Genomic DNA, 72,089 nt, shown 5'->3' on the forward strand with positions numbered 1-72,089 from the left:
TCTCTCTAGCGTTATCTCTCCTTCTTGGTCATCTCTTCGACATCATGTTGTTCAACTGGATGATGAATTATTCGTTTAGATGACAAATGATTTGTCCTCTGTAGACCATGATTCGTGGATGAAGAGAGGTTGCCAATCTGGAGGACGATTGCTCTGGACGAATCATCATCGTTATCTGTAGAAGATAAAGGAAATTGACACCAAATCAGGAGTGAGAGAAAGCGACGAAATTGTGGGGGAAGAACTGGGGAGAAAATTGTTGATTTTTAGGGTTCAAAGAAAAAATAATGATATGTCATCATATAATTGAACAATTGAAAATTATAAATAAAATAATATCCAATAATATAGTGTATCAATTAGTTCCTAGATGGAGATAAAAAGAAAGGGAGCAAACTGAAGAAGGTGAAGGATGCTTCCCTGGATGATACTAATCGCAAAGTGAGGAGGAAGGGAAAGCCAAAGAAGCAGAGAAGATTTCAGTTTCTGAGATGGAATCATTCATATTTATGCTCTTCGTCTGACTTTAGTTCTTTTAGTGATGATAGGCATATTAAAAGAAAGAGATCCTCTAAGTGGGACAAAAAACAGACGTGGAAAACAATTGAGATAGACGTTGTGACAAGAAGCAAAAAAGGTCAAGAAGGCTGTATGCACAATATCTTTAAATCCAATGTAATTATCTGTTTGTTAATCTAAATTTAAGTTTATATAATTGATTTAATAATGCAGAATTAATATGAGCAGTTTCTGGTTAAAAACTCACCTGTCCATCTATTAGATTATTGCTAAAATTTTCTTCCATTTCTATGATATTTCACTAAATTTCTATTTATTATTTATAATATCTTTGGTCTAATAATTCGATCTATTATCAAAATATTATATTCATTTTGAACACAGAATTCATTATGGTTTTGTTTATAGGCTCTACAAGTCAAAAAGCGTCTTCCACTTTGAACCCAGACCATCATGCTTTGCAACCCCGAATACAATAGTCCAACCTCCATCATGCTTTGCAACCCAAATATAATAGTTTGACTTACTGTTAAGATATTGTTCACTTTGAACACAGAGTCTATTATGACTTTACAAGCTAAAACGCGTCTTTCACACTAAACACACTGTTCATCATGTTTTGCAATTCAAAACACGTCTTGACAGAGACTATTTAGCCAATCAAATTTTTTCATTTCTAACCAATATGAGATATACAGACATAACATCCCTCTTGTATTTTGCCGACATGGAATTTGCCTAAAAGTATCATAGGTTCTTTGTCATTTTTTAACAGGAAATATATAGTCTTTCGGAAAAAAATTGAAATTGCTGGAAGCCAATTGTGACAGTGAAGATAATTAATTGTAGTGAATTTGGTGATGGCAAGAAATTAATCCAGCTCTTTGTTGGATGGTCATATTTGCTGCCTGTAACACTATGTATCAATTTGATTGAGCTAAATACAGATAAAAAGAAAGGAAATGAAGATGGTGAAGGACAATCATAATGAAGCAAGGCAGGGAAAACAGAAAAAATCTTCTACGGACAAGAGGAAGAGATAAGATACTACTTATTTGATTCAGAGAGTTCCTCATATTCCAATATTTGTATGCATACTAACAGTTACATTTAAAATTCCAAGATGTTATAGCGCCCACTGTGGCCTGGATGTGCCATGCTAATTTTGACTGTATATGCAGCAACAAATTGCTAATGCATCTTTGTAAATATCATTAAATTTGTTTGAAGTAACAGCCAATATTAATAAAATATCAGTAGTGGTGAGGATTAGCAGCATTCAATCCAAACAATGTCAGAGAAAAGATATATAATGACAAAAGAGATACCATCAATGAGCCAGCTTATCGTCAGAATCAAAGCAACAGAGTCCTAGTTATAAGTACTCATCAATGTAGAATTTCAATCAACTTTGAAGAATTATTCTTAAGTTGTTTGACATAGAATCAGGAGACTTAAACATGGCTGATGCACCCTTTCCTTACCCTATAAATTTAAAGCCAGATGAGGCAAGCCCATATTGGATGAACAAAGGTGACAATGCATGGCAACTCACAGCTGCTACACTGGTTGGTATGCAAAGTGTGCCAGGGCTTATCCTCCTTTACGGAGGAGGGGTGAAGAAAAAATGGGCCGTCAATTCTGCATTCATGGCACTTTATGCTTTTGCTTGTGTTCTTTTTTGTTGGGTGTGTTGGGGCTATAGGATGTCTTTTGGGACAAGGTATGTTCCATTTTGGGGGGTTCCAAATGTTTCATTAGAGGAACATTTTCTCCTTAAACAGACGTTTTCTGGGAAGTTGCCCAATGCTACTATGGTGTACTTCCAATTTGTGTTCGCAGCAATCACTTTGGTTTTGATTGCTGGAGCTGTGCTTGGACGCATGAACATCTATGCATGGATGATGTTTGTGCCACTGTGGCTAACCTTTTCCTACACAATTGGTGCATCCAGCATTTGGAGTCCTAATGGTTTCCTCTTCAAGAAAGGCCTAATAGATTACTCTGGTGGGTATGTGATTCATCTGTCTGCAGGAGTTGCTGGTTACACAGCTGCATTTTGGGTAAGAAATATTTTCATAAAATTCATTTTACTTGGATGAATACTAGAAGACTAGAACTACTAAACCCTTTTGCCTGGTAGAAGTGTTTAAGACGAAAAAAAAATGTGACTTACTCACCACGGATTTATAAATTTTGTATCTGTATTAGTTTATTGGAAGAATTACTGCCTAGTATGCCTACAAAATCCACTTGATCATATTGCACACTAATTTTCATCGTAGGTTGGTCCTCGTCTAGCCAAGGACAGGGAAAGATTTCCTCCAAATAATATCCTTCTCATGTTAATGGGAGCAGGGCTTCTCTGGATGGGTTGGACAGGGTTTAATGGAGGAGACCCCTATGTCGTAAACGTTGATGCTTCTTTGGCTGTTTTAAACACACATATATGTACTGCAACCAGCTTGGTTGTTTGGGTCATGCTAGATCTTGTATTTTTCGGCAAATCTTCTGTCATTGGTGCAGTTCAAGGCATGATCACTGGTTTAGTTTGCATCACCCCAGCAGCTGGTAAGTCAACAATACTAACGATTCCAGAGGCCATGCTGCCATGCACAACAAAATGCATCTAATTTCTGTGTGTTGTTATATGGAAAGAAATTTTATAATAAGGTTTTGCTCATGTTTTGATATAGGCGTTGTCCAAGGATGGGCAGCAATTATAATGGGGATGTGCTCAGGCTCAATTCCATGGTTCACCATGATGGTTGTGCATAAGAGATCCGAGCTTCTCCAAAAAGTTGATGACACAATGGCAGTTCTACACACTCATGCCATTGCTGGTGCCCTTGGGGGAATCCTTTCTGGTCTCTTTGCAGAACCAAGACTCAACAATTTGTTCTATGCTTCATACGGTGAATATGTTGGCCTGTTCTATGGCTTTGATATGGGAAAAACCAGTACTGGATTCCGGCAAATAGGAATTCAACTTCTTGGGGTTGTCTTTATCGTCATTCTCAACATAATTACTACAAGCTTAATATGTATTTTAATTAAATTATTTGTACCTCTGAGAATGTCTGAAGAAGATATGGAAATTGGTGATGAAGCTGTTCACGGGGAGGAAGCTTATGCTATTTGGGGCGAAGGTGATAAACTTTGAGGGGAAGGTAGCTTACGGTATGATTATGAACAAGAATAAAGCTGTTTTTTAAACTTGAGAAGACTAAAAACAACTGCGTAGACAAAATATGTTCATTTTTCAGAACATAATTGATAATTCCTCCTCAGATAATAAAATCATCCAATATCATAATCTTGTATGGAAATCTTTTTTTTTAATTAAAAAAAATATATATATGAATTTAGTCCACATATTTTTCTTTCCATGTGCATTCAAATCACATATATTGATCAGCAAAGTTTAACCTTGATTTTATTGAAAAAAATTAGGAGTAGACAGATGAATAATTTCACTTGCCAGGAGAAGTAACTAGACTAATTGTGATTGCACACAATAATAATAAGGGAAAAGAATGAATGAAGATGCAATTATTGAGCTTTTGTGAAGAATCAGAAGTTGTTCGATTGTGTAATATATTTTTATTAACAAATGGAAACAACTGGGTATCATATGGCACATCAGCAAAGAACTAAGAACCATAGCATTATAATAAAGAAAATATATCTAAGACATGTAATCTTGAGTATCTTGGTTGTCACCTCGCTGGGATGCTCCTTGCTCATTTCCGATTGTTCTTCTGCTCATGTTAGCTCGTTGAACTAATCGAACCAATGCTTGTACCACTTCAGACATTGGGGGCCTAAATTCTGGCTCCGGCTGTTGCATATTAGTGTATCAAAGGATTAGAGCCTTGTTTGTATTAGTATCTGATACATGAATTAACTCAAATACTTATTCATTACCTGGACACAAAGAGCAATGACATCTGCAAACCGGGAGAGAGATTTGACTGGATAGAGCCCGTTGAGAGCTGGATCGACCATTTTAGCCAGTGCATCAATGTCATGCAGTTGAGGTGTTGCCCATCGAACCAAAGATTGCTCAGACCTTGGCCTTGAACTGCCAAATTTAATACACATGATACCTATTAGCTAAAAAGATGGAAAAATTGCACAAAACAATGAGACTGCCAGATATTTTGCTTGTAATTACTTTACCTGTCAAATGGTTTACGTCCAGTAAGAAGCTCCAACATTACAACCCCAAAACTATAGACATCACTGTTTATGGTAAATTGACCAGACAATGCAACCTCAGGCGCACTGTATCCAGCACCTGCATTGTTGTTCAACAACTGCACACAAATAAACGAACCAAAAATTTAGGATCAGTAGAGTCAACTCAATTAGTTCAAATTAAAGTAGCAATACAAAAGGATTACTCCCACTGCCTGACCAAGGTCATGGGAAACTTTTCCATAGCTGGAAATAACCTGTTCCCTTCTTGCCATTGTGCGACTCTTGCAGGCACACATTAGCATCATTTGAACCCTATTTTGAAGAGACTTAAAATAAACAACTGTTTAGACATTGCTCTTCATTAGATTCTATAATGGACCATCTTATAATATGCTATTGCCAGTGGGTTGGCATTTATGCTACATGCTAGACTTCTACTATGTTGGTATACAGTACTAGGAACACCAAGGACAAACCATACAAATTATATAGCCTGTGAGATTGCCATTTTTTATCAAGTAGTGAAAAAATAGCATAATCCAATATATCAACTAGCATACAAGCACATATGAAATCAAATTCAAAATTCACCTGATCTGCATTTGGCATATAGCTTCCCATGCCAGAGTCTGAAAGGTGTGGATTGAGCTCGGTGTCCAGTAATATATTAGCTGACTTAATATTTTTGTGGACAATTGATGGGGAGCAAACTTCATGCAAGTACCTGAAAAATCCCTTTATGAGTTCAAGGTGGTTCAATCACAAATAGCAGAGACAAAAACAATATTTGTGAATATCTGATTTATCTGGAGGATGCATTATCAATCTAAATCCCATAGGGCAATTTCTAACTTTCCGCAACTAATTCTAGTAAAAGATATAGAAAATACTTTGGAAGCTGTAAATATAACAGTTTCTTGCAATATACTGATCTACCATCAGCAGTTATCAGGTCTACAAGGAACTAATCGATAAAACATTTACCAAGGAAATCATTAGAATAGAAGGACTAAATTGGAATCCTATGGTCAGAGAAGAAGAAATAGTTAATAACTCTATTCCCTTTCAACTTTTATTTCAAAAGGAAAAACAATTATTTTATATCAACTTACTCCAATGCACGTGCAGTCCCAAGAGCAATCTTAATACGAGTGTTCCATATCAGAGGTTTGCTGTCTTCATCTGATAGATGCAGGAAGTCATGCAGGGACCCATTTTTATGGAACTCATAGATTAGCAGGTGCTGTCCATACTCTGAACAGTAACCCACCAGCTCCACTACATTTGGATGATGCAACTCAGAGATGTTTGAGACTATCTCTGGAAAATCTTCGGACATTTCACTGGGAAGAGCAGATGAATCTATTTTCTTTACAGCAAGAACCTAATCATTATTAAAGGGATGTAACAAATTACAACGTTTTCAATACACTTCAACCATTAAATGAGACCAGACAAATAAAGGTAGAAGGTCAACATTTTATGGCAAAACATTCAGCAAAGAAGTTAGAATTTCATCTTCAGAATGAAATGGGCTGACATGGGAAACTGATAAAATTGCCTCACCAAACTGATAAGTAAGAAAAGTATACCTTCCCGTTATCAAATTGTGCTCGATAAACACGTCCAAAAGTACCCTCACCAAGAAGGTTTTCAACATTGAAGCTTCCAGTGGCCATCTGCAAGTCAGCTATAGAATATGCTGTCACATTTTTGGGAGTCGTAATAGCTTTCTTGACAACAATAGGCTTCTTTGAAAAATCATTATCATCAAATGATTTATGACGATCAATTGGAGGGGGTCGTAGATTTATTGAAGCAGAAGTCTCAAAACTTTTTGTGCTGATGGCAGAGGAAGTTTGCATAGACTTCATTTCTGCATTACAATGGAACCAAAAAAAAAACACATAAGAAGCCAAACAGGGACCTGGTGGCAAAAAATTTAGCTACAATAGACAAGAACATGGCAAGATCAAAGAACAAAATATACATATGATAGCCTAAATATTAAGATAGACTAAATATGAATGCAATAGAATGTTCACTGATATAATTTATAAATGTCCCTAAAGTATTTTATTTCTAATTATACTAAAAAATAAAGATCCAATATGACACTCTCCTTTGCAATACAAGAGAAGAAAAAAGAAGAAAAAAATTATATTTCCTGAAATATAAACATCTCAGATCTCCCAAAACTGTGGATAACTTGGATTTAAAGACATCAACAAACAAGCATTGAATCATGAAGCCAAGAATCAGTAATTGATAGAATGCGTCTGCATTGGCCGTTCAATGCTTCAGATGGATAAATTGACCTCCGGGGAAAATGTAACATTGCCATTCTCATATGTTTTGTTAAGGTAATTCAATGACCAACTTCCTTGCTAATTTAGGGATATCATATAATTCCTCTAATGGTGAGAAGCCCCTCTAATGAGTATTGAAAGAGTGCTTCTACAAAACTCTGGGGAGTTCAACATTTTCAATCCCATTAACGATTTAATGGTGCCAACTTTAGAAGTTTAAATATTCTGTGGTGACTGTCTATCACTCTCTTTGCATTCCTTCTTTGTTATCATTAAAATATAACCCTTAAAGTTTGCCCAAAAAATAAATAATTTAAAGTTAACTTATCAAATGGAAGAAAACAATTCATGAGGAGAAGCTTGACTCAAGGTAGGATGTAAATCTTTCAAAAATAAAGCAAAATGTAATGCAAGAGGATGTGAATAACATATGTTTACCTTGCACTTCATTAGATGCAAGGGGAGCAAAGGGCTGATTATCAAGCTTTTCCATATCCAAAGATGACTTTCTGGATCTTCGCTTTACCAAAAAGAATGCTATTATTGCCCCAACAACAATTATGGAGATCACTATTCCTGCTATGCCACCGCCCCCTATCCCTGATTTGCTGCTATCACCACTATTTGATGGGCTGTTATCACCACTGTTTTTGTGTTTTGGGCTACTTTTGCTGGCTGGAGGTGTACCTGGTGGAGGTGGAGGGGCCGGTCCAGAGTTAAATGAGTTACCATCCTTGCTGTCAAGAAGATGAGTTGAATGTAAGTAACTTCAATCTTAAAGGACAAACAATAATCATAACAAATGATAATGCTGCCAAATGCTTACTTCAAATTAATGTTCTTCAACTGTTCAGGAATCCAGCCTGTGAAATGGTTATTTGCAATGTTCCTGAGAAACACACATAATTCAATTGGTCATATTTCAGGACCACTGGAGGAAAGGGTAAATATAATTTTTCAGGTATTCATCGGTATACTGGATACCCACAGATTATCAAGGGGTAGATTGGCAAGAACATCAATAGGACCAGTAAACTGATTGTTCTGCAAATACCTACACAAGTACAAATAAGATAAATTAGGAGAAATCAAAACTATAAATATGCATTCACAACAGAAAAGATGACATCTTCTTCACTTACAGTGAACTCAGACTTGAAAGGGAACTAAAACTCTCAGGCAGGTTACCTGTCAGAGAATTGGAAGAGAGATCCCTGAAGAATATTAGAAAAAATATGGTTACATGGTCATTCAGCAAACAAATTTGAATTATTTCAAACAATTCATTGTTCAGATAACTGTGAAGGTAGCTAGAACTTAAAAAGGAAAAATAGATTTCAGGTCTGCTGCAAGTACTTATTTTTACTGGAATATGGTAAAGCAGGACAGATACCCCAAATGTATAGTTATAGTTTTTGAAAGAAACAAAGCCAAGAAAAAAAATCTCACAATGTAGAAAGTGAAGAAAGTTGACCAAATATGTCATTTAGTTGACCCTGGAGCTTATTGTGAGCTAGATTTCTGCAACCCAAAAGTTCAAAGATTAATGAATAAATAAACTGAAGCAAAAGATATTATGCTTTACCGTGTAAGTTGTGGCAAAACAATTATATTAATTATAAAAAATTGCAAAGCCACTCACATGTACTCAAGGGAGGTCATTTGGGAAATGTAGTAAGGAAGACTTCCAGTAAAATTATTCTTTTCAAGATTTCTGCATACGAAAGAACATCTAACGTAAATAATAAAAAATAAACAAAAATAAAAGAAATCAGAAACATGACCATAAAAAAGGGAAGAACAAATGCATATAAGAAACATACAATCGCGTCAAGTTTGGGGGTAGATTATACGGAATGCTATCTCCAAGATTATTATTGCTCACATCTCTGTAGTATATCATCACAACAAAACATCAGTAAGCATTATATTTATATCTATATGTAAGAATAAATACAGACAACTAAAACATTGAGTTCTAGGTCCCTATGGAAATTCACCATGCATGTTGACCAAGAAAAAGGCGAGACTAGAAGAACATTAATCTTACAGGTTGGTTAATGATGTCAAACTTGAGAGCTGCCAACCCAATTGTCCAGTAAGTTGAAGACCTGATATTTTGCTGAAAAAAGAACAACAGAATATATACCCAAATTCAGCACAGATAATGACATCTGAAATTCACAAACATGAACAAATAAAAGGGGAAGAAAATCACATTTCTGTGACTCGCTGGCTTGAGCAAGTAACTCCTTTCCAAGACTGCCCACATGGATCATCGCCAGTCCACTGGTTTAGCTGACTAGGTGAATTTAAAGTACTGTACATGGTCTTTAAAGCAGAAGCTGTATTCCAAATATTAAATAAATAGGATAAATATGCCGCTAACCATTGGACACACGTTAAATTAAATTAATAGCTTCTAGTACAATAGCTTTCTTGGGCTAAAAGAGGTCAAAGTATAAAATTAAAGTTGCTCTGCTAAGGATAATATTCTATCGTGACAAAGACTTAGTTTAACAACTGGAAGAAAAAATTTGAAGCAAACTATTTATCGTCATCAAATTGAAAATTTTAGAGTTTTCTATATACTTTCTTCTTTCACATGGGTTACTGTACTGCCTTCTTCTTTACTGTGTAAAACTTCTATATGCGGCAAGTCCATAATGGAGGTCCCTATTTCCAGAAATCCAAAATCTCTCCCCTTATCCTTGTTTCTTCTAGAGTAGAACAATCATCATGTAATACAAATGTAGGAGATATAGCTTCATAGATCAAAGGAATTTCTTTTGTACATCAACAAGGTTGGTAATTCCTAATAAACTCTTTGAAGCAGAAGCCCTGCAGTCCTTTATCTTATGATTTGGGTTGTGGCTATAGGTTCAATCTCTCTAAAACGTTCACAACATGCTTTCAAACCAAAATCCCCTAGGTGTCATATTCCATATTCAGCATCATTACTCAGAAAACCTTTGCAAATTCAATAAGCATTCAGAAGAGAAAGAATGGGACTCACGCCTTCCCTATCTTACAGATAACCAAACAAGGAGGCATTTTTCTTTGGAAAGATAAGACATGGAAAGCAACTCCAACACAGGTATTTCCTTCCTAGAATTAATGTTCCACCTCATTCGCTCCTTGCAGTATTAAGTAAAATATAAGAGATTGGCCTCCTTAACACTTACCGATTATCCTCGGATATCTTCAATGAAACCCCCATAATAACCATTCTTACTCTCTCAAACACCCATCTCCCACAATAAAGAGAAGAAAAGCTTAAATTTCTAACCCTTTAACAAACTAGCACAGTGTTTTACGTGATTCAAAAACCAGATGTAGGAAGGTAATTAACCGGAAAATGAACAGTGCCAGAACCCGAAACTTACAGCAGAATGTACAATACAAATGAAATGATGGGATTGGCTTCCTTAGATCAGAACTTGCATCTAACAAAAGAGTTCGCTTTCCTAAAATTGTAAGTTTCTAAAGCAGATTGAACAAAACAAATAATATAAAAAATAAAAATCGAAGTGTAGAAATGCATAAAAAATGTATGCATGACTATAAACCGTAAACCAGGCCATTCCAACCCACCAAAAAGGAGAAAAATATATTTTAATCAGTAGCAGGTAAAAAGCTTCAAAGAAATGCAGATTTGTTACAAATCTAGAGAAAAACAAAGGCAGGAAAGCGGAAAAGAAAAACTAACCATCACTGGGATCTGTAGCAGCATTGATGCAAGGGGGTTTCCATTCTAAAATGCACAGAATCAACCATACAAACACCGACGCTCTTCTCCATTTCTCCACCATTGTGAAGGGGCTTTGAATGAAAATAGAGAGTCCACCAAGCAGCTTTTTCGTCGGTAAAATGTTGATATATAGCGAAATCCTACCAAGTGAAAGCTGGCAGGCACAACTTGCCGAAAGAATTCAAAGCCACAGAATGCTTACGCTGTTATTTATATTTGATCAGATAAGGAAAATCCCATCTTGGTAGGTGTGTCTACGGTAAAAAGAAAAAAAAAAACAACACTTTTTCGTTACTTACAAAAGGTGTATATAAACAGTATTAGTAGTTTTCAGCAACATTACACGTATCTGGTAATTGAATATGGTAGACAGTGGTTAAGAGGAGAGTAGCTTTCATGATTCGATGATGATGTGACATTAACATTCAATCATAGCATTCATTACTTTGAATTTGTACCAGTCGGTCAGCAGTCACCGGAGGATTCACCGGAATTGGGCTTCCATATATGTAGATTTTTACTTTTTCATCTAGTGTTTGGACAGTTAGATGATTGCCGGGTGCATTTGTCATACTTCCATGTCAGAAAACTTAACAGTATCTATCTTTACCTCATGATTTGGTTCGGTATATTACAGAGGTTAAGGTGGGGTTTAAGGGGCATAGATTATAATACGAGGAAAGGAATGGTAATCCGGTGCCTATCCCATTAATTCCTTATGATAAGATTGAGTGTTTAAATTTTAAATAAAACCATTTTGGTATAAGTTTAAACACATACTTATAATTATCAAAATCTTATAATATATAATATATATATTTATAATATAATATAATATAAATTAAAAATAATATATTTTATAAGATATATTAAATTAATATGATATAATAGATATATTATATAATATGATATAATATATATTCTATGATATGATATATATTTTCGATACAAATTAATATATTTTTTAAAAAGATAATGATATAATAAGAGTGTATATGAAAAATTTTAAAATTTTAAAGATATTTATGATATTTTTAAAATTAATGACATGTCAATTAAAATTTTTTATTATTTTATTTTTTAAAATTGATGACAAACGTGTATACACGTATATGTATCATTATATGATTGACTGATTTTAAATTAATGATAAAATAACACTCAATTATACAATAACACACATTTGTGTACCCATTACTCTTATTTTTTAAAAGTTGTATTATTATATATGATATAGAAAATTAAGTTTTTGATACACGATATGATACATAATTTGACTATTACGGACACAATTAAAATACTTTTGATACGTGAATGTGTGAGAACTACTTTGAAATGTGTTTCAAATTATTTGAAAACACTAAGGAGTTGTATAGTTATTGATAATAAAAAATTATTCTACAACTTTATCTTTTATTACTAATATTACTATATTTAATTTATAAGTAATAAAATATTTTAAAAATATTTTATTATTAATAGTGATATGATATATAATATAAAAAATAATCATATTACTATATTAATCTTAGATGTTAAAAAATTACCAAAGTATTATTGATTTTGTTATAAATCTATTTTTATCTATTAATTTTTGAAGAAAAAAACACTCTTATTTTTAATTAATATAATAAGTAATAGAAAAAATATTTTATAATAATTAAAACAAAAACATATATATAATAATATTTTAATATTTTTTATCATATTTAATCAAATATAATAATAAAATATATCTGTTTTTATCTAATATAATTATAATATATTTTTTAATAACCTTTTAAATAATCTAATTTTTAATATTTTTTATTTTTTAATAAATGATTAATCAAATCACACGCAATGTAAAGTAACCAAAGAATGGTGAAAAGCTTCGGGTATGTGTTTGAGAGAAAATGGAAAAAATAAACTTTTTGAGAAAAAAGATTTCTTATGCATGTAAAAGTGGAGAAGCCACCTCATTTTTAAAGTAAATTTGGCTAAACTCAATTTAGTCCGTTACTTGTCATTACTGTCACGCAAGTTATCCTTTATTAATTTTCTCATGATTTGGTCCATTATTATATTGAACTTGACATGACAGTCACCCCAATACTTCTCTACCAATATATTAAACTATTGAAATAGTATTCTTGAACCTATTAAACTAGAGTCTCAACTAATTAGGGTATTGACATATATACAAATGAGATCTCACCTTCTATTCTAATCAAATATCATAGCTTGTAAATCAAAGGTACTTCATTCATTCAAGATTAAGATATGTATGTCAAAGTAGCTAAAGTGTGAAGTTTATATTTCCATTTCGATAGTTACATAAAAACAAAAATTTTATGTGTGGCTCAACTCAATACATCTTTTATGCATAAGTGTCTATACCATAATATTCTTATTGTAGTGATTTAAGACTTATCACTTCATAGAGGTGGACAACGCAACAACCTTATTGAAAATATAGTGTCTAACCCTTGTTTAACTATTGTGAACATAATTTCAAGTTATTATAAAATCTCATATTTCCCATATACAAATACTTTATATAGACACTAGAATTGGATTCGAATTGAGTTGAGTTTAAACTCAACTCAATTTACAGTAATTAAGTTTGAGCTCAAGCTCGTCAAACTCACTGCAACTAAGCTCTAGCTTGGCTCATTTTGAGTTTAAGTTTTAACTAACTCGTTATTAAAACGATATTATTTTAATATATATTGATAAAACAATATCGTTTTATATAAAAAATTTTAGTATACAAGTTTGACGAGTAGCTTGAGCTCGAGCTAGAGCTCGAAGTTGTAGGGTCAAACTCATTTGGAGATTACTCATTTTGGGTTCGTTTAAACTGAAATCAAGCTCAAACTCGAATAAACTCGATTTGAATTTAGTCGTAATAGATACGGATAATATCTATTCATAGTAGTTCCAAAACCTTAATTATTGACATTAACAGATGTGAATACATATAGTGAAGGAGATTATTTCGTAAATTAAAAAAATTATTTATAGAAGAACAATTTAAATTACTTCAAAAAAATTACTATACTGTTAGGGCATAACCCTATAACAAGTTTCCCCTCCCTTCTCTCATTGCAAGAATTTTTTAGTATAAACAAAATTTATACAAACATTTAAGAAAATATTGTAAGGCCTCAAGTCGGATATTCTTGGGATATTCTTTTTTAATTGTCTTTCAAAATTTTGAATGATATTGGATTAGTCTTTTTTTTTTTTTTTTTTTTTGAGTTAGTTTTTGGGTGGGAAATATGGTTTTACATTCAAGATGGGAAAAAAGAAGTTCGAATGAAAGCTTGGTGGGAAATGGAAATCACTATTTAGTGTCAAAAAATTAAATTAAGACAAAGCAAAGCACCATCCATTTACAAAATAAAGCAGGTCAAATCACCTCTCATAGACCATCATCAATGGGGAAACAAGTGGCGGACGGCAATTAATCATGATGGTCAATCACTCACCATCACTTGTTGCCTTTATTCTTATTTTACTTCAGATTTGATTGAAGAGTGGTTTTGGTGTAAGATTTTTTTTTCATTTTCTGGGTAGGCGATAGACTTATTTCAACCATAACAATAAAATTATTATTTAATAAAAATATTTTAAAAATTAAATATTTATTATATATATTTTTTAAATTTTAAAAATTTTATTTTAATTAAAATTTAAAAAATGATAATTTCTCTTAGGGGACGTTTGGTTTGGATAATGTTTGATTACTAAAATAAAAATATTACCTTGAAGATAGATTACTTAGAAGATTACTGGGTATGAATGATTACTATGTTTGATAAAATTTGATAGGTATAAATAATTATTGTATTTGGTTAAAGGTAATAAAATATTACTAGTAAATTATTTTACTTAAATGCCCTTGAATATAATTATTTTTAAATATTTTTATATTATTTGTCATATTAATTAAAAATAAATTTATTTTTATCTCAAAAGATTAATAAATAATAATTTTTCTATAATAAACTCAAGATTACCCCAGTAATTTTTAAATACCTAATGTGAAGGTGGTAATCAGATTACCACTTATATTACCTGTCACGTCAGCATTGGTAATAGAAGATTACTGTAATATTTTATTACTGACAAACCAAACAAGGGAATAAAAGATAGATTACCAAGGTAATCTTAAAATCCTTTAACCAAACGCACCTTTAGAATTTTTTCAGTTACCATTGCTAACTACTAAAGACATCAATGATTACATTTTCGCTCTCTCTCTCTTGGGCTTTTCTCTCCATCCTCATCAATCTTTGGTCATCACCAACCTTCTTCTTTCTAGCCATCGTTAAGAGGAAGACGACGAATCATATGTGTCTTCCCTCGCTAATGTCACACAACATTCTCCTTTGTCATCGTTTGCTTGCTCTAGTTGATCTTGATGAAGAAGATGATAGAACCGAAAGAGTGGCACTTGACGAAACCAAGAGAGGGGAAAAAAAAGTTGTGTTGACGTTGGAAGGAAACAAACTTCATTGAAGATTGATGTCAAATTGATGACGGTTTAGTCTCTAGTAAAGAGGCAATCAGAGATGAAGAAGTACGAATGTGGGGAAAGGTGTAGTAGCCTTAGAGAAGATTTCAAAAGTTGGGGGTGGCAATAGAAGCAAGAAAAATATAGGAGGGGGTAAAAAATTTGCCAAAGTCTAAAAGAAAATGGAGGAAAATGCAGTTTTGTAAACTTAGAGGGAAATATGATTAATTTTTAATTTTTAAAAATATTTATATTAAATGATGATTTTATTCTAACAATAGTCTTAAAAATTAAAAGATTAATAGATGTTTAGATTTTTTTAAGTTAACAAATGTAAACTAGGAAAAAGGGTATTCATGGGTGGGAATAAGTCCTTAGTCTTTTTTTTAATTAGTTTGTTGATGAAGAGTCAATAGTTGAGTTTATATTGATAGTCTAAAACCATGAGGATGAGATGAAATGTTTTTATCAATTGACTATTTAAAGGAGAAATTGGCGGAGGATGTGGCCAGGTAGGGCTTGTGTCGGCTGTCGGTGGATCTTTGACTATCTCTCCCTCAATTTCTCTTCCATTATTAAAACACTTGTCTCATGTCCCATTTGTCACAAACTAAATCATACAACATTTGATTATTAAGTTAAATAGGCTTTAGCTGTAGTACGTGATGATTGAAACATAAAGCCGCGTATTGTATTTGCTCAGTCAATACTCTAAATAAACCACCTAATTACATGCCTTCCACTCTCACCCACCCAGCTTAATTTCTACGTCCTACATACATACATACATACGTATATTAACTGATGATGATGATGATTGATCCTTGATGCATGCATGTGTATGTGGCAAGTCACTGCATTAATATGTATTTATCTCTTTCCTTATCAATACCCCACAACTTGAGTAGCCACAGACTTAGCTTCTGGGCAACGTGGGAGAAGGCGGCCATGGGACAGAATGAACAAGCAGATACGCACTCGAGACTTGAGAGGGAAGAAGGTCCCAATTCCCGATAAATTCTCAGCTTTGCTTCCCTCGGACTTGTTTATTTCTACCAGCCACCCTGCTCACCAATAATGAATCACCACATACATATCTTCTCCATTTCCAAAACGCGTGTCCACGCATTTCCCTTTTCCATTCAATTTTAGATATGATTCCTTTAACATTTAATGAAATTTTAATTTATTGTTAAATATTTTTATCCCAGTAGTTTATTGGGTGTTCACAACTAGACATGGTAGAGGGTGATGCCGGCTTGAGCCCCTCGTTTTCAGCCCACCCAAGGGAGCATGATCTGCTATTGTAGGCTGTTTGGGCTATACCGCGGGCCTAAACTTTGGACTTGTGGATTGACCTAATATTATACGGGTCTCTTCAAAAATTTAAAAAAAAAAATTGCTTTTAAAAATGTCATAATATTCTTATTTATTTATAAAAAGTTTTTCTTACAGTATTTATATTGTATATATTTTTACTCAATTGAATATATAAAAGTGAAATCGTTTTAATTGTTTGAACATATTTTTTTCGTTTAGAACATATTAATTTTTTTTATTACCAAAGTGTTCTAAAAGAAAAAAATAATTAACAAAATTGTAAAAACAAAATGGAAACTAAATTGTTATTTATGAAACAAATGGTGTAGTAGTAGATAAAGTAAATATTCCAGAAGTGACATTGTTTGACGAACATGCATGCAAGTTTCTTGATTCTTCTTGTTGGTGAAGTGTATGAGTAACAAATATTCTGACCAAAATGTCAGATAAGTTAAGAAGATTCACCTAGAAAAAAAGTCCTAACATGAAAGAGTTTTTTTTACTTAGAATACAACAATAAGTAACAAAAAAAATGATTAAATACAAAATATGATTTGAAAGATCGACCTATCATTTAAGATCACTGGTTGAATTAATTTAAAAATAAATATAAATGAGTAAAATTTAATAATTAAGTTTTTTTTTTAAAAATAATTTATGAATAAAAAATCGGCCCATTAAGGGCCCAACATGGCACGACCCCCTAAAGAGAGGGTTGTGCCAAGGGCCTTGGTATGTCACATTGACTTGCAAAACCTATTACTATATGGGTTTAAGCTCGAGTATGGTCGACAGGAACGGTGGAGCCACATTGAAATCAACTTGGCATGACCCATTGCCACCTCTATGCACAACCATATCAATTTTTTCTTTTTCAAATTTCCTTGTTTTATATATACTACAAAAATTGATACAATGTCATAATTTTTTAAATAATACATATGTCATTTGCTACATATAAGAAACACATTTATTTGTATATATATTTTCATTGCTAAACAACCATATAAACATATGTTCAGTGCTATAAAACCAACACTTTCATATGTGCATTGTTAGAATATGCCCTAAAAACTAATCACTTTATTGGTTTTAAGGGTTGTATATCTTGCATATACATTATTAATAAAAAAAGAGTTCTGTCATACTTCACATGTTTTCTGTGTCACTTTTATATCTATGTTGTAGTTGTATATTACATCTATATTAGCTATATGCATATGACATGTGAAAGGTCCCGATGAATTTTTAAAAACGTCATCAAATCGTTCACTGCATAGACAATCTGTTTGGGCAATAGTATTGCATAATGGGTGTGTGCTATATCACCATAGTATATCAGTGGATGATATTAGACATGGTGGATATACACATGGGTAAACAATAGAATCGTTTGATGGTTAGAAAACTGATTAAAAGTTATTATATTATATTGTTTATCAAACGTAACCATTGAACGATGATCACATGGGAATTAATATGTAGTCAATGATACATCGTAAATCATACTAGTATATAGATCCTTTGACTTGAGATATCACAATTGTGTTTCATTCTGAAACGTATAGTTCATATGGTGTATACCATGAGACTAATCATATCTCGCTCAGAAGCCGCTTTGATCATATGTTGCTTGAGCGATAGCACAAGTGATGATCATACAGAGATTCGTTAGCTCGATTGTTCTCGAGTTTCCATATGAATATCGAGAAACATAAAAATCTAAGACACTAGCGAGTATAGATAAAAGTCTATATGAAAAGAGTTTCGATGTGACACATTCTGAGGTATGACTTGATATTCGAAAAGATTAAATTTTAAATTTTGACATTCCATGAATCCAAGTTTAATCGGGATGTAATGATAGAGAGATTGAATTACATGGTAAGTGTGAGTAAGAAAAGTTTAGTTGACATTATGTGAAACTTGTACTTCATTGTGATATAGGGGTCATGAAACATTGCTAGATGACACCACATGATCAGTGGGAGCTTCATTTTGTAGCAGAAAATGAAGTATATTGGTTAATGACAGTTTTGAGTTATACAGTGATATAATGAAACGTATCGTTCGATATAGGGCCTACGACTATGTCACTATGAACCTTGAAGGTCACACCCATATATCAAGGAAGAAAATGGTGTTATGAAGTTGAAAATATTTATCTATGGTTGGCTAACACTTTTCGAGGATAAAAATTGTGCTTTTCGAATAAGATTAGAAAAAGGGGTAAAATTGTCATTTTACACCTTTTAAATTGTTTAGAAAGTTAGAATGAATAATTTTGGGCACAAATTATTCAACATGTGTCAAATTCAAATTTCTCTTAATTATCAACCAATAAGAATTAAACACATGCTTTAACTTGATAAATATCAAGTTTTAATGTAATAAATATGAGAGAAAAAAAAGAAAAATATAGATTTTCTCTTCTTTTTCTTCTTCTTTTGCCGGAAAAAACTTCTCTTTTTCTTCCATTTTTCTTCCTTAAAGGGTGCAAGTCAAGAGATCACTTATTTTAGTGATTCAAGCTTCCAAACTTCAATCAAATTATAAGGTACAAGGTAGTTTACATGTTTTTATGTTTTATTTATTGAAACAACATGCAAATTTTATATTACCATTGTTACATATGATGTGAACATAAATTAAAAATTTTAATTTTCTTACCAAAATCCTACATGCATACCCAAAAAGTTAAAAAACTTTCCCATATATTCAATCTAAAATACTTGAATAACTTATATATTTCCAAAAAGAGTGTATTCTTAGCTAGACAATAAGAAGCTCATATATTTATCACTAGACAACCAAAAAGTGCACATATAAGTGTCAATTCTGAAAAGTTAGAAATTCAAGTTTTATAAATACCCCAGTTAGATGAAGAGTGATGAGGTTAAGATGAAAAGATACCCATCTCTTTCAATAACATCTAAATAATTTAAACTTAGATGAACAATTGATTATATTGTTAGATCTTTATATTCTTTTAAATATACCTTTATATCATATGGTCTCATAATGAGATTATTTAACCAACAAAGAAGTTGAGTAAAAACATAACTTACATATAACACTCTAACTTCATCATTAACCTACCCATTCTCAAGTTTGCCCAATTTACTTAGCTTCATTAAAAATAAACAATTAAATATATTAGAAACTAAAATATTAAATGAGAAACCATAATTGTAAAAATTATAAATAAATTTTTCTTTTGATGTTAAATAAATTTCTTAGATCTATCACGATGGTTACATTTTAGCTTTTTGTAATTATTAGAATACATTTGTGGTTGTTCTTAACACCATAACATTGAAAGTATATTACAATATATAACAAAGGAAAAATAGCGACAAAAGAAGAAATGTTTTCATACCTTTAACTTTTCACAAGCAAAAAAAAAAAAAAAATCATAAATACATATCAAATCTTCTTGATCTTTAAGTGATAGATGACAAATTTTTCACGCATTCAAATCATGTAAGCACAACATGAATTTGAAATTTCAGATATAAAATCCTACTGCCCTTGGATCAAGGGCATTGTTATACATGTAATTTGGGTGTTAGGAAGCTTACATCTATGTTTGGAGGCTCATTTATTTTGAATCTATCCTGAATAGTTTTTCACTTCTTTCATTAGATTAATGAGGTCATACTCATCAACATAGATGTTGTATGACATTAGAGAGTCTTATAGGTGTTATCTTGTGTATAAAGACTGAACATGAATGGAATTTGAAAGACAATAATTTCCTTCCTTATACGAAATTCGGTTATATCAAAAGAGTGGCTAGGGTTTTTGAAAAGTCTAAATTTATATCATAGCTCTAGAAGGTGTTGAGGAGAAAACAAGCAAGCTATCAAGACCAAAACAAAACTTTCCCCCTCTTCATTGAATTATATGACAACAAACACTAAACCAAAATATGTTTTTTTTTTTTTTTTACAACAAACAATCAAAAATAATTATAATATACATAAACACTATAATTTAACACGAAAATTTATTCAATGTGAACAGCAAAATCATGGGGCATCACCCAAACCAATCCACTATATCTACAACAATACTACACATTTTTTTTTTTTTTAGTTTACAAATAGGTACACAATCCTCCAAAAATAATAAAAACACAATAATAACACAACTGCAAAAAGTAGAGAATCTCACACTAAAACTCATAAGACTATATATCAAGTTATAGACATCAAATATACATCACCATCGTTCACAATCTAGAATAATATGTGCTTAAAATTATATCAAAGTTTGAGAACAATTCAACAGTATAAGATCGAGAAAATAACATTTTTCTAAGAACGAAAAAATATTATTTTTCTAAGAATTGTTTAAACAGGAATGCAATGCACAATCAATTATGTTCCGACAAAGATAACATATTACTTGACAAAAGAAACACAATCTTTACCGTTCATAATGAAGAACTAGAAGTCCAAATTTTAGGGTGATCCAATTGTGAAATTAAAAATTTTCATAAATCTTCTACAAACGTGCATTGAAAACTTTTAATAGCTCTTTTACCTTGATTCTTACTTTTTTTTTGGCATTTTGACTTCTGTATTTTCTTTTTTTTCACTTTCTTTTTGCCTTAACTCATGAAATTGTGGGTTTAACTTCACACAAGATAAATTTAAGTTTCTCGATATAAGAAAGGGCCCCAAAGCCCAACGATTCTCCCATTCTTAATTATGTGGAGGAAAACGTCAATTCGGTGATCACACAACAAGTCTTAAACTTTTCTCTTGGTAATGACTTCATCAACATGTTATAACCATTATCATCAATAAAAATCTTCTCAAGTTCAATCAATTTGTCATTAAGGACACTATGTATCTAATGATATCTCACATCAATGTCTTTTGATTTGCGTAAAAATTTGAATTCTTACCAAGATGAATAACACTTTGGCTACACATATCTCTTGTGTGGAGCCAAGCTCCTACAAGAATCATCGCATCTATAACATCACTTTACATGCTTCATTTATAGTAATGAACTCTAACTCGATAGTAGATATTGCAACATATTTATATAATTTCAACTGTCAAGATACTGCTTTGCCTATAAAATTAATCAAATAACTAGAAGTTGATTTCTTGGAATCAATATCCTCTACCATACCTAAATTTGTATACCTAACCAAAATAGGCTTCTCACTCCCAAAGTAAAGCTTCAAATCGGAAGTGTCTCAGAGATATCTCATGAACCATTTTATCACATTTCAATGTTCTTTACTACGATTAGAAGAAAAATTAACTAACTATATCCAATGACATGAGCTATATCTAGACGTGCATAGACCATTGCATACATCAAAGTACCAACTATTGAAGTATAAGGAACTTTATGCATATATTCTTTTTTTTCTTTGTGGAAGGACTTTGATTAGTACTTAACTTAAAATGAGTAGCATAAATAATGTTACAAGTTTCAACTTGTCCATGTTGAATCTCTGAAGTAGTTTCTCAACGTACTTCTTCTGTGATAACCATAACTTCTAGCTATTCCTATGACAAATGATTTGCATGCCAAGAATTTGCTTTGACAACCCAAAGTCCTTCATAGAAAAACACTTACTCAATTCACAATTCAACTTGTCAATATGAAAAACAATATATCTAACAATTAACATGTCATCAACATATAGTAGCAATATGATGAAATCATCATCATAAAACTTCTACACAAAGACATAATGATCACAAGTAGTCTTCATAGAAGCTTTACTCCTCTATAAAAGACTTGAACTTTTTGTACCATTTTCTTGATGCGTGTTTCAAGCTATAGTGACTCTTTTTTAACTTGTAGACATAGTTCATTCCTGGCATATGAAAACCTTTTAGTTGTGTGTAAATTAAGAAGGTGTGTTGTCTCTCAAATTGTAACTTTGTTTCACTTTATTTTTGTTAATCTAACTTTTGTGCGCAAATTCCTATTTCACTTGGAAGATAAGTACCAATGTACCATTGTTAGATCTTGTTGCCTATTAGTTTGTGGGTAAAGTTCATATGAAACTCTAAGTTCATGTGACGACACTCCCCATTATAGGACAACAAGAGGGTGATGATTATATAAACAATGAATGCCATGAGGGTTAAAGGGAAATAGAGTAGAAGAAGAAAGTAGAAATTAATTCGGTTAGCATGCTTATAAAGATAAGTTGACTTTAGGAAATATATATCAACATTGTAACAAACTTGATTAGTTCTTTTTCACATTTAATTCATAAAAATAACGTATTGATAAATCTAGTATGGAAATGAGGTCATTTGTTGTCACATTGATCTCATTTAGTGATTTATAGTCCCATAACTAGCACAACGACTAGTGTCAAAACCTCTAGGACGTTTTTGAAGACCTCATCAAAAAAGGATACCTAAAAGAGTTTTTTAATAAGACCAAAGAATAAATCCACAACATTAAAGAACATGTAAAGTCTTGCACAACAAATTTATCTATCTGCTCAAGTCAATGTAGTGACAATAAAAAACACTCATCCAAAATATGACATCTTTACCAACTTTGTTCGAGTGTAGGGGTCATTAGAGTCTTCCTTTATTAATCATAATTCACAAATTTGTAAACTCACTCAAGTTTAATAGACAAATCATGTTAAGGTTTCTAAAGGTGATTATCATTATACTTTTTATAGTCAATTCGATGCCAGACATGATGCAGTCTTAACTATCAAACTTAAACCTACAAAATGTGTTATTAATTTGACGATTCACATGAAACATGCTCACCAAGACACCTTGGAGACATAAATTGTCATTAGTGGCACACAATGTTAGCATACAATGCAATGAATACAACAAACATACGTTATCATCATAACACTTCACAATCCTACCCTAAGTCTCCATGTATCATCTATCTATATAGAAAGACAAAAATGTTTAGATTCTTACTCTCACTTTAGAAGTTAGGGAGCAGTTGTTATATGATAAAACTTCTACTCGATCAAACTCGTGGACACGATAGTCAAAAGGTAGCCACCTAGTGATAGGTTACTCAATTAGTGACCAAACATGCTGGCTATCCACAAATCAAATCAAAATGAGAATAAAAATCCTATTATTCAGAGATAGTGAGAAAAACTTCAAACTTGACAGTTAAATTCCTTTGTATTTAAAATATTTTTTTCTTATTTAATCTTGTATCTATATAGAAAATAATTGCATTCTATGAAATTAAGATCATGTAATCACTGTAATTATCTTATTTTTATACAATTAGAATATAAGTAAATATATAGATTCATGTTTATATTAGAAACACTTAGTACAATATTTTCCTATAACTTTATCTCTTGGACCTATAAATATAATGATCAACACAAATGTTAGGGATTTGGAAAAATTATTTCCTTTTAAACACTATCAATACTCTATCATAATTTTCCTAAAACGTAAACTCTTGAGTAGTAAGACAAACCACATTAAAAACATTTTTATCCAAATAACTCATACATTCACTCACATAATCTCTCAATATTGTGTACTTCTAGTTGGCATACATAAAATTCCATCAACATGTACAATATGGTGCTATAATTGAGAAGGTGAGTTACTTGTCTCTCACTTTGTATTTTTGTTTATTTTTTGTTAATCCAACTTTTATGTGCAAAATTCTTATTTCACCGAAAAGACAAGTACCAATATGCCATTGTTTGGCGTTATTGCTTATTAGTTTGTAGTTTGGAATCCCGGGGGGCAAAGTTCATACGTAAGTTCATCTGATGACTTTCCCCATTATAGGACAACGAGTGGATGATGATTAGACAAACAATAAATGCCGTGAGGGTTAGAGGGAAAGAGAGTAGAGGAAGAAAGTAGAAATAAATTCTGATAACAAGCATACAATGGATAGTCTAGTATGGAAATGAGGGCATCTGCTGTCACATTGATCTCATCTGGCAATTTATAGTCCCAAAAATAGCACAAAGCATAGTCTTTATGGGATTCTGTCTTATTTTATTTTCCTTTTTTGGTTTTAGAATGTTACATATACATGACATGATGCCGAAAAAGATATCTGTGCTGAGAATAGAAAATGTTTGCCTTGTTTCATCAAATATGCAGGCATCACAAACGCAGGAAAACCCATCTAGTTACCTGTCAACAACGTATGAATCTGCAATTACATTTCCTTGCAAGAAAACTAATGATCAAGAAAAATTGAATGTCATGTTCTTATCCGATATCTTTATTTTATTTTCTTAAAAACATTCTAAATTTTCGCAGAAGAATGGGTTTATAATTAGAGTGGCACATACTCTTATTATGGTTGATTATAATTCAAAGACGCATGGGCACAGAAGCTTGCCATTGCCTAATGCAGTTTGTTTATGATAAAAAAAATCCAGTATTCTAGAAAGCGACAGGATGTTGAAAATGGGTTAAGAGCTGTACTATTATAGGTGACTTTACCTTTAACCTTAAGCATCCTAAAATGGTATAAAATGTACAGTACAATCCCTCTAATTTATTAACGGTTCACATCCGACAGAATTTGCTCAGAACCCCTCGTATTCTTCACTATAATGGCTTCTGATTCAAATTACCTGATAGTCAGGCCAGAGAAAGGTGGGATTCTGGACTTGGCCAAATATTTGGTGCTGGGGGACATAAGAATCGGTGTCAAGTTTTTGGAAATTGAGAATTCCACTGATGCAGAACAACTATTGGTTGGTGAGCATAGATGGGCTATTATTGTCTCTATTATTGTGCGTAAGATTATTGGGTTGTTTGGTAAGCCCTTGGAGTACACTGGCTATATTGTGGATTTCATTCTCAATCTTCTTTCTCAGAATGGGAACCTCCTTGGCTTACTCTACAACCTTCTCCATGGTAAACTTCGTCCAATTAACTCTCTTTCTGCATATGTTTGTTTGGTTTTCTCTTTTCATAACTTGTTTGATTAATTCTGTTTCAACATCACCCCTTTCATTTATGGTTTTGTAATGGTTGTAATTATTTTTCTTGTCAATCATTTATGACCTTACTAGATACTAAAATGGAAAATTTTTTCACAATTATTATTGCATGATTTGTCCTATTATGTTATGGGGTTGTAGGCAAGGTGGTGATTCCACAAAGAGGCACGCAGTCTTTTCTTAGTACAATCGGGCATTTGGATGGGCGAATCGACCTTTACAAGGGCCGGTACTTGGTGGAGCAATTGACCGGTGCTTCTGATATGGAGGAGACTAGCATGAATTTGGAATTAGGGAACCGAGCTCTCATGGACCTCTGTGTGATGGCATCTAAGTTAGCATATGAGAATGCTGAAGTTGTTAAATATGTAGTTCATCACTGGAAGGCAAGCTATTCTTTTTCTGTTTTATCCCTTTTATCCAATAATTGGTTAATCTTTTGGAATTAATTGATTCATTAATGTTCTCTGTTAACTTCTCATATTAATAATAATAAGATTTATGATTTGGACTTTTTGTGAAAGCAGATGCATTTTGTAGACTTTTACAACTGCTGGAATGGTAAGGATTTTCAAATTTGAATAGTGGTTGCATGAGTGTTTCACCTCTTTCCTTGAGAAAACTCTATATACTCTGTTGCTTTGATCAAATTTCCTGTCTTTTCTGTTTTCATATTCTTCTTCTTACTGTTGGGGTTTCATTTTTTAGATTTCCAAAAGGAGATGTCCACTCAAGTTTTTATACTGTGTGACAAGCCCAAAGATGCAAGTTTAATATTGATCAGCTTTAGGGGCACAGAACCTTTTGATGCTGATGATTGGAGTACTGACTTTGATTATTCATGGTATGAGATACCAAAAGTGGGAAAAGTCCATATGGGATTCTTAGAAGCGTTAGGGTTGGGCAACAGAACTAATGCTGAAACCTTCCAATATCACCTTCAGTTGAAGGGAGCAAATTTCAGCCTGTCAGAAAGTGATGATGTGACTGGAAACTCCTCAAAAGGTTCTGAAACAATACCATCAAGAACTGACTTTGGCATAGAACACAATGGTAGTGATCACTCTTTTGATTCTAAGGAGCTAGCTAGTACTGTAATCCCACCGGAAGCACTGGAGATGACCGCATATTATGCTGTGAAAAAGAAGCTGAAGAGCTTACTCAAGGATCACAAGAATGCAAAATTTGTGGTCACTGGGCATAGCTTAGGTGGAGCCCTTGCTACATTGTTCCCAATGGCGCTTTTGCTACATGAGGAGACTGAGGTACTGCAAAGATTGTTGGGTTTATATACATTTGGACAACCAAGGGTTGGGAATCAGCAGCTGGTGAGTTTCATGGAAGCTCATTTGGAGACTCCAACACCAAAGTACTTCAGGGTGGTTTACTGCAATGATTGGGTGCCCAGGTTACCAAATGATGATAAAACTTTCTCGTATAAGCATTTTGGTGTGTGCCTGTACTATGACAGCTTCTATGTTGAACATGTACGTATACTGACGAAGTTCATCTTACCTTTTCACTTACAAGACTTTCCATTTCATATTTTCAAACTACTTTTCAACTTTTCATGGTGAACCTACATGATAAGGCAGTAGTATGCTATTAATAATAGTTTTATCTGAAATGGTTGGTCAAATAGAATCCTTGTGTCTTGGCAAACTTTTTCATATCCTCTGTTGGTAGAATTCCAGATGAATAATTTAGAAAATATATCCTTGGGGAGCATTGCATATATGATTAAAGCTTTTCCATGGAAGATTTTATGGACAAGAAACCACATTCATTGTGTTCAATGTCGTGTTGGTGTGAGTCTTGCATTAATAGTTTTTATTCTTTATAGTATTAACTTATCTTTTCTCTGCTGCATGCGCATTATAGAAAATGGATGAAGTGCCAAACAAAATTTTCTTCGGGTTAAGGTACCTCATTCCAGAGTATCTAAATGCGGTTTGGGAGTTAATCCGAAGCTTAACAATGGGTTACACCCATGGACAAGAGTATAAGGAGGGTTGGTTTTCCATCTTGCTCAGGATACTGGGACTGGTGCTTCCTGGCATTTCTGCACATTGCCCCATAAATTATGTCAACTCTGTGAGGCTTGGAAAGGAGCGTGTTGTTCAGATGTCATCTTTCTAGAGAGCTGCTTTTGCTAATGATGGGTGATTGCACTTGGTAACTCATGGAATCAAGAGGTCACTGGAAATGCTTTCATCAGTGGGCAAAATAATAAGGTAGCATTGCATTCTTTTTTTTTTTTTTTTTTAAATTATTATGCTCTATAATGAATGTCTTTGACTCTATTTTTCTGTTCAAAATCTTCTTTTTCAATAACAGGATTATAAAACCTTCACAATCTGTGTCTATAAATTGTTTTCTTGAGTTCTGGCTAAAGTAATTGCAGAAATTCTGGTCATTTTGTGTAAAACAGTGAAACTTTAATGCAGCAGATAAAAGAGTGTTTACTTGGTTACAAAGAAAAAAGAAACCAAATGGAGATTAGTAAATTCCAAAGAGAAAATTCAACTGTTTCAAAATCTTTATTACTTTGTGATTGCACTAATTATACCTAAGCCTCTCTACCAGCAAAAAATAATAATTCTCATACCTCAAGATACTAGATAATACCAAAAATTATTAACCCAAGTTGCCTAAAGATATGCATTCCTGACCTTTCAGACCCCAAAGAATTGACAACTTGCTTATATAAATTACAAATGCCACTTTCCAATCCCTCTTGGATAGAAAATTTTGATAACTTTGGCAAATTATACTTGAAAAAACTGAACAATAAACAACTGCACACCATGGCTTCAGACTGTATGAGCTGATTGAATGACATTCAAGTCCAGATTTTTTAGCCTCACCACTGATTCTACATGTCCTCTAAAAGTGTGAATCTCTCCCAGTCTGTCAAATTCAATAGTCATTTTAACAATTAGATTTCATGCTACACGTATTTCTTAATACATAATTTAATAAGAAATGTAACATATCCAAACCTTCAAAGAAAGTTCTTAGAGAACAATTTAAGTCAGAATTACCTGGCTATTTCAGCACGCCGCCTGGCTTGCTCAGCGATCAAAGAGGATCGAGATCGCTTGCCATTAAACTCCTCTGAAGCCATTAAACCTTGAAGGCTTCTCTGAGAAAGAACCCACTGAGCTGCTCTATCTTCCTTCCCGTAATCTTTCTTAGAAGTAAAAGCAGTCTGTTTAAAAGCACAGAATCAGTTAGGAAGCATGAAAACCATTTTCAAGCTGATGCTTAATCCTTGATGAGATGAATAAGTTAAACCCAGAATTATGAAACACTCCACAAACCTTTCTATCAAATAAGAGATTCCACGCCTCTCCACTCAAGGCGTAGCGAACTGTGAACTTGATGAGGTCCAGTGGAATGTAGAATATCAAGCTGTATAACCATATAACTCCAGCCCATCCCCATCCAATTCCACTGATTGAAGCAAAGCTAATTTTTGCGTAGACAGCAATTAAGGTAGCAACCTAAAGGATAAAAAATTTATCAAAGGATTTTAAACACAGCCTGGTGTCAAGTAGATATGAACAAGAAGTGGATATAAAAAAAGTGATCTGCTGCTGTAAAAAGCATACCAGTTGAGCCACCACAAATGCACACATCAAGAGAACACCGGGCCTTTCTACAAATGACCAACTCTGACTTCGTGTAACAAATATAAGAGCCTGGCTGATGATGCTCACTTGTAGATATACAGCAGATGACACTTGCTCACTATTGCTGGAGATTGACCTTACATGAAAGTGGCTCTGCAGCAACATATACAGTTAATATGCGAATATATATAGTTGAATATCACTCAACCTATAAATTTTTCAACATCTATAGAAACAAAATCTTCACATGAGGATTAAATAAACTTGGTACCTCAAAGAAAGTGGTGTCCACTATAACCCAGTAAAACAGGACTGTTACCAAAGCGAGATAAGTGCCGATGACAATTCCAGTTGCAAATATCTCATTGAGCTTCCAACTGTCAGGCCTTGGAGATGGCTTCACCCGATCTTTGGAAATAGTCATAATGGTTCCTATTTGCATATATAAAAAAAATTGATGAGATAGGAAAAGTAATACAGGATAAGGGAACATAAACCACCAGAACCCTGAATTTTACTCTGGATAAGTGAAGTTAACTTCAAATTTGTGTTTGCAGATCTTTTTCATTCTATATTCTTATCTGTGCTCTAACTTAAGAGGTAATTAAGAAAAACAGAAAAGGCACCACGAATTGAAAAATTACCGTCATTCAATATTGCAACGATCAAAACCATGAAAGGTGGAAAGTCATATTCCCATATCAAAGCCAGAAGCACGAAACCAAGCTGCAACAGAATCAGATACAAAACCAATTCCAAACTTGAAATACAATAAATCTTATGCTTGACACATAAGGTCATAAATGAACAAAATAGTTGAACTTGTAAACTCCTGCTTACCACAATACGAATGGTTATGGAGACAGCATAAATCTGCATATTCAGGAGGGGTAATCAGTTTTTCAATTCAGTCAGCTTAAAAGCAAGATATACGAAAAGATATGATACATTATAAAACGAAATGTCTTATGGCTTGTTTAATATTAGATATAATGCATACTCTCATCCAAAAATTAGCTTGCATTGATATTTACTTTAACATGTTTTGCTATTTAAGACTAAGAAATTTGACATATCTAAAGATGGTAACACATTTGCAAGAGTTGGGATCATTCAATCAAGTGGTTTTTCATGAACTAGTAATCTAGGTCCATACATTATACTTGGTGTGAATTTCATTGCTATTTTACATGAATACCATTGACCTATGTTTGCTATAGATTTAATCTTGAATTTGTGTTTAGAGAAAGATTGATATGTACCGTATAATTCTTCATTCTTTGGAATATAGCCCTGCTAGTCAACACAGCACTGACAATCACACTCAAGCCAGGCTCAGTTAAGACTAGGTCAGCTGCACTCCTTGCAGCGTCAGTAGAATCTGCAACTGCTATTCCAATATCCGCTTTCTTTAGAGCAGGTGCATCATTCACACCATCTCCAGTCATTCCAACTACATGCTTCTTCTCTTGTAGAATCTTTACAATTTCATATTTGTGTTCTAAAAGTAGCATAGCAGGATTACCATTATCAGGAGATGAGCAGAAAAAACTATGAAACATGAAATGTTCATATTTTCTTACTTAGAGAAATGTTCAGTGACTTGACAAATATTAGTAAATTAAGACTAGATAATTTAGAATGCACCCATAATCAAATTATTATAACTGTTTCATGTACCAGGAAATACGCCAGCAAAACCATCTGCCTTTTCAATGAGCTCATCCACAGGAAGAGCTTCATTTTCATCTTTGTCACGACCCAACAATGACGAAGAGGGGTACATGTTTGTACCCATTCCAAGTCTTCTACCTGTCTCCTTCGCAATTGCCAACTGATCACCTGTATTAGCACATAGAATAAAGAATTTCAATTTGACTTGATGCAGAGGATGATATGATAAGAGTCTTAATCTCAATTAGCAGTACACATCATTTTTTAAGTATGATTTTGTCAGAGAGGAGCAAAGTATGTCTAAATTTCAAACATGTTGATAGAAACAAATGATATAATTTCAACTGGACAGTTAAGGGAAAAAAAAAAGTACTGCAATGGAGAAGCAGATGATGTTCCAAACAAAGCTATATATTAAATATTAGAAATTTACAGAATTCTAACCATAAAAAATGCATGTACCTGTGATCATCTTAACACAAACTCCAAGGTTAAGAGCTCTACGGATGGTCTCAGCACTATCATGTCTAGGAGGATCAAACAAGGGCAACAACCCACAAAATGTCCATGGACCTCCAGGACCCTCCTTACTCTTTTCAGGAACTTCCTGTAAATGAGTATAATAAAGAGTCAATGGATGCGTAATTAAAGAAATTTCAAATTTATTCCTATTTGCTTGATACAATCAACAAGGTGAGACACTGAATAAGTTCTACCTGTAAAGCAACTCCAAGAGATCGTAAGCCCCTTTCAGCAAATTTGTCTATGATAGCATGCACTTTTCCAGCAATCTCTTCTCTCTCTCGGCATAGATTTAGGATCTGATTTTAGGAAAAGAATAACTGTTAAGCAAAACATTTAATATCTCTTACAAGTTACTTGAAAGATAATAGGATATGTGATGTATCAAATTCTAATCGACCTGTTCAGGAGCTCCTTTGCTGGCCCGATACCAATTACCATCAGCATCAATATATGTAATTGCAGTACGCTTATCCACTGGATTGAATGGCAGAAAATGGACTTCTTTAATGTTTGCACGTGCCTGCGGTGAAAAGTTTTTGCATAAGCATCTAGGGAAAATTAAAAAAAAAAAAGAATAGACCCAAGAAACTTCGGTGCTGAAGTAGATTATCTTCCAGATTTACCTCTTTTGGATCAGCAAGCATATTAACAATGGCAGCGTCAATAGCATCCTGGTTCTCCAGTCTTGCAGCTCTGGCTGCAAGTAAAACAATCATGTCTCTGTCCACATCTTTATTGAAAACCTGCAGGATACTTGTTTGATCTTAGGCTAATCTGAACTTATGATACAGTGAAAATTAGTAACAACATCTCAGAGTTTAGAACCTTTGGAGGAAAATTAGAAAGAATGAAACAGATTATAACAACCTTTATTTAATATTAAAAAGTTTTTGATTGAAATATGAAATGAAGATTAAAGTAATCTAGGTGAAGAATTGATTCTCCCATGGATCTTTCAACAAGAAATCAGTAGCCATACCTCTATAAGGTTTCGATCAACAGTGAGGCGATTCAAAGTAAGCGTTCCAGTTTTATCACTGCAGAGAACATCCATGCCAGCCATTTCTTCAATTGCAGTCATCCTTTTTGTAATGGCACCCTTAAAATTTTAAAAACAAAAAGAAGAAAAAACTTCTAGTTCAGAGTGATAACAAGTTTGAGCATGGGTTTGCCTTGGTTTCAACTTCAGCAAAGTAAAAAGCTAATGACAAAATAGACCATGTTAGTCTGATATGCAGGGTAAGTTGAACATATTTATGAGTTGCACCTGTTGTGAAAGGCGATGAGAGCCAATTGCAAGTGTAACAGACAACACAGTAGGCATAGCTATTGGTATTCCTCCGATTAAGAGAACAAGAAGGTTGTTGATTCCATCCCTGTATGAGCGCTTCTGTATTGGGAACATGACAATGATTTCTAGAATCATCCCCACAGCTATAGAGCAAATGCAGAAGTTCCCAATGGATGTAAGCACCTGCAGGCAAGTATATCCAGATAATCACATCACAGTATTCTCTAACCAGGTTTTCTGGCTCAGCAATAATTGAGGAACTTTCAGCAATTATTTTTGATACCCAAGAATATTTTGTAAAAACATCTGACGGATATTAAAGTTTTTATTGAAGCATGAAAGAGATAAGTTGGGGCTATTTGGGGTCACCTGCTGGAAATGTCCAACAACTTCTGTTGAGTCAACTAGATGTGCTGCTTTTCCGAAGAAAGAGTGAACACCAGTTGCAATCACCACAGCTTCAATTTCACCATGCTTGCATGTTGAACCAGAATAAACCTCATCACCAGTTCTCTTGGTGACAGGAAGTGATTCTCCAGTAAGTGCTGACTGCACCCAAATTTTTACTTTTTTTGTCAGTACATGAATTGTATGGAGTTGCTTAAGAAATGGTGCAAACAAATTTAGTACTTTTTCACTGAATAGTACATAAGCAAGAAAGATGCATCTAACCAAATGTGATTAATAAAAGTGCAGGGAGTACATTATAACACAAAAACAAATTGAAAATCAAATTTTTTATTTCTTTTTTCATTTGTAAGAGGCACTAGCCTGGTCAATTTTAAGTGGGTCTCCTTCCAGAAGACGAGCATCTGCAGGGATAATATCTCCAAGCTTTATGCTAATTATATCACCTGGCACCAAAATAGCTGCATCTTGCTCTTGCCACTGCCCATCACGGAGAACCTGCATAAAAAACAATTTCGTCAGTGGATATAAAAATTGCATTTGCGGAATGATTTTTTTTTTTTTTCTGATAAGGAAATGAGCAGCATAATTTTGTTAGAGAACTAATTTCGTTTTTATTGCTGTTTACAAATGTTTCTGTTCTGATAGTTGAGGGCATCAATGAAAGGGATAAACCTTGGTTTTTGGAGCTAAACGAGCCATAAGGGCTGCTGCTGCATTTCCAGCATTATTTTCTTCTATAAAGCTAATTGTTGAGTTAATTATCAGTAGACAAACAATCCCAACAAAGTCTTGCCAATCAGGACCCTCTCCCTGAAATATCATTTCCAAATAATTGATTTAGTTTTAAATAGCAATGGAACCAGAGAAAAGCGAAAAAAGTAAATCTACTCACTCCACCATTGGCAAGGACAATTGCCATCACTGCTGCAGCTTCCATAACCCATGACAAAGGATTCCACATAAAACTGAGAAATTTCAGAAACTTGTTCTCCTGCATCAGAAAAGTTGAGGATGTGTAATGGAAGTTAGAAGACAATTCAATTTCTTGAACCTTGTGAATGATGAAGTTTTTGGTAGAAACAGAAAGTGATTCTATGGTATGAATTAGCCATATGGTCTGAATTTCAGCCTAGATAAGTACAAGTGAACATTCCAAATATAACTTTTCATTACATTTGGTCAGTTCAGAATTTGTTGTTGAACTTGTCATGTGCATGCAGATAAATTCCAGTCAAGAGCAGAGAGCTGTGACTCAAGGTCCAGTTGTCTACTTGTTCAAGACACTAAAAATGATTTCACAAAAAATTTAAAACTGTTATTACTGGCTTTTCTTCAAGCTTGTTTGGACCAAAAATCTGCAATCGCACTTCAGCATCTTCAGAAGAAAGTCCCCCTGCGGATGTTCTTAGTTGTTCAAATACTTCATTCAATGGTAAATGTTCCTGTTAAATTTGAATTAAGAGTTTGGTTAGTACTAGAAAATGTGAAATCCAAAATGTGCAACAGTAGTGAATTCATAACACAACTTACTAAATCAATTCCATCACGGTTGAAGTTTTCAGGATCCAACAATGGTTTCTCCAGATCCCCAGCCATGATTTAAGCTTGAAAATCTGGAGCTGGCACACCAAATCAAATGCTTCTTGTGAGCATTTAGTAAAAATCAACTAGTTCATATTAAAATCATATTTGTAATTTTGCAACATTCTCTCCCCCTAACACCAATGCCCTTCAGATGCAGGGGTAAAATAAAAATACCAAAGAATTGAATGAAATGCTTAACCACATTTGCAAGAAATTGCATATCGGTGAAGATCAAATTGCTTATTTATGCATCATGTTCTTGTCACATTTATCTAACGTCGGAAATCTAAATAGAAAAATTAAATCATTTTTTTAATCTTGATCTATAATCAGTAAGCTAGAACATCATTGAAGCTTGTTATAAACTTGCAAAACATTGTAATGATCAACCAAAATCATATACTTAGCAACTCTAAATGCAGCAAAGCATCAGCACATTTGATATGGTAAGCTCAGGGCTTTCAAGTGCAACATTAAGAATGCAGAAATAACAAAGTGATCAGATTAAAAATTCAAACCCGTTTCCAGTTATGTGCATGGTAAAAGATAGTCAATTCATGGGTGCATAAAGATAAAGAAACAAACAAAATGATGAATGATGGACTTACTTGAGAGAGAGAAATCGATGGAAAAGTAGAGGTCCAACTGTAGTGTATGGGGCGAGGTATAGTAAGAGGATAAGGAAAGTATAGTGAAGTGAGAGATGTGTAAAAGGATTTATGATGATGATGATGATGATTTGGTGGCTGACTGTTGGTTGGAAATTCACGAAGAACAGCTGAAGCTGATCCCCATCCTACTACTGCTATACGTACAAAAGCAACAGGTGGCGCCATTTTCATTTCAACAGAAGAGGAAAGACATTTTTATTTCAAAAAAATAGGAACGACCGTTATCATATAACTACCTTTCTAAACTAACTCTTCCTTACCTAACTGTCTTGCCCCCCAAATTTTAGTTTCTTTTTTGAAATGTGCCTCATTGCCTCCAAATATATTTAACTGCAATCACTAAAAAGCTCCTGAATATTCTTTTGTTTTGAATCATACCCACTGGTTTAGGTAATGTGCCTCATTGCCTCCAAATTTATTTAACTGCAATCACTAAAAAGCTCCTGAATATTCTTTTGTTTTGATCATACCCTCTGGTTTAGGTAATGTGCCTAATTGCCTCCATATGTATTTAACTGCGATCACTAAAAAGCTCCCGAATATTCTTTTGTTAATCAAACCCTCTGGTTTAGGAAATGAGTTTCTACCCGCATTTTGATAGTTAATATTTCTTAAAAGGTCAAATATCTATTTTTCACATGAACTTTGGTGAAACAATGATTTTTCATTCTTTAAATTTGAAAAATCTATTTATCATTGGTCATTTATTTTCGTTAATGAAAACCTCTACATGAAATAGTAAGAAGATAAGTTTACCTCTTTTCCACCTTTCATTTTCTTTCCCAACCCAACAACTTACACTAATCATTGTTCCTTACCACAGCCACGAACACATCTCCATTAACATAAACATAAAAGTAAACACACAAAAACACCAAATCATATTCACCCTGGGCAAGTTTCTTGCCCTATCTACCTAAACTCCTCTCCTAACAATCACAAATATCGTTTAAAGCTACACCATCAACCTCTTGAGTCAACAAGCCACTTAAACCAAAGACACTTAAGCCAATGCCATGCCCATGCCCAATATCAACACAATTTATTGAAAATCAAAATCAAAACTATAACAATAGCAAGATCTGTAATCAGTTGGAATCCTATAAACAAAAAAACTTAATTAATAAATCCCAAAATCATTTTTTATTTTTTATCGCAAACGCTACTATGGTGGGGGTAAGGGTTGGACATTATGTGGATTGGTGTAATGGGTTTGAAGAGATGCGAAATAGGAAGAAGTGGTAAATGTGTGATGAGGCGGGGTAGTTGGCTTTATGGAGAGAGTGCTAAGATATAGAGATCCGGCTGTTGGCATGCCATACCGTTCTGACATATAGTTGGGGTAAGGTTAGCAACAATAAACTTATGTGGGTAGGGTTTGTTTGGAATGGGTGGGTCTTGGGTCTCTTGACAAGGTTGAAGGAAAAAAAGATGAGAGGATGTTGGTAATGGTTGTGGGCAATAGGAGTTGAAGATGGTGATGGTGCTAATTAGAGGTGGATCCAAATTGAGCTCAAACACCTTTTGACTCGAGTTTGACTCAAATAGAAAATAGTTAGATTTAATTTTGTCAAACTATTATTAAGGATGGTTCGAGTTTTGTTTGAATAAAAATAATTTGGCTTTAGTTCGATTTAAGTTTTGCTAAAGTTTATGGTTCAAATTCATGACTTAAATTTGTAGCTCAGATTTATGATTTGAATTTATGATTCATTAATAAAACAACATCATTTTATCTAATAATGAGTAAAAAATAGTGTCATTTTGACAATTATTTAAAATAATTTGAATCAAACTATAAGTCAATTCTCTCTAAGTTAAGTTTGGTTTGATTTTAAAATAAACCAAACCTCTTGATTCGAATATAATTGAACTAAACTGAATTGATTTTTGAATCCAAACTATTTTGATTTGAGTCTAACCCTAGTGCTAATGATGTTGATAGTAATGACATCGAGGGGATAAAGAAAGAAAGGTTTAGAGGCTTTGGATAGAGATTAAAGACTTTTTTTTTAAAACAAAATGACAACCTTTTCATGTGCTAGTTTATTAATGGAAGCAGGACATAGGTAAATAAATTAATTTTTCAAATTTAAAAGATTGGAAACATCATTTCATCAAAGTTTGGGTTGAAAATAGCCATTTAGCATTCCTATAATTAACAAATTAATTTGTATTTATGATATTTCATTTTGTGTTTAAGGCTATTTTATATATATATGTATATATATATATATATATATTATTATAAAGGGTGGTTTTTCTGCCACGTGAAATAAACTTTGGCCAAAAGATGTGAATGCATTGAATGAAGATTAGATGGAAATAAGAATGTATTAAATGAAGATAGGGAAGGCAATGGACTTTGGGGGCAATCTTTAAACACTTTTGGGCTCAAATTTGACTCAAATAGAAAATAGTTAGATTTGAGTTTGTCAAGCGAAGATTAAAGATGGTTCAAGTTCAGTTCGAATGAAAATAATTTGGCTATAGCATGATTCAAGTTTTGCTTAAGTTTATGGTTTGAATCTATTGCTCAAATTTGTATTTCGGATTCACGATTTGAATTTATAAGTTATTAATAAAACAATGTTGTTTTATCTAATAATGGATAAAACATATCGTTTTAATAATTGTTTAACATAATTTAAATCAAACCATAAGTCAATTTTCTCTAACTTAAGTTTGGTTCGATTTTAAAATGAACAAAACCTCTTGATTTGAATATAACCAAACTAAACTAAACTGACTTTTGAATTCGAACCAGTTTGATTTGGAGCCCAAATGATGTTAATAGTAATGATATTGAGGGGATTGAGAAAGGAAGGTTTAGAGGCTTTGGAATTAAAGACTTTTCTTTTTTAAAAAAAAATGACAACCTTTCCATGTGCCAGTTTTATTAATGGAAACAGGTTATAGGTAAATAAATGAATTTTTCAAGCTTAAAGATTGGAAACAATCATTTCATTAAAGTCTGGGTTGAAAATAGTCACTTAGCGTTCCTATAATTAACAAATTAATTTGTATTTATGATATTTCAATTTGTGTTTAAGTATGTATCTTGTTATAAAGGGTGGTTTTTTCTCCACGTGAAATAAACTCTAGCTAAAATATGTGAATGAATTAGATGAAGAATAAATGAAAATGAGAATGTGCTAAATGAAGATGGGGAGGGCAATAAACTTTGGAGGCAATATTTATTGCAAGCTCCCCTTCTTCCTTGTAATAAAGATAACATTCTTTCATTTTCTCTTATTAAAGGTTTCTTTGCGGCATCTGTTTCCTCTCCTGATTGCTAGAAAATTTCTATATGTGCTAACATTAATTATATTTTGTTTTTATAAAACTGTTTAATTAGATAATCTAATATCAGTTTACAGATGTGCTTGAATGATCAATAAAGACATGTTTGATACACTTAAAAGTTATCGGTTTGGGTAGACGGTTTAGTGTGAGCCTTCGGTTATTGGACCTTTAATGGGAGGGTCTAGATAATTTCTTATAAATAAACTAAGTCCTCACTCCAAAGACTAATTTTGATACGTTTACCCATTCAAAGCCGTCGTAGGAAGATTTTTGGAGGATGATCTGTCATAATGTATTTTCAAGTTTCAGGTGGTTTCAAAGATCTTTGATTTCAGAGATATGACTCAAACAATTTTTTTATATCCCAACTATTAATTCTATATTCAATTTAATATAGAAATTCAGTATTCTATATTTTATATATGTTCATATTAAGTTATATTCAGAATTAAAGCTTTTATATGGTATCAAAACCGGATCAAAATAGATATAGAATCTAGATTTTATAAAAATTGAAATTAAGGTTGTTTTTAAATTCAGTTTAGGATTTATTATGATTATTACTATTTTTGTTTAATTATTATTATTTTGATTAAAATATATATGTATAGAATAAACCCTAGTTAATCAGTAATAGTGCATGTTGGCAACGATATCGCCATATTTGCTACGGTCGTTAGCTGTGGCAACCTTGACGAAGTTTCTCGTGACTAAAAGTTGTCGACGATCTCTCCCCATGTCAAAATTTCCATTTTTCCAGTTTTGGTTGCTGTCATGTAATAACGACCAAATTCTGTTGCCAACATCTTTCTTGATGCTAGAATCTTAACAGAAAATAATTTTATTGCAGTTGGGGATCAAACCGGTGGTCGGTTGTGGTGGAATCAGACGGACAAAATCAAGAAAATCGGTAATTAGGGTTTCTATTGATCGTAGGTTGAACTCGGGATTTCCTAACCTGATTACCCGACTAGTAGGATCAAATAACCTATTTGACCAAATTTGGTCAAATCAGGATGTTTGACCTGAGCTGTATATGGGCCAACCCAACCTAAGCGAATCAAGTATCGTGCACATAAATCCATGTGCCATGAAGATGTGTTAGAGCGCATGAATGCACATCTTGGCACGTGAAAGCGCGTTTGGGCTAGTGATAACTCGTGAAAGCATGTCTAAGCACATGAAAGTTCCTGATGACTTGTCATTCGTTCGGCGACACATGGAGCACATGAAATGTTTTCCTTGGATCATGGTGACAAGTGTAATACTTTTTGCTTACTGTGTTGGCATGTTTTACTCTCTTAAGGGTTTAAATTGTTAAAATTCAAATATTCTAGGTAAAATTTATCAACAATTGTTCACAAAATTAGATGCAACAAACTTAGGAAAAAATTGTTAGAGATCATACGATATTAGGTCTCATGAAATCTTAAATTAGAGCAACATAATTTTGTATAAGGGAATAATTTGTGAGTTTTCAAAATATCGATTACCAACACAACATATTTTGAGGCTTACAAAATGTTACCTTCAAGAATAATACATTCAATAATTTTAATGCATATAATTTCTTGCCCAAAGGTGGTTATTGTATGTATTAAATATAAAGGAAACATAAGGTTAATTACAAAAATCAACCGATCTCATAAATTGGAAGATGAACTATAATCTAGAAAATATATATGCCCAAAGGTGATATTATTTTCAAACATCATATGTTTTGAAAGTCCTCATAAAGTCGTTACCCTATCAAGAAAAGGATGAATTGTGATCTAGAAAATATATTTGTCCAAAGTTGATATTATTTTTGAACATCATATGCTATAAAAGGTCCTCGTAAAGTTTATATATATAACCTTGTGTTTGGGACCCTTATTGCATGTCATTTTCTCTGCCCAAAGGTAAGTTGATGATGATGCTTGAGGAATCCCTATAAGGTATAGCTTATCAAGTTTCATTGTTTTATTTAAAGTTACTTTAATTGCTCATGGTTTTAATTTGTTACATTATCTTTTTTTAGTCTCCATTTCTGTGAATAATAGCAATGCTACTATTGAGGTCTTGACCAGAAGCAATTTCAAGCAATAGAAGCAAAATATTGAGTTTGCTATGACTATGGGTGATTAGGATATGACACTTGTTCAAGATAAGCCAACTGATACTACTTATATGAGTACCATTGAAGAGAAAGATTTATTTGCTAAGTGGGAGAGGTCAAATCATTTATGTATGATGGTTATGAAAAAGACTGTGGCTGAACATCTTCTCAGTGGGCTACCGGTTGATGAGACTGCTAAGGAATTCTTCACTGCTGTAGGTAAACAATTTCAAATCTCCAATAATGTTGAAGCTTCATCTTTTGTTATTGAGTTGATTAATGTGAGAGACATAGAATCTAGGGATGTTAGAGACTATATATTGAAGCTTGTTCATATTCGAGACAAACTCAATAATCATAAGATCTCCTTACCTGATGAGTTTATTATTCATCATGCCTTGGCCACCCTATCTCAAACCATTTCCTAGCTCAATACATCTTATAACACCACAAAAGAAACCGGGAACTTAGATAGCCTGATTACTAAGTGTATTGCTGAGGAGTGTAAAATGCAGAGGGAAAAGAGTGATGTAGTTATTTTTGTCTCTCATTTTAAGGATGATCATAGTAAGAAAAAAATATAAGAAAGGCAAGTTTAATCCTATTGCTCCTAAAAATAATTGAAATAAAAGGCATGGTCAAGATCAGAAAAATACAAATGCGATAGAGGAGAAAGATCCTGGTAAGTGCTTCCTTTGCAAGAAAAAGGCTATATGAAGAAGAATTGCATGAAATATAAGTCTTGGTTAGAAAAGAGAGGGGTTCAAAAGCAAAAGGAGATCAAATGAGGTTGAGAAGACACTTAGAGTTAGAAACCATGTAGAAGTTAAAGTTGAATATATAAAAGTTGTTTGCTTTAGGTTGAAAAGTGGTTTTGAGTTAGTTTTAAATAATACATTCTATGTACCTTCATTTAGAATGAATTTGATTTCAGTTTCGACTTTGGATAAGTGTGGATTTTATTTTAAGTTTGAAAAATTTTCAGTTGCATTATCTTTAAATTCTAAAGTTGTTAGTGAATGTGTTATAAACAATGGATTATATTGTGTGTTTAGCCCCAACTAATACTCCTACTACCATGAATGTTGAAAATAATGTGGGAAAAAAATCTTTGATTAATGAAAAATCTTTCTTATGTGGTATAAAAAGCTTTGACATATCTCTAAAGAGAGGACTGAAAGACTAATAACATATAATATTCTTTCTTCATTAAATTATGAAAATCTAGAAGCTTATGTTGATTGCATTAAAGGAAAATTAACCAAGACTAAAAAGAATAGGGCAACTTATAGTTTAGATTTATTGGAATTAATTCACATTGATATTAGTGGGCCTTAGTCTATTACAATTTATGGTTGTCAATATTTTATCATTTTTATTGATGACTTCTTTCGTTATGGTTTCCTTTATTTGATTAAAGAAAAATCTAATGCTTTGGAGAAATTTAAAGTCTTTAGAATTGAAGTGGAAAAACAATTGGAGAAAGTTATTAAGGTTGTAAGATTTAGCTGAGAGGGTGAGTACTATAGAAGACATGGAAATTTAGGTTAACATATGGGTCAGTTTACCAAGTACTTACAAGAATATGGTATTATTGCTCAATACACCATGCTTGGGAGTTTTGATCAAAATGGTATGGCTTAAAGATGTAACCGCACACTTCTGGAAATGGTAAGGAGCATGATGAGTAGGACTAATTTGCTTGAATACTTTTGGGGAGAGTTAATCAAACGACCTTATACATTCTGAATAGAGTTCCTAGTAAGTCAGTTCCCAAAACTCCTTTTAAGTTATAGACTAGTGGAAAACCCAGTTTTAACCATTTTCAAGTTTGGAATTGCCCTACTGAGGTTAAGATTTATAATCCTACTGAAAAAAAACTTGATCCTCACTTTATTAGGTGTTACTTTGTTAGATACCCATCTCATTCTAAAGGATAAAGGTTCTACTGTCTTTCTCATAACATAAGGATAATTGAGTCTCAAACTACTAAGTTCCTTGAACTTGATGTTCATGATGCTTCAGTATCCGTTGAGATTCCTGTTATTGTTGGTTCCCTGTCAAAGATCATGAAAAGTTTGTAACATTCCCTCTGTTTCCTTCCTCAGGGATAAATGATCCTGTGCAAAGAGAAACAACTAAAGCTTAAGAAACCCCTAGACCACAAACTGAAATTCCTGAAAATATAACTCAAGATCCTATAGTTGAGGTATCCCTTAAGAGATCAATAAGAGAAATAAGGGCTGTCATTTCATACATCTATGTTTATTTGGCTGAAAATAAGTATGATATTAGAGATATGACTGATCCAGTTTCATTCCCTAAAGCAATTAAAAGCTCAAGTATAAACATGTGGATGAAAGCTATGGAAAATGAAATACAATCCATGAAAGAAAATAAGGTTTGGGATCTTATGGAGCTACCTGAAGGTTTCAAGCCTATTGGTTGTAAATGGGTCTTTAAAATTAAGAGAGATCCTACGGGAAAGATAGATAGATTCAAAGCAAGATTGGTCGCAAAATGGCTTACTCAGAGAGAAGAGATTAACTTCAATGAGATTTTTTCACCTGTATCCTTAAAAGATTTGTTTAAAATCATAACGATCTTAGTAACTCATTTTGATTTAGAGCTTCATTAGGTGGATGTAAAGACAACTTTCCTCAATGATAATCTTGATGAGGAGGTGTATTTGAAACAACTAACTTGTTTTATGGTTGATAGGAAACAACCTATGGTGTGTAGACTTAAGAAGTCAATCTATGGTTTAAATAGGCTTCTCGACAATAGTGTCTTAAGTTTGATGAGGTTGTGACCTCACATAACTTTACTGAAAATAAATTTGATCAGTGTATGTATATGAAGATCAATAGGAGTAGGTTTATTTTCTTGGTACTCTATGTTAATGACATTTTGCTTACAAGCAGTAATCGTAGTATGCTTTATGAGACTAAGAAGTTTCTATCCAGAGCCTTTGACATGAAAGATCTCGGGGAAGCTTCTTTTGTTCTTGGTATTGAAACCCACTGAGATAGAAATTGTGGTTTGCTCAACTTATCTCAAAAGACATATATTGAGCGTGTTCTTAAAAAATTCTAAATGCAAGATTGTAGAGCTGGTGATGTACCTGTTATAAAAGGAGATAGGTTTAGTAACAAACAGTGTCCTCAAAATGATATTTAAAGGGCATTTATGAAAGATAAATCATATGTTAGTATGATTAGCACTCTGATGTATGCCCAAGTGTGCACGAGGCTTGACATAACTTTTGCTATGAATATTCTTGGTCGATATGTTGCTGATCCTAATTTTGATCATTGGGTAGCAACAAAGAAAATCATGAGATATTTGTAGATGACTAAAGATTTCATACTTATGTATAAAAGAATGGAAACTCTTGAGGTAGTAGGATGTTCTAACTTAGACTTTAGTGGATGTCTTGATGACTTCAAATCCACTTCAGAGTACATCTTTATGTATGCAAGTGGGGCTATATCCTAGAAAAGTGTCAAGTAGACATTAGTAATATCTTCAACCATGTATGCAAAATTTATTGCTTGCTATAGGGCATCTACCCACGCCTTATGGTTGAAGAATTATATTTCTAAACTTCGAGTGGTTGACTCCATTTCTAAACCACTTGTGATCTATTGTGATAATTATGCAACTCTGTTTTTTTTTTTTTTTTTGCAAGAATAATAAAGTCAATAGCAAGTCAAAACATATAAAGCTAAAATATCTTACAGTTAGAGACCTTGTAAAGAAAGAAGATATCATGGTGGAACATATTAGTACTAATGTGATGTTAGCCGATCCCCCACCAAAAGACTCAGACCCATTGTTTTTAAAGGTCATGTGATGAATATGGGAATGCTAGAATCTTTTAATACCTTAAGGTAGTGAGAGTTTTAAAGTAATTTCTAGTTATTTTCTGTTTGAATTTATGACATTACTTTATTGGATGATTTATTATAATTATGAGTTTTACAAAACTTATTATATGGATGCTTGATTATATATATTTATTTGTGTGTGGATATATGTGAATGTATAAGGTTAAGGTACAATATGTGTTTCAAGATAAAGTTTCCCTTGAGAATAACAGTTGTCCGAGTATATTTCATTAGTCTTGGGCAAAATTGAAACATACAAGCTTCATTAGAAGCAAATAGATTTCTCTTGTTTCTTTTAAAACATAAAGTTTAAAAAGAAATCATAAAGAAGTCTGACAGAGATATAATACTGCTTATGATCACCTTGTTAGGTGTTATTCTGCCACACTCCCATAGTTGATCCGCATTGATTTGATTATTAGTAATTGTAATCGAAGATGATATTTTATCGATATAGTACATAAGTAATGTTTTGGTTCGTTATTAATAATCATATTAACTGGATTGTTTATTATAGTATAATATATTTTTAGACTATTTCGTTTTATAAAATAGTAGCCACTTAAAATTAAAATTGTTAATTAACCGAGAGTCAAAATTGTTTTTTTAAAAATAAAATAAAATAATTAATGTTGCTCAAGTGGGAGAATATTAGAAATTTCTTATATGGGCTAACATTAATTATATTTTGTTTTTATAAAATCGGGTAATTAGATAGTCTAATATTAGTTTGCAAATGAGCGTGAGTGATCAATAAAGACATACTTAATACACTTAAAAGTTATTAGTCTAGGTAGACGGTTTAGTGTGGGCCTTTGGTTATTAGACCTTTAATAGGAGAGTTTAGATAATTTCTTATAAATAGGCTTGGTCCTCACTCCAAAACTTAATTTTGATGCGCCTATCCATTCAAAGCCATCATAAAGAGGTTTCTAGAGTAGAAGACTTATCATAACATGTTTTCAAGTTTCAAGTGGTTCCTGAAGATTTTTGGTTTCAAAGATATAACTCAAATAGGTTTTTCTATATCCCTAATTATTAATTCTATTTTCAATTTAATATTGGAATTCAGTACTCTATATTCTATGTGTGTTCATATTAAATTATATTTTGAATTAAAGCTTTCACTGATATCTCAAAAATTTAATTATATTTCTTCTTTCTCTTTCAATTATGAGTTATTTGTCAACATTTATAACATGTTATCAATACGATTTTGCTCAGGATATGGACTCCAAAATTGAAGCATTTACTTTAAAAGTTGATGGAGACATGTATTTGGTGGAAAATACAACACACACAAATTTTAAAGATATTTTCTTAGCTTTAACATTGATTGAAGCTAAAGTAAACATAATTTCAAGGTCAATGAACCTGATTGAATGCTCTAGATAAACCACAATTTTGTTGAAAAGTGAGACAAAATTAAGCATTAATGATATATTATATTTAAGTAGACCAAAAAGAAATCCATTTAATTTTAAAGATTTAAAAAATAATAATTATCATATTGAAACCATGAGTCAAAATGGTGTAAAATTCTTTTGTATAACTGGTAATACCTTTGGAAGAAGGCTTATACTAGAAAAATTGTTTGTTTTATTATCTAGATTGTATTATATAATCATAAAGATAATTTAAACTTATGCAATATCAAACCAAAAGTTTTTTGATCCAAAAGTGTTTATACTTTGACATGACCATTTAGGTCACCTAGGATATACAATTAAGTGTGGAATTATTGAAAATTTACATAGACATGCATTAAATAATGATAAGACTTTTTTGTTCAGTGAAAAATTATGCACCACTTGTTTATAAGACAAATTAATAATCGGATCATCTCTTTCCAAATTTACAGTTGAATCCTCATCATTCTTACAAAGGATTCAAGGGGACATATAGAACCTATTTATCCATCAAGTGCCCTATTTTATTATTTTATAGTCTTAATTGATGCATTTACATGATAGTCTTATCTTTGTTTATTATCAATTGGAAATGTTGTCTTAGCTAAGTTATTAACTCAAATTATCAAGTTAAAGGCTTATTTCCCTAGATGACCCAATCAAGTTAATACGACTAGATAATACTAATAAATTTAGATTCTAAACATTTGATGATTATTGCATGTCTATAGGGATTGATGTTAAATATCAAGTCCCACATGTCCACAATAAAAAGGGTTTAATTTAGTTTCTTATCGAATGACTTTAAATAATTGCAAGTATTTTATTATTAAAAACCTCAATTACCAATTTTATGTAGGGGCATATGATATTACATATTGCATTGTTAATTTGCTTACGATATTCTTTTATCATCAATACTTTCCTCTATAGCCGATTTGAAGATATTTAGTTACATTGTATATATTCCTATTACGTCTTCTCAACTTACAAAAATGAGACCCTAACGTTATTTAGAAAATTTATGTAGAATATAATTTACTATTCATTATCAAGTATTTGAAACCATTGATAGGTGATCTTTTCATCGTATGCTTTACAAATTGCCACTTTGATAAGACAATATTCTCATCTTTAAGAGGTGTTTGGTTGGAGTATTATAAAAATTACTCTAGTAATTTATTTTTTATTACTTTTATTACTTATATTAATTTGTTTGGTTTATCAATAATAAAATATCACAGTAATCTTCTATTACCAATGCTGATGTGGCTGGTAATATAAGTGATAATTTGATTATTACCTTCACCTTAGGTATGAAAAGATTTCCAAAATAATCTTGATTTTATTATAATTATATCCTTATTTATTAATTTTTTTGATAAAAATAATTTCATTTTCAATTAATATAACAAATATTTTAGAATAGTTATATTCAAAGACATTTAAATAAAATAACATACTAGTATTTTTTTATTACTTCTAACAAAACACAATAATTATTTATACCTACCCATTTTATCAAATTTCATCAAACATAGTAATAATTTATACCAAGTAATTTTCAAGGTAATCTTTTGATAATAAAAATATTACTTAAACTAAATGCTCCCTTAGAGGAAAAGAAAATGCCTCTTTAGTCCTGAAGTTAGGTATACACTCACTCGGCATTTACCTACCATGTCTCATTTAGATCTTCATAAATCCCAAAGTGAAACTGAAGTACAAAGGATAGTATATTTATAAATTATTATCAATCAAATATCTGATGTATTTGTAGATATAACAAAAATGACAAGATCACATATATCAGCTGTTAACATACCAACAAAAATTAATGAGACTGTTAAACAATCTATTTGAACTATGACTGATCAATCTACAACACGTCAAAAGCGTGATGACCTGTTAGATCGAAAGACATCATTCCTTGAAAACAAAAGATAAAGAATCAATCATGATGATCATAAAATGACTGAAAAATCTACATTTTCTAACATTCCTTCAAAAGAGGTTATAACAAACTCGAGCCCCTAAAGTGGTACAAACCTTTGAAGAACTTGAAAATAAAAATACTGAAATATTTATAAATTATGTTTATATATGAGAAATGTAAAATCATGAAATGGTTAAAATCGATGATGTATTCTTATTTGCAGTAGTTATTGAAATTATGAATGATGATAATTTTGAACCATCTAATATGAACGAGTGTGGACAAAGACATGATTGGTCTAACTTAGAATAAGGTTTTCAAGCGAAATTAGCTTCACTTGCAAAATGTTAAGTGTTTGGGCATGTAGTCTCAATATCTAAGGACATACATTTTGTTGGATATAAATAGGTGTTTGTGAGAAAACGAAATGAAAAAAATGAGATCGTTAGTTATAAAACAGGGCTTGTGGCCCAAGGCTTTTCCTAAAGACAAGATATAGGCTTTGTGAAACATATGCACTTGTGATTAATATAATCGCATTCATATATTTGATTAGCTTAACAATCTTAGAAAGACTAGATATGCATCTAATAAATATAGTTAGTGTTTATATCTATGAATATTTGGATACTAAAATTTATATGAAACTTCTTGAAGGATTTAAATTGCCTAAAACAAGAAAGCTTAATCCAAAAGGCATTATTATACGAATTAAAAAAATCCAAAAGAATGTATTACAATCACTTATGTCAATATTGGAAAAAAAATAGCTATGTAAATGACCTTATATGCTTATGTGTCTTTATCAAAAGGCTAGAATCGAGATTTGTCATTGTAGCAATTTATGTTAATAACGTGAGTTTAATTAAAACTTTTGAAGAGCTCTAAAAAATTGTTGAATATTTGAAAAAGGAATTTGAGATAAAAGATTTAAGGAAAACGAAATATAGTCTCAAGTTACGGATGGTGCATAATTCAAATGGAATACTTATCCATCAATCAACATATTTTGAAAAATTACTAAAATGTTTTAATATGGATAAAGTTTATTCTTTGAACACTTTAGTGGTTCTTTAATCTCTCAATATAAAAAAAGACCCATTTCTTCCCGAAGATGAAAAGATATTCGATTCTAAGGTACTATGTCTTAATGCCGTTGAAGCCCTATTATATTTGACCCAATGCACTAAATTGGATATATCCTTCATAGTCAATTAATCGGTCCGATTTAACTCTGCACCAATTCATTGACATTAGAACGAAATCAAGTATATACTTCTTATCTATGTGAAACTAGAGATTTAAAATTATTCTATTTTGTCAGATCCTCTAAAAATCCTTATTTGGTTAAACATGACTATGTCGTTTATCTTTCTGACCCTTATAAGGCTTACTTGTAGACGAGCTATGTTTTTACTTATAATGACACAGTAATATCATGATGCTCCACTAAACAAACTTTGGTTGTAACATATTCGAATCATTCCAAGATTCTAGCTCTTCATGAAGTCAACTGAGAATACATATAGTTACAGTCTATCATCTATCACATCTAGAATACATGCAATCTTCCTCCTATAACAGATACTTCTTTTATATTATTGAAGACAATGCATATGTCTTGCCCAAATTAAAGGCGAATATATTAAAAGAAATAGAACTAAATAGATTTTATTGAAGTTTTTTTATACTCATGAGCTCTAGTAGATCTAAACAAATTTATGGTAAACAAATGCAATCTAATGACAACCTTGTAGACTTATTCACCAAGAAACTATCGATATCAACATTTGAAAAGTTAATGTGTAACATTGGTATTTGACAACTCAACAAATAACTAAATTAATCTCACTACAAAAATGGGGAGCATTCATCAGAGGGAGTAAATTTTTGAAGTATGTCACATATTGGACAAAATGTGCACTGTATTCCTTTTTCTTTCACTAGGTTTTGTCCTATTGATTTTTTCTAGTAAGGTTTTTAATTAGGCAATTTAAACACATCCAACCCCACTTTACAAGACATTAAATAATTACATTCATTTACTTCAGTTTTTTATCCCATTAGGTGTGTTCATAGCAAAGTTAATATGATTATCTATAAATAATAAAAATTCAAAGAAAAGTGTTATAAAGGATAGTTTTTCCACCACGTGAAAGAAACTTTGGCCAAAAGCATTAAATGAAGATTAAATGGAAATGAGAATGAATTAGATGAAGATAAGAAGGGTAGTGGACTGTGGAGGCAACATTTATTGCCAAGCATGAAAATTTTTCTACATAAAGAGCCTCCCCCCTTCCTTGTAATAGAGATAACTTTTTTCGTTTCCTCTTATTAAAGATTTCTTTACTGCATCCGTTTCCTCACTCTTATTATCTTAAAATTTCTATTACATTTCTTCTTTCTCTTTTAATTATGAGTTATTTTGTCAACATTTACAATATATATATATATATGATATTTTCATCTTTCTTTCTTTCCTTTTCACAGTTTCTCCTTCGAATCAATGCCACAAGGCCTTTTCAGCCTTAAAATGACTATAATATTATTACAATAAAAATATGTATACTCGTTTTGAGTATACAAATAGATATACATTTGATATGTGTCTTTATGTGATTACATGATTTTAAAATAAAAATAAAATAACACTTAATCACATGATAACACATATAAAGGTGTCTATATTTGTGTATCTAAAATAAATATATATAATATTACTCATATAGTAAACAATCATTAATAAGTATCATGGAGATGGAAATGGTCTTGTATAACTAATGTGAAATCAATTAGGCCTTTGACAATGACATGAAAGATACTAAATGATAATAAATAGTAGTCTCAATTATAAGAATTTTATTAATGGATTTTGTGAAATACAATGTAACCTCTCCTAACCATTGGGTGTGTTACAGAAAAATGGCATGAGTTCCCCTATTTTAGAGGGCCCGGGGAATATTTTTCTCTTTTTCATTATGCCCTGTAACACTCCCAATTTATAATTCACACAAACCAGTCCTACCAATCGACTGGATTTTCATCACATAATCATAATAAATAAAATAAGTACATAATAATAACTATCATAAAAAAAAATTATCACCCACAGAAACTTTATAACTAATTTTCCAAACTAGTCATATATATATATATATATATATATTACATATACATCATAACATTTAAGTCAACAAAATTATGGTGCCTTCCTGTCTTAGCCTCATGTCTCATTAGTGCTCCCCGGGAATCTTTGCTGCATTTCTTTACCTGTAAAATATTAAATTAAACGGAGTGAGCGACTATGGCTCAGTAAGAAAATCATACTAAACACTTAAAGTATTTCGTACCAGTATTAATCTTTTATAATCTTTTCCATACTCAGCGTGTCTGAACTATTTACAACAAAATAATTGACACAGAACACGCATTTAACACATATCATAATTCTTTTCTTTCACACATTTATTCATTTCCTTACTATACAGATATGATTCACTCGTTATGATTTATGCATGTATGAGTGCCATGACATTTTTATTTTCTGATCGTACATCTTTCTCAACTCTTTATCAGCCACACAGGCTTGTATGCATAATTCTAATGTAAATGACTTTCATAAAATATTTACTAATTTGTTTCTCTCTCATTCTCATTGATCAATTTAGACTACATATGATAGTACTTGTAGTCACCATACAAAGTATAATTCTCTCTTACACGCATATTTTTTTTCTTTGCTGTCCACACAGTACAGCTAATATTTTTCTTTTGTTGTCCACACAGTATAGCTGATATTTTTCTTTTGCTGTCCACACAGTACAGCTGATATTTTTCTTTTCTTTGCTGTCCACACAGTACAACCGATTATTTTATTTGCTGTCCACACAGTACAGCTGGTTGTCCACACAGTACAACCGATTATTTTATTTGCTGTCCACACAGTACAACCGATTATTTTATTTGCTGTCCACACAGTACAGCTGGTTGTCCACACAGCACAACCGATTATTTTATTTGCTGTCCACACAGTACAGCTGGCGTGTAAGGATTTTTAGTATGTTTTCTGCTTTCCTGTATCATATGCGTCATGATAAAATCAAAAACACTTGTTTTCCATTTTCTAAAAGCATGCATGACTTAGAAAATATTTTTCCTCTTTTTTTATTTTTTCTAAATCATGCATATGTTATGATTCCTCATGTATGCATATATAACCATAATATGAAATATGCACATTTGTTATTTTCCCTTATTCTTTTCATTTCTTCTCAAACATCATATTATTTTCTCATGCATTTATATATATAAATATCATGCCTCAATTTAATTTCAATTATACAATATAGGCTTAATATAAGGGTTATTTCACATAACATGCACATAATTAAACAACATTAACCTATATCGCATAAAATGACATTTTTGCCCTTATGGTCAAAATTACCTTTTTACCCTTATGGCCAAAAATTACATCCTGAATCCTAATGAATTTCTTTATCCTTTTAAGCATAAATCACCTTAATTCTAATACCTTACATACTGATATAAGTAAAGGTTATTTAAATAACCTAACTCAAATTTACTTCAAGTATGTAAAGTATGAAATTCTTACCTTTTCTTTGCTGATTTGGTGATTTAAGCTTATTCACCTTCTTTTCTTCTTTCTGGCAACCTTAATCAACCAAAAATATGATCATCCATCAAACTCCCAAATTTCACATATCTTAAAAATTAAATTTCTTACCTTAGAACTGACCAGAATTGACAGATCTACACTTTTTATAACTGGGGCCTCTGGAAATTAGGTGGTTTAGCTAGGTTTTTGGACGAATTTTGGTTAAGAGAAAAACTTTAGCTTAATTTCATGGAGTTCTCGGCAATAAGGAAGAAGATGAATAGATTATATAATTTATAAGCCTATTGGACCATTTTGCCCTTAATCTTTTCCATAAATTACTATTTTATCCTTAGCTAATTACCAAAAACCCTTAGCACCACCATATAATTTCAAGTGTGCCCTTCAATTTTAATTCCCACTTTGTCCCTTGAATCTTTATAAAATGACAATTTTACCCCCTTTGAAAAATATTGCTCATTTAGCAGTTTTCTATAATTCTTTTACAATTTCTTTACACAACAAGTTGTAAAATCCATTCTAGGGGTAATTTTGGAAGTGGAGTTTACTGACACACCTGAATTCGGATGTTACATTTCTTCCCCCCTTAAAAGAATTTCGTCCTCGAAATTTAAACAAATAAGTTGGGAAATCTCTCTCTCATTTGTTGCTCAACCTCCCATGTGGCTTCTTCCACCTTATGATTCTTCCATAATACTTTCACTAATGAAATTGTCTTATTTCGGAGCTCTTTTATTTTTCTGTCTAGTATCTGCACCGGTTGCTCCTCATAAGCTAAATCTTCTTTTAATTCCACATCATCTGATTTCAAGACATGTGCAGGATCGCTAATGTATTTTCTCAATAAAGAAATATGAAATACATTATGAACTCGATCCATACTAGGTGGAAGTGCAAGTCTATAAGCCACCTTGCCCACTTTTTCTAAAATTTCAAATGGGCCAATAAATCTTGGAGCAAGTTTCCCTTTTCTTCCAAATCTCATCACGTGCTTATAAGAGGCTACTTTCACAAAAACTTTATCACCCGGTTGGAACTTTACTTCTTTCCTTTTCAAATCCGCGTAGCTCTTTTGTCTGTCCTGAGCTTGCTTCAATCTAGTCTTGATAATCTTTATATCTTCCACCATTCTTTGGGTTAACTCAGGCCCAAGAACTTGACTCAAATCATCTCGCTCTCCTATATCATCCCAATGTAATGGGGATCTACACTTTCTTCCATAAAGAGCCTCATATGGGGCCATTTTAATGGTGGACTGGTAACTATTATTATATGCAAATTCGATCAATGGAATCATTTCATGCCAGGTCATTTTATAATCTAAACAACAGGCCCTCAACATATCCTCTAGTATTTGATTCACCCTTTCTGTTTGGCCATCTGTTTGAGGATGATATGCTGTGCTAAATGCCAGCCTAGTACCCATTGCTCTTTGTAAGCTACCCCAAAAAGCTGAAACAAATTTGGGGTCTCTATCTGACACAATAGTTTTGGGTACGCCATGTAATCTCACAATCTCCCGTATATAAATCTGGGCCAATTGATCTGAAGTAAAACTATCTTTCACTGGAATAAAATGGGCCGATTTAGTCAATCTATCTACAATCACCCATAATGCATTATAACCTTTTTGTACTCGAGGTAGGCCAATGATGAAATCCATTGAAATATCTTCCCATTTCCATTCAGGAATACTAAGTGGGTGCAGTAAACCCAAAGGTCTCTGATGCTCGACCTTGACCTGTTGACATACCAAGCACTTAGCTACATAGTCACCAATATCTTTCTTCATACCTATCCACCAATAAGTTTTCTTTAAATCTTGATACATCTTTACTCCCCCAGGATGAGCAGTGTAAAGTGTATCATGTGCTTCACTTAGAATTTTCTTTCTCAACTCTAGATCTTGGGGAATACATACCCTGTTTCTGAACTTGAGCACTCCATCTATCATTTGAAACTCAGTTACTTTCCCTTCACATATCTGTTGACTTATTTTCTGGCACCACAAATCTTCTATTTGCTTCTCTTTTATTTCATTGAGGAGATTAGGTTGAATTTCCAATCTGGCCACTTGACTTCTTATCACCTCAATCTGTTCCCTCTGAAACTCTTTTTGTAACTCTATCTGAATGGTGAGGTGAGCTATGGCAATCTTTCTACTCAAGGCATCGGCTACCACATTTGCTTTACCCGGTTGATATTTAATATCACATTCATAATCTTTGACTAGCTCCAACCATCTTCTTTGTCTCATATTCAAGTCTTTCTGAGTGAAAAAATATTTTAGACTTTTATGGTCGGTGTAGATATTACATTTAACTCCATATAAATAATGCCTCCAAATTTTTAAAGCAAAAACCACTGCTGCTAACTCTAAATCATAGGTAGGGTAGCGTGTTTCATAATCTTTTAACTGCCGAGAGGCATACGCTATCACCTTATCCCTTTGCATCAGTACGGCTCCCAAGCCATTATGCGAGGCATCACAATAAATATCATAATCTACACCTTCCTCTGGCAATACTAAAATAGGAGCTGTAGTCAACCGTGTTTTTAGCTCTTGGAAACTCTTTTCACAAGCATCAGTCCATATAAAAGGAGTTCCTTGTCTAGTAAGAGCTGTAAGTGGTTTGGCCAACCGAGCAAAACCTTGTACAAATCTTCTGTAATAGCCGGCTAGCCCTAAAAAGCTTCTAATCTCTTTCACAGTCTTTGGCCTCACCCATTCAAGTATTGTTTCCACTTTACTGGGGTCTACAGTTATACCTTCCTTAGTAACCACGTGTCCCAAAAATACTACTCGATCCAACCAGAATTCACACTTAGAGAATTTGGCATACAATTTCTTTTCTCTCAATCTTTGTAGCACAAATCTCAAGTGTTCGACATGTTCTTCTTCTGATCTGGAGTATATCAAGATATCATCAATAAATACCACTAGGAATTTGTCAAGGCAATCATGAAATACTCGATTCATTAAATCCATAAAGATTGTTGGAGCATTAGTCAATCCAAAGGGCATTACCACAAACTCGTAGTGCCCGTAGCGAGTCTGAAAAGCTGTCTTTGGAATATCTTGCTCTGCAATCCTCACCTGGTGATAACCCGACCTCAAGTCAATTTTGGAGAACACAAAAGCTCCTTTCAATTGATCAAATAAATCATCAATTCGAGACAACGGGTATTTATTCTTCACCGTCAGTTTATTCAACTCCCTGTAATCAATGCACATACGAAGCGACCCATCTTTCTTTTTGACAAATAGTATGGGTGCTCCCCAAGGAGAGTGGCTAGGTCTAATAAAACCCTTATCTAAAAGTTCTTGCAACTGTTTCTTTAATTCTTGTAATTCAGTTGGAGCCATTCGGTAAGGGGCTTTTGAAATTGGGGCTGAGCCAGGTTCTAACTCGATACTAAACTCCAACTCTCTCTCTGGAGGTAAACCTGGTAGCTCATCAGGAAAGACATCTGGGAAATCTTGTACTATTGGGACATCTTGAACGCCCAATCTTTGAACATCATGCTCATGTACCACATGAGCTAAATATCCCGTACACCCCTTCTTTAATAATTTTTATGCCTTTACACTACTGATCATCATACTAGGCTGATGGCCCTCTCCGAAATTAAAGTGATCTCCATTATCGAGTTGGAATCGAGCCTTTTTCTTTCTACAGTCAATCTCGACTCCATATCTTTCTAAGAAATCCATGCCTAAGATAACATCAAAATCGGGCATATCAAAGACAATCAAGTCCACCTTTAACTCTCTCCCATGTATCACTACCTTCTGGTCTTTTAGTATTCTATCTGTAATCACACTCCCACCATCTGGCATCTCAATTCTAATGGAATGGGTAGATCTAACAGGCACTAAACCTACCCTTTCAATAACCTCTGGTGCAATAAAGGAGTGTGTAGCTCCTGAATCAATCAATGCATATAAGGAAACAGAGTGGAAAAAGAGCTGACCAGTAACTGCAGATGGACTAGCCTCCGCCTGACTATGGGTAGCTGTATAAACCCGTGCATTAGTACCTCTCCCTGGTTGCACTGGTGGAATTAGGCTTTGTGGCGGTTGTATCTGAACTGGCACTTCGGTACTTTGGCAATCTTTTGCTATATGCCCTGGTTGTCGGCATCTATAACAAATCACTTGTTTCTGCTGGTACCAACATTCCCCACTATGACGTCTCCCACAAATCTGACATTGGGGAATATTTTCTTTTCTAGGCCTTTTGTCACTCTTCCAACCTTTTCTACTTGCTTTTGACTGGAATTTTCTTTTTCCTCTATTGTTTCTGAAACTGGAGCCAATTGAACTACCCCCTGATGTTGTAACTGGTACAGAAATAGTCAATGAAGCAGGTAAAGCTGACTGACTTAGCATCACTGTTTGGGGTACTGTCAATGATAGAGGTGTTGACATAGAAGGTGCATTCCTGGGTAGCTTATTAACATATACCTCCAACCTTAATGCTCTCTCCAATGCCTCTTCATAAGTTTGAGGAGGTTGTGGTCCAGCTAACACATGCAAGGCTATCTCCGGTCTAAGGCCCTGAAGAAATCTGTCTAGCCGGAGACTAGGGGTACTCACCATACCTGGAGCAAAACTGGCTAAGACATCAAAACGGGTAGAGTAATCCTTTACTAAACCCTCTCCCTGCTGTAAAGAAATGAACTCTTGAACTTTGACTGCTACCACATCAGCTGTTCTGTATTGGGCCTCAAATACCCTTCTAAAGTCTTTCCAGGTCATCAGATCCACATTTCTGGTTTCTTTAACTAGGTCCCACCATACGCGGGCCTCTCCCCTCATTAAGAAACTGGCATACCGAACTTTTTCTCTATCAGTCATAGAAAATAAATCCATAGTACTTTCCACTTGCTTGATCCATTCATCAGCCACTAAAGGATCTTTAGTACCTTTAAATTCAAGAGGGGTATGTTGATTAGGTAAGGAATAAATAGGCTCAAGTCGCCTTTGAGCTCTAATTTCTCCTCTTCCTTCATTCCTCATTTCATTTCTGATTTCTTCTATGACTTCCTCACGAATCTCACTTCTAATCTCATCTCGGATGGCATCTCTGGCTATATTTTCAGGTGTGGGTCTATCTTGACTTTCAGTCAACACCTGACGAACTATATCTCTTATTTCTGCTAGCCCAAATCTTGAACCAACTGACGGGGCAGGGTTAGACGGTTCTCCCGTCTCTCTCTGAATACCCCTTCCACGACCCCGTCCTCGTCCTCGTCTTGTGGTACTCATCATCTAATAACTGCATAAGTGTAATTACATAATATTCTATTATTTGAATACAGGTAAAGAAAATAACTTACTGCAGTCGATTCTCGGGAGCTGATCTATGAGACATGAGGGGCACCTATGCAATATTAGAATGCAAAACCATAGATATATTGTATTATATTACCACACATTATATTATATTTTTCTTTAAGCGCCCAAAATCGCGCTCTGATACCAAAAATGTAACCTCTCCTAACCATTGGGTGTGTTACAGAAAAATGGCATGAGTTCCCCTATTTTAGAGGGCCCGGGGAATATTTTTCTCTTTTTCATTATGCCCTGTAACACTCCCAATTTATAATTCACACAAACCAGTCCTACCAATCGACTGGATTTTCATCACATAATCATAATAAATAAAATAAGTACATAATAATAACTATCATAAAAAAAAATTATCACCCACAGAAACTTTATAACTAATTTTCCAAACTAGTCATATATATATATATATATATATATATATATATATATATATATATATATATATATATATATATATATATATATATATATATATATATATATATATATATATATATATATATACATATACATAACATTTAAGTCAACAAAATTATGGTGCCTTCCTGTCTTAGCCTCATGTCTCATTAGTGCTCCCCGGGAATCTTTGCTGCATTTCTTTACCTGTAAAATATTAAATTAAACGGAGTGAGCGACTATGGCTCAGTAAGAAAATCATACTAAACACTTAAAGTATTTCGTACCAGTATTAATCTTTTATAATCTTTTCCATACTCAGCGTGTCTGAACTATTTACAACAAAATAATTGACACAGAACACGCATTTAACACATATCATAATTCTTTTCTTTCACACATTTATTCATTTCCTTACTATACAGATATGATTCACTCATTATGATTTATGCATGTATGAGTGCCATGACATTTTTATTTTCTGATCGTACATCTTTCTCAACTCTTTATCAGCCACACAGGCTTGTATGCATAATTCTAATGTAAATGACTTTCATAAAATATTTACTAATTTGTTTCTCTCTCATTCTCATTGATCAATTTAGACTACATATGATAGTACTTGCAGTCACCATACAAAGTATAATTCTCTCTTACACGCATATTTTTTTTCTTTGCTGTCCACACAGTACAGCTAATATTTTTCTTTTGCTGTCCACACAGTACAGCTGATATTTTTCTTTTCTTTGCTGTCCACACAGTACAGCTGGTTGTCCACACAGTACAACCGATTATTTTATTTGCTGTCCACACAGTACAGCTGGTTGTCCACACAGCACAACCGATTATTTTATTTGCTGTCCACACAGTACAGCTGGTTGTCCACACAGCACAACCGATTATTTTATTTGCTGTCCACACAGTACAGCTGGCGTGTAAGGATTTTTAGTATGTTTTCTGCTTTCCTGTATCATATGCGTCATGATAAAATCAAAAACACTTGTTTTCCATTTTCTGAAAGCATGCATGACTTAGAAAATATTTTTCCTCTTTCTTTATTTTTTCTAAATCATGCATATGTTATGATTCCTCATGTATGCATATATAACCATAATATGAAATATGCACATTTGTTATTTTCCCTTATTCTTTTCATTTCTTCTCAAACATCATATTATTTTCTCATGCATTTATATATATAAATATCATGCCTCAATTTAATTTCAATTATACAATATAGGCTTAATATAAGGGTTATTTCACATAACATGCACATAATTAAACAACATTAACCTATATCGCATAAAATGACATTTTTGCCCTTATGGTCAAAATTACCTTTTTACCCTTATGGCCAAAAATTACATCCTGAATCCTAATGAATTTCTTTATCCTTTTAAGCATAAATCACCTTAATTCTAATACCTTACATACTGATATAAGTAAAGGTTATTTAAATAACCTAACTCAAATTTACTTCAAGTATGTAAAGTATGAAATTCTTACCTTTTCTTTGCTGATTTGGTGATTTAAGCTTATTCACCTTCTTTTCTTCTTTCTGGCAACCTTAATCAACCAAAAATATGATCATCCATCAAACTCCCAAATTTTACATATCTTAAAAATTAAATTTCTTACCTTAGAACTGACCAGAATTGACAGATCTACACTTTTTATAACTGGGGCCTCTGGAAATTAGGTGGTTTAGCTAGGTTTTTGGACGAATTTTGGTTAAGAGAAAAACTTTAGCTTAATTTCATGGAGTTCTCGGCAATAAGGAAGAAGATGAATAGATTATATAATTTATAAGCCTATTGGACCATTTTGCCCTTAATCTTTTCCATAAATTACTATTTTATCCTTAGCCAATTACCAAAAACCCTTAGCACCACCATATAATTTCAAGTGTGCCCTTCAATTTTAATTCCCACTTTGTCCCTTGAATCTTTATAAAATGACCATTTTACCCCCTTTGAAAAATATTGCTCATTTAGCAGTTTTCTATAATTCTTTTACAATTTCTTTACACAACAAGTTGTAAAATCCATTCTAGGGGTAATTTTGGAAGTGGAGTTTACTGACACACCTGAATTCGGATGTTACATACAAGCTAAGGTTTAACATCACAAACCAACAAGGAAACTTTGTAATTTTGAACCATTGTAGTTGGTTAAAATTATTAGTAGAGATCACAGATGCAGTTGGACATTTATAATAATAAAAAATATGGATGGATCAAGAAGGCACATACTTTCTTGCTTGATGGTTTAATTTGGTGTCCTTGAAATGATATTTGATGGGACTTTATGGTATTTTCTTATGGCAATGACTAATTTTCAATTTTTATTTTTACTAAGTGATAGGTATCCACCCTTTTAATTTTAGAGTGATATTTTTTACTTGGGATGCCATAAAATGGGCTCTTCTATACAAATATACTATATTTTTATCATAGTAAACATTTATATTGCAAAGTTTATTGAATACCAAAACTACTGTTGTCTTTAACCTTATAAAGATAAGCTAGCCTTTTCACACAAAAAATCACATATCTTCGAAAAGTCTTACAAGAAAATCATTCAAATCTGGCTCAGTATTGATCTATACCCCTTATGTTATGTTTTTTCTTATTTAACAATTGAAAATCAAAAAACGTATGCTAAATTCATGTTGTGATATCACGTGAAATATAATTTATTACTTTTTAATATTGTGAATTCACGTTGTTAAATTGTTTAATGTTGATATAATGTTGAAGTATTAATAGTTAAATTGGGAATGAGTTGACGAAAATCTAGGTAAAATATAGATAAAAAACAAAATGAAAAATCGGTTAATGAGGTTGCCACCCATAGCCGATCTTGCCAACCATAGGGGAGGTCACCAACGGTAGGTGATCTTGTTATCCCATTCTTTTGGACCCGTGAATTACAATTAGTTATTCTAGGTGTTTGCTTATTGTTTTAGGTTCAGTTTAAGGCAAAGATGGAAAAAAATTACATTTATGATTTGTTATGAAGGGTAATGACTTTTAGATAATAACAATGTAATAAGATATGTCGGTAGAAATGAGAGACCGATTTGTATTGACATGAGTATTGATTTCAAAAGATTTATGATGAAAATATGTTATTGTCTCAAAATTGATTGAAGTCAATCAAATGTCCACATATTTATTCCTGGTGATACATCGATGGGTCTAATTGAAATTGTAGATGATGATGATTTTAAGTATGTAAAAATCATAGCAAGAAGTTTACGAGGATTGATAAAACTCTATGATATCAAGAATCCAAATGAAGGAAGAGACAATTAACAAGCCAAAAATATTCAAGAGAAAGAAATGGAGGATCATCTGATAGACTACTAGACATAGTCATAAAGTTTTCAAGAGTATGGTGGAAATCATAGTGATAATGATAACGATGACAATATGGATGAGCACAAGAGGTAGACATCTGTAGAGGTGTATTGACAAAGGTGACACTAGAGAGATAGATGGCTAGCCAGTTAATTTAGGGGGTTTGCATGGGGAGTTGAGGGCTAGCCATCTTTGCAAGGGAAACTCGAGCTAGGGGAGTTGGCATAAAGAGTTGGTGGTTAGCCACTCGTGTAGAGAAAACTCAAGTTGGGGGAGTTGGCATAAAGAGTGGGGTGTTGGCCACCTATACGAGGGAAACCCGAGTTGGAGGAGTTGACATGGGGAGATTAGGACTTTGAACATTAGAGGACTAAAAAGACCCTACTGAAGGTACCTAGAAATATGAAAGGTATGCTGATTGAGCAATGTTATCGTTATCAGATTCTGATGACTCATCATTTGATAAGAAATATGGTATTTCCCTTCCTATAAACTCTAAAGCTCATATTTACCACTTGGTCTCCTGCTCTATTTGTATTAGATGTAATACTGGTGAAATTACATCTCGGATCAAAACAGATATTAGTAAGAATTCAAAAAAATGGAAAATCAAATGATAAACTATAAATTTATGAATGATTAACTTACTAGAGGAGCGTCCCAAGTTTTTCCAACGTCATCCCAAGTTAGTGGTACAACGATCCTCCGTTTTAGCATATGAAGGACCTAATCATCTGCTTGAAGACTGATATAAGACGATGAGACTCTAACTGTTTTGTAAATCCAATACTATACAATAAACAACATTTATGGTTAGTATTTACAATCATGTGTATAGATTTTGACTTGATAGATTATGCAATACTTACCTGGAATGCAATGAAAAATCTCATAACATTGTAGTTAACTATAAAGATCCATCTCTTATAAGGCAGGTAATACTATAGACAATACTCATATTTGCTATGTATGTCCCACCACATGGAATCTACTATCTTATTCCATGACACCAAACTATATGAGTATTGACTAAATGTATCTAGATCATCGAATAAATGCAAAAAAGATCATATATGACATTTCTATTGTTTGCTTCTAATAGTTGCAAAAATGTTAAATACAACACCGCGAACTTTATAGCAACCTTATCATTGTTTTCCTAAATTTTTGTTTGAACTGTATTCTTAATATACAAATAGGTTAATGCTATGCGAATACCAAAGAAGTACTCCTCATTCAATCGAGACCGTTTCGCACAATCAACATAGTTAGACACCCCTCTGTGATACCTGAAGATCATATTTGTAACTAGTGCAAACTTAGCAAGACCAAATCAGATCTCAACACTGTTTAATCTAAACCACATTTCTTACACTTTGTCCCCTTACTTAATCATACAAAGTAACACCACATGCATAAAAATGACATTAAACCTTAGCTCCTCCAAATCCAATAAGTGCCCAAAACAGGTTGTCCTAAATAGTGCTCACTAAGTCAACGTGAGTTTCTCTCTAATAACGGTCACGGTGTCCATCTTCATCTAAAGCATAATGTGTACTCGAAATTTGATTGCCTCATGGAACTTGAAGTCCCTATCTTGATAATTGAGCATAAAATCTTGAAAAAATAAACCAAATCAATGATTACATTACCATAAGATCTAAAAAGCTATAAACACAATTATACCAAGGGTTGAAGAACACGTTGATGAGGTCACAATTATACCATAAGATCTCCTATAAGGTTGCAAGTAACTCACGAGAAAAGAATCGTTCACAATTCCAAGCAAGGGTATTTTGGGGTTTCAAATGGAAATTTTGGTATATTTGCTAAACCTTTGAAATGTGTGGTTTTATCTAAACATGGACCCATTTTAGGGTAAATTTTTTTGGGTTAAATTTTAATATAAAACATAAAAAATAAAAATATTCTTAATTATTAACTTCTAAAATATAATAATTAACGTGATAATATTAAAATGACAAAAAACTGTGGACTTATTAATTGTCTTAAGTGAAATCATCGTCTTCTTCTTTTCATTTTTATCTTCTCTCACATACTACCGCTAACACCTGTTCAACCAATAACGTCTAAACATTATCACCAACATCACTACACACCACTATTGTTAACACCACCTAACACCCACACACTACAATTGTCACCACTAACCATTGTTAATGACCTTACCCTTTTACCACCAACTCATTACTACAATGCACAAACCAGCTACATAAATGCCACAATCCATAACAGTTGGCAAGTGGCACCCGCCATATAATTACACACCATTATTATGAATTGAAAACAACACCACTGTTATTGTCACACGCCCACTCACGACACCACCATTACCACTACCACTACCATTACCACTACCAACACCAATAATGACTTCACCTTGTCAACAACAATAAGATAATCTTTTAAAATCACAACAAAAATTTTAAAAAATGAAATTCAATAGCATGAAACGCAAGAGAAGATTGAAGAAGGAGAAGAGGAAGAACAAGAAAGAGATGAGAAGAAGAATTGAAAAGAAAATGAAGACGAAAAAGGTAAATAAGGGGGAAAATAAAAGGATTAAATTTTAAGGGTGTTGATTTTATTAATTATTTACTATATATATAAAGTAACATAAATACTCTTTAACTAATTAAGATTAGACATGATAGTTTGTGTCATCATATCATATTTATATTGTATCAATTTAAATTTTGAGTCAGATACTCTAACCCTAACCCAATTTAAAATAAAATTGTATCAACATTTTTTAACCCTAAACCAATTGACCTAACTCTATTTGAATCAACCCAAACTAGGTAACAAGTAAAATCATGTCAAGACACAACATATAACGTCATGATTTATTACGAAACAACACACTTTGTCAAAATGTCAAGGAATAATACGATATGTTATAAAATAATACACAAGAAGATATTTTGACACGAAGTGACATTTTGTCAAAACAAAATTACTCTATTTTATGTTAATACTAATATTTTGCTTATTGTTTTTATATATGATAAAATATAAGGGTAAAATAACAAAATATCATTATCAAGAATCCAAATAGGTCTAAAACGTCAACTTCAAAATAATGCAATTGATAATCAATGAGAGTAATAATTACTTGTCAAATATTAAAGAAATTTAATTTTCAATATATATGATAAATATAACTATTGTTAATATTAAAACCATTAACAGACAGAAGAATATGACACACAATAAGTTCAAATTATAGTACTTATAACACACTAATAAAAAAAAAAACTATAGATAGTTTTTACAAGGCTAACAAAAAAGTTATTAAATTAAAAATGTCTTTGGGTGATGTAAATTTAGTGTTTGATGATGCAATATTGATTTATTTATTGATTTGAATTAGAGAATATAGACTTTGTGAATTGAAACTCTTTCTGTCAAATGAAGAAAATAAAAGATATTGAAAATTTTTTATTGTTAAGATGTTATACAATATTTTGTTTAAAATATTTAGTTCAGATCAATTTAGGTTAGCTTTGTGTTAATGTGAACATAATTCATTTTTATTGGCACTCAATATGAATTATTTTTTGTATAAAAAAGTCCTAACTATAATTTTTTTTATGCTATATCATATCCTATTAACTGATCATTTTAAATTTTACTAGATATTGTTTAACCTAATGTTTGAAATGGACAAAAAGTTGAAAAAAAAGTTACCTATAAAATTGAAGGGTGGAACCGTCAGTCAAATTACAGAAGGTGTTGTTTTGGCCTTTCTTATTATGGAAGTGATTCGGAACAAATTTGATTAAAATTCTGAATCTAGAGTTCAAGATTAGACCAAATTTAAGGGTGAGAAGTGATTTGGAACGGACAGACCAATTAATAATAATTTCTAGTCAAATAATTAATTTATATGTCTTTTCATTTGCCATGATTGAATATCTAGTTCCATTAATAAATTATTTATCACAAATATCAACAGTATCCGTACTAATTGTATTAAAGGAAATGGCAGAATATTTATGGTATAGTTAGAGCAAGACTTTTTTTTTTTTTTTTTTACCAGAGAAAAAAAAAAGTCCGGAGACTGCAATCATGGCCCAATACTTGCACAATCCTTAGTTGGACCTAGAGAGTTAACTTATTTAAAGAGATTGAGTATTTAGATTACTAACTTAATGAATTTCCAAAAAGGTGGCTAAAGGCCGCTGAGGTTAATGTTCATATTATATTAATATAGTACCACAAATGTACTTGTTATGTAGTGGCTTCTGCTTCACTCCTGACTACATACATTGCATCGACTCATAAAAGAAGAAGCTCAATAGATGAGGTATGTTCCAGGAAGGAACGGTAGAGGTCTATTAGATCTTCCTTCCTACCTAGCTTTCCGCATTATTTGTTTTACCTAGTACTTGTCTCTGTGGGAACTCATTTATGATTTTTACTTTTGTTCTTGAAGTTAAGGTTGTATTTGACCACTCATAATTATTAAAAATCGCAAAGCTTTGAAATTAATCAGTTATATTGAATAGATAAAATTTTAAATCCAATTATTAAATTTAGAAACAATTGATGCATTTGATAATTCAGACTCTAATATTAATATAACATTTGTGAATCTTAAACTTAAACCCTTTTAAAACTTATTAAAAATTCTACAGTTAATGTATTGTTCAAGTCTTTTTTTCAATGGCATATAATGAGTTAATATATCTTAGTAGGCTGGTGTGAGTATGACAAAGAAATGGGAGTGCGAGCCACGGCATTTGGATATAGAATAAATCCAACCAAACCAACTTCCCTTCTCAAAATTGAGATCAGCTTGCCGGGACCCTGTTCCCATAAACTCTTATCCTTGCCTTGTCTTCATTCAACACAATTACTCTCTTCATGCTCACCTTTGCCACTTCTCTAATCTAACTTAAACAATATATTAATAACTCTCCTTTGGTTATCCTCTAACTTATACAAAAATATTCTTTTATATTCATTGAGATCCCTTAGATTTTAACAGTGGTACCACAAAGTGGACTTACAAATTCTTGCAATATATGTAATTAATGCTTCAAGCCCACGTTCACTCCTCCATTGAAAAATCTGCCTCATTTTCTTGTGCAAATCCCCCAGTTTCGAACCTGTCCATGTTCATCCCCTCACTTCCTTCGTATTACAGTCAACTTTTCTTGGCTTTTGAGTTTGTAATTTTGAATGTGTTTATATATATGTGCTTTACCCCCTCATCCCATACGGCTTCAAGCTCTTCAGTGAGCTTTTTTTCCCTCTCCAATTTGCTTCCAATAATACAGTACGACATGGCTGAGCTACAGTTACAGCAATACAAGTACGGAGCCCAGGCTTCTAGAAAGAGAAAGAGGCATGGCTTCTCCACCAAGTGTGCTTCTCTGGTTAAAGAGCAACGTGCGCGTATCTACATAGTGCGCCGTTGTGCCACCATGCTCCTTTGCTGGTATATTCATGGCGATGACTAACTAATATTATCTATAACTATTCCTTTTTCTCTTAATTATTCATTATCTTTTTGTTTCACCCGTTCTCCATTTCTCCTCCTTTGAATTTGAATAAACCCTCTCCATATGAGTATTCGGTTAGGTTTCATGAGCTACGGTTCAATAGTTTTATCTACTATTGTCTTCTCTGGTGCAATTCCCTTTTTCTGATCCGATTGAGGCGATGGAATCAGTCAGGTTTTTGGGGGCACTGGTGTAATTTATGGCTGCACTCGAGGTTTTTCACCAACCGGTCACGAAAATTGATGGAGAAAATAACATTAATTCACAAGGAGCGGGACATATATCTTTTAATCATATCAAATATCGTTTGTTTGTGGCTGCTGATGTTCCAGTTCATTGTAAGTGATTAACTTATGTATTCTTGATGTACATCGATCCATCATCTTGTTTTCCTTGTTTCTTTTTTTTCAGGGTAACATAAGAGATTACCTGAAATGTTAATGGAAGGAAACACTTCTATAATGTATTACTATTAATGGTTACTATAATACTATTGGCTATGTTTATTTATTTATATGTATGGAATGTTTCTTCTATTGAGGAAGCAAAGAATAATGAGTAAGAATATTTCCTGTTGTTGGCAATAATAACTATGATTTTGGTTTTATATAATTGAGTAATGAAATAGTTGAATAACAGTTTATATATGAAGTTAAATGATTAATAACTTAATACATTTAGAAATTATGATTTGAGTAGACAATATTAATATGACGTTTAAGATATATTAAATATTTGATGAAAAAATCAAACAACCTTCTATATATTGATTAGATCATCTCTCGGAAACCTATATAATATAACTTTACTTAGATTTAGATAATTTTGAGAGCTCTATAGATTTGGATTGCACAATGACATCCCAAGTATTTTTGTATTCATAAAATTTTAATATAATATTTTATACCCTATATGTAGATCTTTCAAATTAGGATCACGTGATTTTATATTAATTTGTTCTAAATTAAATCTTCAATAATGATCATGCAATCACAACTTTGATTGTTGACTAATCTATGGTATATTAGATGAAATTACAGCCAGACTGAAGAAATTAACTAAATATAATTAAATTTTTCATGGCATGCACACATTTAGCAGTGATAATGCATGATCTGACTCACACGATTCATGAGTACAGTTTGGATCTATACCATTACCATTACGCATATCTTGGTGCTGGTGCATGTTGTCCAGAGATCAAGACAAACTTCAATATTTTCTCTCACATTACATTATGATAATGCCTCAGCAAACAAGAGATTGTCAAATTAGATGGCAACTGGGGCAAACAAAGATATTTTTATATACTTAGCCACATCTTGGTGCTTTTGTCTTGTTATATATTCCAAGATTTTAGGCTTATTTTATGCTTATAATAAACAAGCTTTAAAGATATTAAGTTATTATTACAGATCAATCTTGAGATTACAGAGGCATGATTATGCTCCATCAAAAAATGATGATAATATCTCCATTTTTAATTAGTTTTTGGTTTGATGAACCTTATAATAAAGTATTTTAAGAGTTATATGAAGATAATTTGACTTGCTATGTGAAGATACTACCTTCACATAATCTCACCACATAAAATACACTTGTCTTGGGATTATGACTTGAGATTTATATATTACTCGTACACTGAACATAGTAAATGTCAATTAATTATAAGAAACGCTTAAGTTCCATACTTATCTAGCTGTGTTTAGTATATATATATATTATGACATACATATAAATGGTACAAAGATTGTCTACATCACATGCATTGGTAAGCTTAGAAAAGATCTTCAGCTGATTCCAAAATACAAGATCATATTAATTGGTCAAAGAAAACAAATGGATCACTATAATAAGAATGAGCAATTGTGAGAGAAAATGACAAAAAGAAAAGAGAAAGACTTCTCCTTTCTTTTCTGCTTCTTTGAGAAAATGATATTCAATCTTGATGTGCTTGGTCTTTCCATGAAATACTGGATTTTTCACCATAGCACCGATAAACTTGCTATCACAGAAAATCTTAGATGGCTTTAATTGGTCATCTTTAAGGTCATTTAACACCTTCTGAATCCAAAGAGCTCGATTTTTTTGTTGTTAAGGCTGCAAAATACACTGCCTCAGTTGTGGATTGTGCAACAATCTCTTGTTTCTTTGAATTCCAACAAATAACTCTAGAACCAGTGGTGAAATAATAACTAGATATACTCTTCATATCATCACTAGAACCTCCCCAATCATTATTAGTAAATCCAATGAGCTTGACAATAGTAAACCTTTTATAGAGCACTCCAAAATTAGATGTTCCCTTGATGTATATGAGAACCCTTTTTGTAGCCTTGAAGTGAATTTCACTTGGAGCATTCATAAACCTAGAGAGAACACCGGTAGCATACATTATGTCTGTTCTTATGATTGACATGTATAAAAGACTACCAATTAAGCTTCTATAGATTGTTGCATCAACTCCATTTGCCTCATCTGAATTGCTAAACTTTTCTCCTTGAATAGTCGAAGTATTGACTGGTTTGAAATCAATTATAGCAAATTTCACCAATAAATCTTGTGCATATTTTCATTGATTAATAAAAATTCCTTGTGGAGTTTGTGACACCTTAACTCCAAGAAGGTAAGTCATCAAACCTTAATCATTCATTTCAAAAACCTTCTTCAATTGATCATTGAACTCATCCACCAAATTTGTGTTGCTACTAGTAATTAAAAGGTCATCAACATAAATGGAAACAACCAATCAAGCTTGATTTTCATGTTTCACATACAAAGTGGCTTCATTACAACTTTTAACAAATCCTAATTTCAGTTAGAACTCATCAATCTTGCTATACTAGGTCCTAAGTGCCTGTTTCAAGCCTTAAAGAACTTTCTTCAACAAATAGACCTTATTTACACCTTCATGATTGGTGAAACCTTCAGGTTGCTCAACATATATCTCCTCCTTTAAAGTGCCGTTTAGAAATGTAGATTTAACATCCAAGTGAAACATAAGCCAACCTTTTTGAGCTGCCAAGACAAATAGTAACCTGATTGTATCAAACCTTGCCACAGGTGCAAAGGTTCTAGTAAAGTCAATCCTATATTGTTGAGAGTATACTTTATCTACTAGCCTAACCTTGTGCTTGTTGATACTTCCATCAGAGTTCAATTTGAGCATGAAAACCCATGTCACACCAATGACATGTCTACCATAAGGTCTATCAACCAAAATCCAAGTGTCATTCTTATTTATCATATTAATTTCTTCTTCAATTGCTACTTTCCATTCTGGTGACTTCAATACATCTGATCCAACTGTTTGTTCATGCATTGCAACATTACACATGTTATAAATGTCTTCTAAGGACCTGGTTCCCCTAACAACATGATTCTTTTCATTAGAGTCACTTTCATCTTCTTCTAAAGTTACAGCTTGCTCTAGAGGTATATTCCATGATGAGACTTATTTAAACTTGTTGTAGTAGTTTTCTCCCAATCCCAGGCAACACTTTCATCAAATTTGACATTTCTACTAACATAGATTTGTCAAGTATTATCATCCAAGATTTTATAACCCCTGGAATTACTACTGTAACTAACACGAGCACTAACCTGAGCTCTTTGATCCAACTCATCTCTCTTGACTTCAGGAATAAAAGAATAACATATGCTTCCAAACACCTTCAAGTGAGCAATTGAGGGTTTGACTCTTGTCGACATTTCATAGGGAGTTTTACCTTCAATTGATTTAGTTAGAGGTCTATTCTATAAATAGATAACAATATTGACTACTTCTACCCATATCTCCTTAAGAAGTCCCCTCTCAAAAAGTAAACATCTTGCCATGTTCATTACTAACCTACTCTTCCTCTCACTGACATCATTCTGTTAAAGAGAATAGGTCACTATAAGCTAATGATTTATGCTAGCTTTTTTGCAAAAATTACTTGAACTAAGATAAGGTATACTTAGTGTCGTTACCTGATCTTAGTGATTTGATCAGATTTGAGCATTGGTTCTTTACCAAAAATTTGAACTGCAAGAACATATCAAATACTTTTGACTTTTGGTTAAGAAAATAAACCTAGCAAAACCTACTAAAGTCATCAATAAATGGAAAAAAGTATCTACTTCCATCATAAGATGGAGTGCTCATAGGCATATAGACTTGCTCAATTTTCCAATTTGGCAAACACCACATACAACATTATGATCATGTACCAATGACGTATCGGTCACCATTTTCTTTGATTGTAATTAAAAAAGAGATGCATAATTGGCATGACCAAATTTTTTATGCCAAAGAGAAGTTTTATCTTCTATTGTGGTGTAAGCTTTAATTTTAGTATGCTTCCATTCAAGTGAAAAGCATTTGTTTTGCATTCTTATTGAGAGTAGCTTGACACCAATACGATCCACAATTTCACACTTCTTATTTTAAAAAAAACAAGGCATAACCTTTATCTAGTAACTGACCAACACTTAAAAGATTATTGGTAATCTTAGGTACAAAAAGCACATCAGTGATTAATTTGGTACTTGATGGAGTCTCGACCATAATAACACCTTTGCTTTTCACATCAAGTAGCCATCCTTTTGAAGAGTAGTTACTACCCAATCCCTTGAAACTACTCAAATTAGCAGTCACATGATGTGTGCAACCACTGTTTACAATCCACACACTAGAGTCTTCAGTTGTTGCTAAACATTTATCAACAACAGTAACAACAAACAATTTCTCCTCTTGTGGTTAAGTGACTTCTGCCACTTGGGCTTGCTGTAATTGAGGTTGTTGATTTTGCTTGTTGGAACAAACC

At 32.6% G+C, this 72,089-nt stretch overlaps 4 protein-coding genes across 7 annotated transcripts; 2 read left to right on the forward strand and 2 right to left on the reverse strand.

Annotated features, from left to right (window-relative positions):
- The first annotated feature begins 1,979 nt into the window (after positions 1-1,979).
- On the forward strand, positions 1,980-3,781 carry LOC123219653 (ammonium transporter 2 member 5-like). Its single transcript, XM_044641653.1, has 3 exons — positions 1,980-2,582; positions 2,805-3,090; positions 3,216-3,781. The coding sequence occupies exons 1-3, from the start codon at positions 1,980-1,982 to the stop codon at positions 3,680-3,682; spliced, it is 1,356 nt and encodes a 451-aa protein (XP_044497588.1). The 3' UTR covers positions 3,683-3,781.
- Positions 3,782-4,107: 326 nt separating this feature from the next.
- On the reverse strand, positions 4,108-10,966 carry LOC123219348 (protein STRUBBELIG-RECEPTOR FAMILY 7-like). Its single transcript, XM_044641252.1, has 16 exons — positions 10,741-10,966; positions 9,250-9,376; positions 9,082-9,153; positions 8,855-8,920; positions 8,674-8,745; positions 8,481-8,552; positions 8,174-8,245; positions 8,020-8,085; positions 7,858-7,920; positions 7,470-7,768; positions 6,315-6,598; positions 5,835-6,106; positions 5,314-5,446; positions 4,702-4,838; positions 4,447-4,603; positions 4,108-4,360 (listed from the first exon to the last, which is right to left on the reverse strand). Exons 1-16 carry the CDS (start codon positions 10,841-10,843, stop codon positions 4,208-4,210), a joined length of 2,148 nt encoding a protein of 715 aa, XP_044497187.1. The 5' UTR covers positions 10,844-10,966; the 3' UTR covers positions 4,108-4,207.
- A 13,973-nt stretch (positions 10,967-24,939) lies between these two features.
- On the forward strand, positions 24,940-27,921 carry LOC123218720 (triacylglycerol lipase OBL1). Its single transcript, XM_044640302.1, has 5 exons — positions 24,940-25,482; positions 25,710-25,954; positions 26,096-26,129; positions 26,277-27,055; positions 27,450-27,921. The coding sequence occupies exons 1-5, from the start codon at positions 25,176-25,178 to the stop codon at positions 27,705-27,707; spliced, it is 1,623 nt and encodes a 540-aa protein (XP_044496237.1). The 5' UTR covers positions 24,940-25,175; the 3' UTR covers positions 27,708-27,921.
- Positions 27,922-28,075: 154 nt separating this feature from the next.
- LOC123218719 (ATPase 10, plasma membrane-type-like) lies at positions 28,076-35,492 on the reverse strand. 4 transcript variants are annotated; one of them, XM_044640300.1, is made up of 22 exons: positions 35,297-35,489; positions 34,635-34,723; positions 34,427-34,546; positions 33,997-34,095; positions 33,777-33,914; positions 33,465-33,599; positions 33,063-33,242; positions 32,670-32,876; positions 32,382-32,501; positions 32,026-32,145; positions 31,800-31,922; positions 31,594-31,698; positions 31,340-31,484; positions 30,884-31,045; positions 30,466-30,704; positions 30,044-30,076; positions 29,848-29,929; positions 29,475-29,635; positions 29,183-29,356; positions 28,892-29,074; positions 28,613-28,779; positions 28,076-28,478 (listed from the first exon to the last, which is right to left on the reverse strand). In XM_044640300.1, the coding sequence occupies exons 2-22, from the start codon at positions 34,698-34,700 to the stop codon at positions 28,382-28,384; spliced, it is 2,856 nt and encodes a 951-aa protein (XP_044496235.1). In that variant the 5' UTR covers positions 34,701-34,723; positions 35,297-35,489; the 3' UTR covers positions 28,076-28,381. The 4 variants fall into 4 exon arrangements, with proteins under 4 accessions (XP_044496235.1, XP_044496232.1, XP_044496234.1 ...); XM_044640297.1 differs by having other exon boundaries at positions 29,848-30,076; positions 35,297-35,492; XM_044640299.1 differs by lacking the exon at positions 35,297-35,489 and adding an exon at positions 35,207-35,225 and having other exon boundaries at positions 29,848-30,076.
- Positions 35,493-72,089: the final 36,597 nt, after the last annotated feature.

This window comes from Mangifera indica, chromosome 6 (genome assembly GCF_011075055.1).
Source record: "Mangifera indica cultivar Alphonso chromosome 6, CATAS_Mindica_2.1, whole genome shotgun sequence".
Lineage (NCBI taxonomy): Eukaryota > Viridiplantae > Streptophyta > Magnoliopsida > Sapindales > Anacardiaceae > Mangifera > Mangifera indica.

Bases quoted from the DNA above. Each gene is read 5' to 3' on its own strand.
- LOC123219653 (XM_044641653.1), top strand. From the start codon at position 1,980: ATGGCTGATGCACCCTTTCCTTACCCTATAAATTTAAAGCCAGATGAG. The intron at 2,583-2,804 runs GTAAGAAATATT...TTTTCATCGTAG, and splicing joins GTTACACAGCTGCATTTTGG to GTTGGTCCTCGTCTAGCCAA. The intron at 3,091-3,215 runs GTAAGTCAACAA...GTTTTGATATAG, and splicing joins TTGCATCACCCCAGCAGCTG to GCGTTGTCCAAGGATGGGCA.
- LOC123219348 (XM_044641252.1), bottom strand. From the start codon at position 10,843: ATGGTGGAGAAATGGAGAAGAGCGTCGGTGTTTGTATGGTTGATTCTG. The intron at 7,921-8,019 runs GTGGGTATCCAG...TGTGTTTCTCAG, and splicing joins AATCTACCCCTTGATAATCT to GAACATTGCAAATAACCATT. The intron at 4,839-5,313 runs GTGAATTTTGAA...ATTTGTGTGCAG, and splicing joins ATATGCCAAATGCAGATCAG to TTGTTGAACAACAATGCAGG.
- LOC123218720 (XM_044640302.1), top strand. From the start codon at position 25,176: ATGGCTTCTGATTCAAATTACCTGATAGTCAGGCCAGAGAAAGGTGGG. The intron at 25,483-25,709 runs GTAAACTTCGTC...ATGGGGTTGTAG, and splicing joins ACTCTACAACCTTCTCCATG to GCAAGGTGGTGATTCCACAA. The intron at 25,955-26,095 runs GCAAGCTATTCT...TTGTGAAAGCAG, and splicing joins ATGTAGTTCATCACTGGAAG to ATGCATTTTGTAGACTTTTA.
- LOC123218719 (XM_044640297.1), bottom strand. From the start codon at position 34,700: ATGGCTGGGGATCTGGAGAAACCATTGTTGGATCCTGAAAACTTCAAC. The intron at 33,915-33,996 runs GTGAGTAGATTT...ATGATATTTCAG, and splicing joins TTGTCCTTGCCAATGGTGGA to GGAGAGGGTCCTGATTGGCA. The intron at 31,699-31,799 runs GTCGATTAGAAT...TCCTAAAATCAG, and splicing joins GCAAAGGAGCTCCTGAACAG to ATCCTAAATCTATGCCGAGA.